Source organism: Mixophyes fleayi, chromosome 11 (assembly GCF_038048845.1).
Source record: "Mixophyes fleayi isolate aMixFle1 chromosome 11, aMixFle1.hap1, whole genome shotgun sequence".
NCBI lineage: Eukaryota > Metazoa > Chordata > Amphibia > Anura > Limnodynastidae > Mixophyes > Mixophyes fleayi.
Genome location: NC_134412.1, coordinates 79,035,192 through 79,107,280, shown reverse-complemented (window position 1 = coordinate 79,107,280; position 72,089 = coordinate 79,035,192). Strand labels below are relative to the sequence as shown.

The 72,089-nt window shown below is 40.8% G+C and overlaps 2 protein-coding genes across 3 annotated transcripts; one reads left to right on the top strand and one right to left on the bottom strand.

Moving 5' to 3' along the window:
- The first annotated feature begins 27,446 nt into the window (after positions 1 to 27,446).
- ZBTB40 (zinc finger and BTB domain containing 40) lies at positions 27,447 to 53,256 on the top strand. Of its 2 annotated transcripts, none has more exons than XM_075189873.1 (18): positions 27,447 to 27,584; positions 29,809 to 30,854; positions 32,283 to 32,416; positions 36,757 to 36,964; positions 37,065 to 37,216; positions 40,340 to 40,532; positions 41,303 to 41,439; positions 41,743 to 41,941; positions 42,369 to 42,502; positions 43,965 to 44,133; positions 44,910 to 45,356; positions 46,811 to 47,017; positions 47,274 to 47,438; positions 48,003 to 48,217; positions 48,313 to 48,475; positions 50,565 to 50,651; positions 51,353 to 51,579; positions 52,037 to 53,256. In XM_075189873.1, the coding sequence occupies exons 2-18, from the start codon at positions 29,864 to 29,866 to the stop codon at positions 52,259 to 52,261; spliced, it is 4,053 nt and encodes a 1,350-aa protein (XP_075045974.1). In that variant the 5' UTR covers positions 27,447 to 27,584; positions 29,809 to 29,863; the 3' UTR covers positions 52,262 to 53,256. The 2 variants fall into 2 exon arrangements, with proteins under 2 accessions (XP_075045974.1, XP_075045973.1); XM_075189872.1 differs by having other exon boundaries at positions 42,366 to 42,502.
- An 824-nt stretch (positions 53,257 to 54,080) lies between these two features.
- Positions 54,081 to 54,998, bottom strand: LOC142106645 (olfactory receptor 1f45-like). Its single transcript, XM_075189639.1, has one exon. The coding sequence runs from the start codon at positions 54,996 to 54,998 to the stop codon at positions 54,081 to 54,083; it is 918 nt and encodes a 305-aa protein (XP_075045740.1).
- Positions 54,999 to 72,089: the final 17,091 nt, after the last annotated feature.

The window sequence follows — 72,089 nt, the reverse complement described above, 5'->3', positions numbered from 1 at the left end:
TAGGACACTGTATGATTGAGGTGGCTTGACCCTGCCCCCGCTTCACACGGCTCTGCTTGAAAAGGGAGAGCTGCTTGCACCTAACAGTAGTGCGCGCAGCATTGCCCATGTATATTATAGGGATAGGAAGAGTTGGAGAGCAGCCAAGCACTGTCTAATATTATAGCCACCCCCCCATGCATGCTGGTCACGCCCACCGGCGGCGTGGTGTGGAAACCTCCCTCTACAAATCCTGCGTTTGCCCCTGCCAGCCTAACTTGCCAGCTGGCTGATATGGACGTATGTATGGTCAGCACCATGTCTTGGTACCTAGGACACTGGTATTCAAGGTGACTTGTGCAACGTCTCAAGGGATTGGAGCCAGGATCCCCAGCAGACCTCAGTCTCACAGTATTGACAGGACCTTTAACTGCTTCCCTTCTCCCGCTAGAAGAGGTTGAGTGTGTGGAATAGTCCTGCCAACTACAACAAGGTCCCCTATATCTTTAAAACAGAAATCTTGGCCACCACAGTGTTTATCTTTATATCAGGAACAACAATCCTCCCACATGTTGTATCCTACACAGAGAAATCGCTTGTGGAGTAAGACTAATTCCTAGGACTGCACTAACTGGGCAAAATGAATTAGGGGAAGGATCAAAGACACCTTTATTTTTGTCACATGTTATTTATTAGGCTAAGCTGATAAAAGACAGACATACCTGGGGAAAAAACTATAAATAGTTTGCTTTGGTAGACTAAAACCTAACATTGGATCTGGTCGTTGAGATGCACACCATGCCAGATATTAAGGGGTTGAATGACAGATTCAAGTAAATAAACATTTTATCTCTTTGGAGGTTTCCCAGCAAATCATAATATGGTTTCCCATTGAGTTGACAGTTCAGCGAAGACTAGAGATTTCTTAGGAACAAATGAACTAATTTTCCTAGAAATTGTGTAGACATTTCCTCTTCAGTGGATGTAGTCCTTCCTGGCATAGCAGCAGTGATTCAAGTAACTGGGAACGGAGTTCCTAAAATAAACTGAGTGCATGAATGGGGTTCTGTTATGATATGCAGGACTTAAAGGTGTTTGACATGGAAAATCGGGTACTGGATTGATAGTGTCTGGAGGCATTCTATGGAGAGTTCAGATAGACATTCAGTGGGAGAAAGGGAAGGTAGGTAGAGAGAGATCTGTGGATGACCCCAAGAAGATATAAATATAATCTTCCCAGTTGCCCCATAACTCCCAATTGTCTGTTTGCCCTTTAAATGTATCATCATCATCATCATTTCTATAGCGCCACCGATTCCACAGTGCTGTACAGAGAACTCATGCCCCAATAGAGCTAACTAAATTCCCTAACACACACACAGACTAGGGTCAATTTGTATGTTTTTGGATTGGGGGAGGAAACACGGGGAGAACATACAAACTCCACACAGATAAGGCCATGGTCAGGAATCAAACTCATGAACCCAGTGCTGTGAGGCAGAAGTGCTAACCACTGAGCCACCTTGCTGCCCTAAGTGTATAATAGTAATTATCTTTTATACCATTATTATATGATTATTGCTCTAAGATATATGCAGTGACATGTATTAATCTGTGTTTCATACATTTAAATTAGTTAATAGTCAAGACTGTAATTACAGTTACCCTATAATTTGTAATACTGTAGACTCCAGCTTAAAAGTCACTCAGAACAATATGTCATTTAGCTAAAATCACAACTTAATAAATCTTTTGCATTGGAGATATTTGTTAAATTGACTAAAGTTCAACAATCTATACTCATTCAGACATATAATTTAGATTTACATAACTTTATACTCTTGTCGTCAAAATAATTGCATTACCTCACCAGGCTTCTCCCCAAGTATTCATAAACCAATCTGTTCCCAGGAAGAATTTACGAGTTACATACAGTTTGAGAATGAGTAGCATTTCAAAAGACAACATACTTCAAAATTTGAAGTTCAAATAGCTTAACAGCTTTTAAACATGCTTTTCATTTTTTCCTCTATTGTGTGTTAGGAAAAAAAAAAGATCTTTTCAGACATTAGCTTTACAATAGCTTAACATAAAACACCGTTCTGCATCAATGCACAGAACATTATTTGTGGAAGGGGAAGACCACAATTAAAAGCAATAAGCACAAGTAATATTTCCTCTTAATATTTTCTATCCTCCCTCCGATAAGAGTTGCTGTTTTGTTCTGGCAATAGCTTCCTCAAAGCATGGGGACAAGGATTGCGGCAATCCTTCTTCTGTTATCGCTATATTAGGATGGTGACAGCAAAAAAAATTCAATGAAAAAATGCTTTAATATTAAAAGACAGTTGTTGTCAGTGCTTGTCATTAACACTGCAGAGGTGTGTATCTAGCAAAGTGAAAACATGAGGTATTGGTTCATATTTTGATCAATACATTTAAGCCTGCATCCCCAGCTCAAGGATACCTCATTGTATGCAGGTCCTACACTAACCTATATGCCTCAAACATCACTAAAATGCAGTTAAAATCAGATGCACTAAGTTCCCAGTTGGAGGGGATTATAACTAGCAACGGTTGGCTTGTCAGTCCCACCCAAAAATAGACAGATAGATAGACAGCTGATAAGACAACACAAGGCAATATTTTGAAACAAAATCAAAGAAGAAATAAGCCCGCACTCGGTTAGTCCCATATAATACATGGTACCAGCTCCTTGGCCATATGTGTATACAAAACAAAAAAGACAGTTGTTGTCAGCGCTTCCTAACACTACATATGTGTGTGAAATGAAAACATGAGGTATTAGTTCATATTTTGATTAAAACATTTAAGCCTGCATCCCAGTATTTAACTAAAGCATTTTTTTTCAATTGGCAATCCTTTTTTAAAAATTATTTTTAATATTTGTAACCTATTTTTAAAACTGGGCTTTCAGTTCCACGGCGCCTGTGCAACACGGCGCGTCGGGTCACTCATACGCACATCACCCACGGCTGTCCCAGCGAGGTGTTAAGTTAAGTCAAACTGCTTCTGGGCCAGTATCGCTGAGGCAACTGAGTGTCACTCAGCTGCTTTGGTGAGATTTTATTGCTAAATGATGGTGATTCTATCTCTGTGATAAGTAGACCTAGAAAACCAGCTCTAACGCCATGTCTTGGCAAACAGACTCCTGAAAGAGAGCAATTATTTTATACTCGGGATGGCGAGCCACCAAGAAAGGGGGCGTGGTCATGTTACTCAGGGGTGTGACCACATCCTATTAAGGTGTGCCCAGCACTTGTAAAGCCCAATTACCTCCCCTAAAAACAGTCCTTCAATGCCCCGCACACCTACCACTGGTACGTACAGATTTGAAGGGCCACAAAAGTCTTCATTCATGGGATGGCAGGACAACCACCTCATAACAGGACTGTCCTCCTAAATTGAGACAGTTGGGAGGTGCGACTAATTTTAAATAAAAAAAACTCCTAGATGTAATAAAGATGTCTCCTCACCCTCATGACATGAGCCTATTTAAACATAAATTTTCCACTGAGTAGATGGTGGGGAGGGGAAGAAAGTTAATGAAGGGGTCGGTAGGTTGGAATTTGAAGTGATGTCTTGCTCCTTCCCCCATCTGCATTTCGAGTCAGACCCATAGGGCTAGTTCCCAAAATCAGATTGTGAACGTGCACATATGTACGCATGAGGCTGGCATATAGGCAGATTTAGGCACTATAAAAAAGCTCTGTGTGCCAACATGTTTTACACTTAAAGTGACCTTTACTATCAGGCCAGTTTGCAAATAAACAATATCCCTGGATATTTGGCAGCAATAGTAATATAAACAAAGTTAATGTAATACAAACACAAACTGACAATTGCAGGTACACAGGTTCGCTATTAAATTAGGTTGTAACCCAAATCTTAAAATTTAGTTTTTGGTGGCTGCTCCCTCAAAGGCTTTAGCAGTCCAGGGCGACACTTGCATGTTTCAAACAGGTAGCGGAGTTCTTGATGCCTCTCCCTGGTGAACTTTCTGGTCATTAAATGGGAAATTCATGGGTGAGGGACTTAGAACACTTCTTTCTGTTGAACCCATGCCTTTCCTTAATAGCAAAGAGCCGAGGATTGCTGGATTATGGTAGCCTTTGGGGTAAGAAGAAAGCAGTACCTATAATATTTTATTATAACTTCATCTAAAATTATAGTTTACGTTTTAAGCAGAGTTTTGCTTTAGGTTATAAAAAGGAACTCTGGTTAAATTGCTGACAATATATTTGAATTAAGGATTTCACCTACTGTTGGGAAGTGGCAGAGAAATGATTACTGCAGGTGGAGTTTCCCATCAACTGATGAAATTGAACAACAAAATCCCTAATAGACAGGACCAACATTTAGGTCCAGTTGTTTAGTGTATCATCGGAACCTGACCAACAATGAGCAATCCAGACTGACAATTGTATTAGTGGTGCCAAATGTAGACAGCCCAACCAGCAATGGTGAAGTTGGCACCCCTGCCCTGTGTCTTTTGTCTACACAGTATTAGTTGAGACGTTAAATGCACAAGTTCGAAAGAGACGCTAGATGAATCTAAAAATCTATAATAGTGTTAAGTGCTTATTCATTGTTTTTTCCATTGTATTTTATTACTATTTTAGTGAGAATGGTTGATAGGCATTTATCTTGTCTGGACATGCTTCGTAATCACAATAATTATTGGATTGGTTTGTGTGGTTAGCGATGCACTTAGAAATGTTTTGTGAGATTGCTGCATTCTTTGTAGATTAGAATTATGTCTGGCAACAGAAAAACGTGGATCTCTTATAAAAACCTGCGGTAGACATTGGCTTTATGGAGTCCTGTTGCTTACGGACTTTTTTCCTTGTTGAAAAAAGAATCTCCGCCAAAAATGTTCTTATTTATATAAAAAAAAGGTTATAACTAATTAATGGGCCCATACTTTTATAACCTCAAATAAATATCATTTTTCTCCCCATATTTTTGGCTATGGGTTCTGCGGGATTGTCAGCCAGCATAGGATGAACCAGTGGTCATTTGAGTGGCGGAGGCTGGAGAGAGCAAAGGCAGCATTCGTTTGGTGATCTCCGCTGCCTCCTCCGTGACATCAGCTGTCGTCGCACATGGGGAACATAAGTCAGTGACTCCGCTTATGTTTCAGGTGTTCCCCAAAACTCTTAGATTGTAAGCTCCTTTGGGCAGGGATTTGCTGCTATTAAAATTGACCTTAGTCTGTGTGTGTGTGTTAGGGAATTTAGACTGTAAGCTCCAATGGGGCAGGGACTGATGTGAGTGAGTTCTCTGTACAGCGCTGCGGAATTAGTGGCGCTATATAAAAAGCTGATGATTGTGATAGACAGTAGTAATGTTTTACTGACTTCACATAACACAAACTTTTTTCTCCTTATTCAAGAAAACGTTTATGACAATTGGCTGCTGTTCTATTCTATATACCATAGCTATATATCTTTGATCCAGGAAGGAACTAGATGCATACAAATATATAGAGATATTTTGTTGTTTTAAACATTAAACAATGAGATATAATCCCCTACCCATCACTCTGTGCTAAAAGGCAAAACAATACACCCCATTTGGGAACTCCAACCACGATGAAAAATGTTAGCAATATGTTAAAAATATGTTCACAACATTACAGCTTGTTGCTAAACCAACAAGATATATATCAAGATTCCACTGTGAGATTTTCGAATCCACATATGTCATTTGTTTAGATGTAATATTAACCAAATAAATCATCAGACTTCTGGGTTTAGGTCTTCGAGCTCCATGAATATTTAAACAGGAGGTACACATAGCGTGTTCTATACTTACCAGCTTCAATTCATCTAGGCTGAACTTTGCAGACCGACCTAAATTCTGTACAATAGATAAGTTATAGTTATGCTAATGACATGGTCCAAATTGGGATATCAAAAGATTAAGCAAAAACAGAAAACAATTCTTCCCCTTTACCTGGATAAATCTAAAAGTTTATAGTCATTGCTTGTGTATGTTGATCTATATCATCATCATCATCTATACAGCGCCACTAATTCCGCAGCGCTGTACAGAGAACTCACATCAGTCCCTGCCCCATTGGAGCTTACAGTCTAAATTCCCTAACACACACACACACAGACAGACTAGGGTCAATTTTATAGCAGCCAATTAACCTACCAGTATGTTTTTGGAGTGTGGGTTGAAACCCATGCAAACACGGGGAGAACATTAAAAACTCCACACATATAAGGCCATGGTCGGGAATCAAACTCATGACCCCAGTGCTGTGAGGTAGAAGTGCTAACCACTGAGCCACAGTGCTGCCCGCATATATTATCTCCTGCACCTTTCATTGACTGAGGTTTTACTACTGTCACTTGGCCTGATTCATTAAGGAAAGTTAAGCAAAAGTAAGTTAGGCAAAACCATGTTGCATTGGAGGAGGATATAAATTTAAAATGTGGTGGCAGATTTATATTTGGGATACGGCATGTCCTGAATCAACTTTACATTTCAGTGTACAAATAAGCTATCAAGTATTTGTGTGCTCCATGCAAAAACAGCCAGTATTTTCCTTATGTGCAAAATAATAAACTAATTTGCACCCCTTGCATTGCAACATGGTTTTGCCCAGAAAACTTGAGTAAGAAAACTTACTCAATTATTTTGCTTAACATTCCTTAATGAATCAGGCCCAATGTCTTCATCCTCTGCCTATTCTTACATATTTAGGTGCTAGATATCAAGCCAATATGCACTTTTCATACCAAAAGTATGAAGTAACAGTAGACACATTTACAGAGATATACAGTATATTTATAAGCATTATAATGCTATAATAAACATAAATGATAGTAGTCATATTAATATAGGTTCACCCTGCACACAAAAAACTTTCCCTGATGAAAGTGCACTAATAATCTGTGGAGAAACGCGTCGGGCTCATTTTAATTAAGGATGTTGCTTATCTTTAAACTCCAGAAATTTTGTGATCATTCCTGCAATCAAGCTGCCATTTATATGCCTGTACAGAATGATTCTCTAGCATTAAATTTGCCATGCATGACATATGAACATACTAGCAAGACTCTGATGCTTAAGTGTGAATGAGTACGCACATTTATAGTATTCCTCCCTTTAAGAAACATTAAACTTCGTTCTTAGTTCTGAGAGCATATTGGGGGGCAGGTACATTGTTACTGGTTTATCATTGTTGTTGCATCTTAGAGACGGTCAGTCACCAGTACCTATCTAAATGTATTGGTTATTGTTAGTGTTTTGGATAATTTGTTCCAGTATCAATCTTAAACATACTTGCCAACATTGTCAAGATGTTTCCTGGGAAGTCCGGGGTGCAGGTGGGTGTGTGGAGGCGGGGCTAGAAGACTTGCGTCATTAGTCCCACCCCTCAAAACGGACATCACTACTATGGACCAATAAAAACAGGGTGCGGGTCCACGATGATGTGTCCATGACGTCACTAAGTCACTAACTCCCGCCTCCCTCAGTTTAGTTTATACAGCCGGCAAGGATCAGGGAGAATTGCCTGCTCTCTTGGGAGTCCGGGAGGACTCCCAAAAATTTGGGAGTCTCCTGGACATTCCGGCAACTATGATCTTAAATCACATCTATTACCCTGACTAGGATGATCTTGTATTCTCCTATGGACATTATCTGACCAACTATTCCAACTATCTCTATTTATGCTGCTGCTGGTTAACAGTAGTCTATATATGCTTTAAATATAGTTATTTGATTAGTACATCCTTGCTTTGATTATTTACATTTTTATTGATTGTTATAATTGAATAAATTGTTTCTATATTTTACTTTTGTCATTTATATTACTGACTTTTATTAAAGTAGGGGGACACTTTCAGCTCTCCTTTTTTGCATAGTTTGTTGTCATCTTTCAGGTATACCATTATCCCCTTAGCAGTAGTAGTATTATTATCGCTAATGATTGTGCTGTTTGACCGATTGTTTATTCATTTATTAATGTGCAGTTGATATGGAAAAACAACTTGTATATGTGCTACAACACGTAAAGTGTGGAACAAATGACAAAACAACAGTATAAAGTATCGCACATAGCTAACAAGGGACCAATTAAAACCTATGGCTTCCTCATACTTGCCAACTTTTAATTTGTGATGTCTGGGACATCCCGGACGGCAGAAGAGGGAGGGATGCGGCTAATTGTGTAATCCCCCCCCCCCCTCTACAAAAGTGACATTTTGCCGCCGGGGGTTGGGGCCAAAATTACTCGATTCACTGTGAATCGCGCCATTGAGTCTCCCATCCTACCCGCTTCACTGGGGAGAACTGTCTGTTTTCCCGGGAGTCCGGCAGACCTACCTGGAATTTGGGAGTCTCCCAGACATTCTGGGAGAGTGGGCAAGTATGAGCTACCTTATGATGTTGCACTCAATCCACTGAAAAATGTTTATAAGCCTCAAACATGTTTCCTAGTCCTGTAATATGATATAAAACACCTCTGATCAAAATTATAAATTCTACATTAAACTATAAGGATATATTTAAAAATATACCAGTAAGGTAACCATACTATGAAAACCAGTGATTAACTCCAGCATTGAACCTGTCATAATTATTCCAACAGGACATATCAAACCCTAGTGGAAGTCTGTGACATGTAACGCAACTGAAGTTCACGGACACTAGAGGGCACTAGAGGGCACTGATGCCATACATGCAACACATCATTAAGGACCCCTTTATGTACATGTTAGGCTACGCATTGCTTTTATTCTGATTACTCAAATACCAAGGTCTATGTATCAAAACAGGGCGATATCAAAGATTTTCTATCACTGCGATAAAACACCTTCTCTTGCCTCAGTTTACCAAGGAGAGGAGTCTTACTGCTTAGCCAACCAGCCGACCTGGTCCGGTCCCAGAGTGAGCTACCTTGGGCTGGGTCACTGGGCCACCTGCATTTTCTTTTCTTTAAAATGTTCCTAATAGGCTGCTAAGTCGAGTCTTGCTCCCCAGGCTAAAATTTGCCAGCCCCTGCTTATGCAACAGGAATGTCTCTAGTTTCCTAGTGTATTGATAGCATACTTGCCACCTTTGGCAATTCCTTTTTTTCGGGAGGTCTGGGGGGCAAGGCTCGGAGTATCACGTCATTGGACCTGCCCCCAGACCTGTCATCGCCATTCTTGGCCTATACCAACAGGGGGCGAGGCCACAATGACGCGTGAATTGTGTCATTAAGCCACACCCCCTGCTCTCCCGGGAGTCCGGGAGGACTCCCAGAAATTCAAGAGTCTCCCGGACATTCCGGAAGAGTAGGCAACTATGATTGAACATTGCATTTTCATGAATACCGGTTCTGTCCAAAGAATAGCTTCTATAATTTGAACAGTGTTGTGTACACTTATTGTATCCGTAGCACCAAAGAGGACAAACGCTGAAAAGGTTAAATAAATGTCGTTTTAGAGATTTTCTCGACATAACCGTGATTTTCCCAGCATATTTCACCTTAGACCAACATACATCTTGTCTAAAGAATGCATACATTTTGGCTGCAGTGAAAGATTACAATAATTGAGTATGCACGCATGAACTTAACCATTTCAAAAAGACAAAAAAATTGGAGGAGTCCCACTGATCAAAACATAAATGTCTAAAAGTTAAGTAAAGGACACTTTGGGTTTCTGATGCATTAATATGTCAACAGTGCCCTCTAGTGGGTGAATAAAGAAAAAGACGATTGCTCAAGTGCTCTGTAATATATTATTTGATATTAGCGAAATGGCCAAGTTTCTCAGTGGAATAGACTGTTTTGCAGAGGTTCCTGTTGATACAAACTTCAGGTTCTGTAGAGGCTTTGTGTGACTATTTCTAGCATTGCAGTGTGTGATAGAACTGCACATGCTGATGTATAAATTTGTTACTTTAGAATCCTGCCTATTTCACTTTTGGATCCATTATCTTAATTACCACTTTCCTTTTTGCTACAATGTTACTAGTTGCAGCCTTATTTATGTCAAATTATAAAGATATACTGTATTGGGACTTTATTTCCTCTGTCACATTTGTATTAATACTCTTTCCTAGTTATGTGATCCTAAAAGAAAAGTGGCCAAAGCTCTCCCACTCTACCATAGGGAATCGGTTAGAGAGAAAGGAACACAGACAAAATTGGAGACAGAGACTAACACAGAGGGGAGGAGAGAGGCGCACACACAGAGGGAGCGGTGTGACAAAAACACAGAGGTGCGCAAAGAGCCACTGACACAGAGGATGAGACAATCATGGGGGGAATGGGTTGGACAGTGGAGGAGAAAAGCTATTCACTTTGTTTTCTGCTTTCTGCCAGGGACGGGGTCCACACGGTGCATATACAAGTCTCAGCCAGTGGAGGAAGCCGGGAAGAAGAGGAGGCAGTGGGGACGCACAAGCGCACATCTAGAGGCTGCGCTGCCTGAGCAGATGGCCATGTACTAACTCTCTGAGGCCACAAGCAGCACCTGGCCCAGACTAGCAATGTCAGCCCACATGCTTCAATTTGGGACCAGGGAAGCCACCAGGAAAACTTCTGGTAAGGTCTATGGCCAATCCACCCCTGAATATATAATTGCTGTAATTGTTTGTTTGTGAATACATGACAAGTGTCACACACCAGGCTCTCAGGTCTTGTTACTTACCCCTCCACTGTCTTTCTAAGCTGTCCCTGCAGTCTGCAAGCTCTACTGATCTCAGATCTCTCTGCAGAATGCTGCCCAGTCTATCTCCACTCCAGAGATCCCTCCAAAATCAGTACATTGGCACTGCCATCTTGGATCCAGTCACCTGGTCTCCTTCAGCCAGTCAGAGGGCTGCATCAGGTCAGCATTCCCCATTCAGATGATAACCAGTGGCGGATCCAGGGGGGGGGGGGGAGGGGGCGATCGCCCCCCTAGCAGAGGCTTGCTGCCATTCAGCAGAGACAGGCAGGGTGAGTGTGCTGCCCGGCTGCTTTGATTGTGTTTAAAACACAATCAGAGCAGCTCCTGATTTCAGCACCCTGATTTCACGAACACCAGCAGGAGCTGGTGGCACTAAAGCAGGAGGTCCCGCAGCAGGGGGGCCCCCTGCCATAATGATAAACCACCCCCAGACTGTTCAGCATGGGACTGAATCCCCTAGGAAGCTGGGTCCACAAAAAAATATCCATCTCTCTGGGGATACCCAGGGCCGGATTAAGGGAATGGAGGCCCCTGGGCTAAGGGGGCCTCCATTCCCCCGTGAGGGCCCCCACCCGTGATCCGAGCTGCCCCCCCCTGGTGACCCGAGCCGCCCGCCCCCCCTGGTGACCCGAGCCGCCTGCCCCCCTTGGCACTTACCTCCTTCTCCTCCTTCCCCGGCGCACTGTACGCTCTTTACTGAGGAGATCTGGTGAGAGTGAGACTCACGAGATCTCCTCAGTAAGGAGACTACAGCGCGCCGGAGAAGGACCGCAGTGAAAGTGCTCAGCAGCCCCCGCCCCCGACCAATCAATACTGCTGCTGAGCACTTTCAAAGGCCCCGCTGTAGCCCAGTTAGCCCTATGGCTAATCCGGCCCTGGGGATACCCAGCCCTGTGCTGCACTAGGGCTCTTCTTCCCACACCCCTAGGCAGTGGGTGTGGGGGTAATAAAATGATTAATGTATGTGTAAACACAATTTTACTTTGTGGAGCTACAAGTCCCAGCCAGCCCGGGCTGCCGTTAACCGTCTGGGCATGCTGGTGCTTGTAAAACTAAAAGCGCCAGCATGCCCAGGGCCTGCTGAGCCATATCGTTCCACAAAGTAAAATTTAAGTAAACCACACCCCCACATTAGTTTAATAAAAAAAAAGTAAATAAATCAGACACCTCTTTGTAACCACATACTTTTATTAAAAATAATAAATCCCCATATACTTACCATCTGCTGTCTTCATCTGTAATCAATCCAATCTTGTAAGTTTTTATTCCATAATTGTATAAGGAATACAGTGTATCAAGCGCTACAATCACTAAGTGCAAAGCTTTATCTGAAGGGGTAAATGGTGATAGAAAATAATGTGATTAATGTTAATGTGCTGTGACACAAAGTTAATAAGTGTCTTTAATTAGTCAATCTGGCACTGGTGTGCCCAGTAAGTGTCTTTTAAAAGGGTCTTCCTCCTTATAGATGTATGTCCCGGGCCTCATGGTAAATATGTAACAGAACATATGAGAAATACACATGGTGATGTACGTTCAATAAAGTGATAAATTAGAAGTATTGAATTTCGCTCACATTTAGATATCTTTCATTGACGGCTGCTGCATTCTTTGTGTATTCTCCCGTATTCAAAGGTGTTAGGGTAATTTACCTCTCCTTTATCAAGTCCCTTCAGATATCAGTGAGATAAGATGTTGGTTAACCAAGAGATCAGTAATCAAGACACAGACATGCCAATGTCAAGATGGATACTGAGCTGTGCTCGTTTATTAGTGGATTGCATTTATACATGAGAAAGCTTTTGATCTGGTTATAGGGTAGAAACACTTGACTGATACTTTCCTGAGTAAATATAAATCTTCTGACAAAGCTAGATAGCTCTCTTAATGTGACGTTTATGGTTTCTTCTTATCAGCTTCCGCTGGCACCAGTACTCCCAATGTCATCATCCGTTATCCCCTGTCCTAGGCCTTCATCCGGGGTCCTTGAGATAGGTTAAAGGCTGGAGCTGATTTTCTTGCTGATTATGCTGAATGTATTTTTAAGGCAATACCAACATTTTTAACTCCTTCACATATATTATTACCACTAATGCTGAGGAGCCGAAAGGTCCTTTTCACAATTTCCCTCCTTTTCATAATATATATAAGGTTAAAAATGTTGAGGCCTGAAATGGGGACATCTAACACACCCAAGTCTACTTTTGCCAGTCTCTTGTGAGACAGCAAGGGTCTTTCACCATTCCCCTGTGACCGAGTAGAGACATCATCATTTCTGCCCCTGATTATTCAAAAAGTATCTTTTCTTCATGCTTCTGCTGTAATCTCTGTATATCTTTTCTGAACGTACATGACATATACTAGTTCCATCCTATCAATATGATCAATACCACAGTGATAATGAGTAGTGGGTGTACTAGTAAGTTAAATACACCAGTCATAGATGGAGATGATCCGGCAAATACATCCCACCAATGTTTCTCTAAATCATCCTTCAGTTTGGTGGCTAAAGCTTTTAATTCATTCCCTTCTATAACCGTTACCATTTTTGCGTGATTGTTAGTATAGTTTACCTGCTTTAAATTTTCACTCAGCATTCTTGTTTCGTTTATAATTTTTACTATTTCCTCTATATTTAAGGTTAACTGAGGCAGACTTAGGTAATTATACTTGAACATTTTGTCTACCTGTGACATTTGGTCCTTATAAAATATCAACACTTTCCCTTGCCAGTGTGTTATATTCATGAGATACCCGGAAAATGGGTAGGTCAGCCCGTAGGTTAGTATTATTTTATCATATGTGATTATGCAGACCATTTGAGGGGCTACCTCTATTAGTGTCTCATATTCCTTTGGGTGTAATGCCCATACACAAACACTAGTGTTATGCTGCAACATGCATGGTTCAAATACTGCAGTTTGTTGTGGGCAAACAGGTCCCATGTCTGTGTTACCACAGAGATCTAGGTTATGTGTCCAGTGTGACCAGCGTCTTCTTGCAGTGTGATGCGTGCACCCCGGAGTCTCGGTTCTGGAGTTTCACTGATGTGGGCATGGTCAACAAGACCTGATACGGACCCTTGAATCTTGGTTCAAAAGTTCTCCTCGCGTGTTTCTTTAAGTACACCCAATCGCCAGGTTTCAGCTTATGCCGCTGTACGTCTGAATCAGGCTCTGGAAGTGAAGAAAATGCTATAACAGGCAAATAGTTCAAATGGTCAGTTAGACTTCTCATATAACTAGTCAAATCTCCATGTTTATGTTGTAATTGCTGTGGATAATAACACCCTCTCTTTGGTAGTGTTCCAAAAAGTATTTCATAAGGAGACAGCTTGCTATTCCTATTTGGCACAGTTCTTACACTGAACAAGGCTATGAGCAGGCATTCTGGCCATGTTTTTTTTTATTTCAGCCATGATTTTCTGAATCTTCAGTTTCAATGTCCCATTTAATCTTTCTACTCGCCCACTAGCCTGTGATCTGTACGGCACATGAAAAGCTTGCTGTATGCCTAGATCTGTCATTATGTGTTGCATTATTTCCCCTGTGAAGAGTGTACCTCTATCTGATTCAATTACCTCAGGGACACCATACCTGCACACAATCTCACCAATCAGTTTTTTCACAGTTGCTTTTGCTATTGCCTTGGCTACTGGCCAAGCCTCCGGCCATTTACTGAAAAGATCTGTACAAACTAGAACATATTCATATATTCCAGATTTTGGCAGTTGTATATAGTCTATCTGTAGTCTTTGAAAAGGATAAAAGGCTTTTGGAGTTGTACCTTGTGACGTTTTTACCCGTTTTCCTGGATTTGAAGTTCCACAGATCCATCAGGCCTGAACATAGTCTGTAGCAGCTTTATTGAATCCTGGAGCTATCCAATGCTGATGGACCACGCTAGTCATCTGTTCCTTCCCCAGGTGTGGCTGTCCATGAGCTATCTGTAACATGGGAGGGAACAAAACCTGTGGAAGACAAAGTTTATCATTCAGTTTCCACATACCAATGTGATCTTCTTCTGCTCCTAATCGTTTCCATCTTTCTTTCTCCAATGGTCCTGTTTCTTGTTGAAACTTTTTTAGATCAGTGTAGTCAGGCATTTCTTTCTGTACTGTGTATACTTCTCTTTCAGGCTTTCTCTTAGCTGCCTTTTTTGCTTCTGCATCTGCAAATGTGTTCCCTTTTGTTTCAAAAGTCTCATTCCTTGTATGGGCTTGTATTTTAATTACGGCAACCTTGTGTGGCAATTGCAGTACTCTAAACAAGTTTCTTATTAGACTGGAATGCTGTATGTCCCTACCACTAGAGGTCTTGAAATCTCTGCTCTTCCATATTGGACCAAAGTCCTGCGTCACTCCCCAAGCATACCTCTGGAATTTGCGTAGATATTGGCAGTGGTTCCTTCTGCATATTCCAATGCCTTGGTGAGTGCTATCAGTTCAGCAGCTTGTGCTCACAGTATTGATGATAGTGGTCCTGAGTCAACTACTTCATTTTCTGTAGTCACCGCGTATCCTGTAAATGGTGATCCGTTATCATAATACCTGGAACCATCTCCAAAAAGTTCAAACACAGCATTAGACAAGGGAGAGTCAGTAACATTTGGAAGAGTCTGTGCTTGCATATCCATAAGAGCGAGGCAATCATGTGAAAAAGAAAAATTGTGGTTAATATTTTCACCCAATTCTTTGTCATCACCTTCACTATCACAATGTCTTTCTTCTGATGGCTCTTGTTCTTCACTATTATTCCCTCCTTTTGAACCTTGAGATTCATACATTAGGGGTAACAATGTTCCTGGATTTAATACTGTGCACCGTTTGATTGTGACATGTGAAGCACTTAACAATGCTACTTCGTACTTAGTGAGTCTGGCTGCTGAAAGGCGTTTTGTTTTTGCTTGTTGTAATATTTCTACCACAGCATGTGGGACTTGGATTGTTAATGAGTGATCAAGGACAATATCTGTGCTTTTGTCTTTGAGGATTGCAGCAGCTGCTACTGCCCTTATGCATGTTGGTGTGCCTTTAATTATAGGATCTAATTTTTGCTGAATAGTACGTCAGAGGTCTTTGCTTGTGTCCATGTTCTTGTGTAAGGACCCCTGCTGCATGTCCCTGATGTTCATGACAAAAAAGATTAAATGATTTGTCATAGTTTGGCAGTCCCAGGGTTGGAGAATTCATGATGGCCTGCTTAAGATATTGTACTGCGTTTTCAATGTCTTGTGTGGTTGGGTACGGGCCCTCCTTTTTTGTACTGTTCTATAGTGTCTGCATGTATATTGAGGCCAATGGAATCCAGTCTCTACAGTAGACAATTAGGTCCAAGAAAACCCTTGTTTGTTTTACAGTTTGAGGTGTTTTTACCTGTTGTATCGCTTGTACTTTTTGTGACGTCAAATGTTTAGTGCCATGTGAAATGCAGTGTCCCAAGAAAATTACCTTCTTCTGTGCTGCTTGGAGCTTGGATTTGGACACTCTGCAGTATTGTTTCTTCTTTACACTGTTGTTCACTATCAGCAGCTATCAACAAGTCATCAACAAACTGCAGTAGTCGGGGAGTTTCAGGATATTGCGGTAACCAACCTTGTAAGACAGTTGACATTGCTTCAGAGAATTCTGAAGGGCTGGTGGCCCCTCCCTGGGGCAATCTGGTCCAGCAGTATTGTGTTCCTTCATGCGTAAAGCCAGCATTTTCTGTGAATCGTTAGTCATTGGTACAGAAAAGAAAGCATTTGCTAGTTCTATAACTGTAAACCACATTGATGTAACAGGAATTTGGTTCAGCAAGGTATGTGGGTTTGGGACAATGGATGTGTTCACAACGAGTCGTTTATTTATTTCTCTGAGATTGTGAATTAACCTGAATTCGGGAGCTCCTCCCTCTCCCTGTTCTCTTTTCTTGACTGGGAATAAAGGTGTCTTAAAAGGTGATCGACATTTCTTTACCATACTTCTGCCTTGGTATTCTTGTAATTGTTTTGTGATTGCTCTATTCTGTAACAAAGTCAAAAGATATTGTTTAACACATATTGGTAGTGTGTTAGGTTTTAGTATAAGTTGTGCCGGGACAACTTTTAACAGTCCCACATCAGTTTTTACCTTTGACCATATTTTCTCAGGTACTTCCTTCAGCAACTGTGCTAGTGGTGCCTCATCTTGAGATGTGTTTTCACCTGGTTGTGTCAAATACACCTGTACTGCTGCTTCTATCTGATTAGATATGTTGTCTGGAAGTTGACTGGTGTATTCCATCCCTTCTGGGTTGTATTAAATGCATGCTCTCATTAACTGTAATATGTCTGCACCCAGTAGATTTACAGGACAAGTGTTTGAAGTGAGAAACTCTATAGGGACAGGAGTACAGTCTTTGTTTATTCGTATCTTCACTTTTTTACTTTTCCTAAGGTGTATGGGCTGTTCTGTCAACCGTGATGCTTTTACATAATCTGAGGTCACTAATTCTTGTGGTACTTGATCTTGTCTCAATACTGTTTGGCTTGCCCCCGTGTCAATTAGGCAGTCCAATTGTTGACCAGTGGGCAGTTTAATTTGCACAGTAGTTCCAGGCAACTTACCTTCTTCAGAGGTGTTTACAAAAACTGGACAAGGTGTTGACAACGGGGAGCCATATCTTCATTGATTGCTGCTTATGGTGACCTGGGGACCGCCGGTTTCTCTTTGCTGCTGCTGCCATTTCTTGTATTTACTGCAGTCCTTCTTCATGTGACCTGGTAATTTACACCAAAAACATCTGCCAGTCATGTCCTCACCTTGATTCCTTTGTCTTGCACTTACTGTTTCTGTTCCTTTGGGCTGCTGCCTTACTTGCCATGTTCCCTTTCCCTGTACCAGGTGTACAGTTACCTGAGGAGTCTTTTGCGCCTTCTATTCCCTTTTTTCTGCTTCCTGATCCTCCAGTCCTTCAAGTACCTGTAGAAAAGATGACATTTTCATAGACAATGCCTCAGGTCTGACTGAAAAGAGTTGGCTTCTTACCTCATTCTTTAAACCATTCAAAAACTTTGTCTTTAACATTCTTAGAAAATCTGGGGTTTCTGTAGAAAAACCATCATCATTTGTTAGGTAGTTTGGTAGTAATCATTTCTCTGTGTTATGTCTGGTGCTGCTGGTGCTTTTAACTTTTGTTCATGACACCGCCATTGTACTCTGGCTAGAAATTCAAGACCATTGTTATACATATTTCTTTCTTCTACAGGGGGTGCAGGATGAGTAATAGCCCCCCTGTCACCTTCTGGTGCTTTTGCTGTTAACCCCATCATTTGAGTCATCACTCCTATCCCAAATAACGGTGTGCATACTTGTTGCAGGTCCATCCAACAGGGATTCCACACTGTCTGTATTCTGGTAAAATAGGCAGAAAATGCGTCTGGACTTTTCCTAGGATCTGGTGCTTCCTGTATAATTGTATGCATACCAGATTTATACCAGGGTGAATAGGTGTCTTGTGGGTTAGGTAAGTGTCTCCTATTATTAGCACCTTCGGCAGAATTAGCATCAAAATTTGGGTTTGGCACCCTTTGTATTCTGACTGGATACATATTAGTGTGAGCATGCAATACCTGCTCTTTCTGTGATTTTCTCCTTATCACCCCAGACTCTACCACTTCTCTAGGTGGACTGGTATTATGGTCTTCCAATCGGCTTAGCATCCTTGGTATCTTGGAAACATTTTCCTTTTTCCTGCAAGAATTATCTGTACAAGAAGGCGCATTAGATTCTACCTGATTATCACAAAATGAACATTCCTCATAGTCTCCTGGAAAACATCTTCCACATTGCAAACACTGCCTCCCAGGATAACCATTTATTTCATTATTAGCAGACTGAGGGTGAATTTAACTTGGGGTTTGAAATGTGATTGATAGAGTGTTACCTGCGTCCACTGGGGTCACTTTATGAGTTTCTAATTGTGAATGCCCCTCTTGTGCTGCTAACTGTGCTATGGGACCTGCCTGTTGAGGTACTGGTGGTGTATCTGGTCTATTGTCTGGTTGCTGCGGTGGAGCTGTAGGGTCCACATAAGGTGGTGGCATGTCTAATAGACCTGTACCTATGTGTGCATCCTCTCTTCTTTTCCTTTTCTCATCTTTTATCTCTAATGATACTGTATACCACATGTTAACCACATCTACATGTCCTTTTCTGCTTATCCATGCTTTATTGGTGTTTTGAAACCTTTTCCACTTTTCTGGATCTAGTGTGCCCTCGAGTGGGAAACCCGCACTGTCAAATATTTATTTTATACCTTTTAGGGATTTTTTTCCTTCTCTGTATTCTGGTACCTCTGTGGGTTTTATAGACCCAACAACCTTGCTAGGATGTGCACCCATTTATTCAAAATTGATCAATCTCTGAATATACTGTACTGTTGGGTTGCTTTATCGCATGCACTCTTATAGCAGTTATCTGTATTTTACAGAGAATTATACCTCAATACCACCGTTCAAAAACCTCTTAATCCTTCTATTCTGGCTGAAAAATATTTGCACACTATACAAAGACATATAATCAGAAAACAAACAATCAGAACAATCATGCAAATCTCTGTTGCAGCTGTAACCATTTTTGCTTTCTTATTTCATAATCAGCAGGATATCCTTTTACAATTTCATTACCTAACCCAGGTGGTAATTCCTTTATACTGTACAGACAGATAGGCTTCCCCTCAAGGGGTAAGTGATTAACTGGCCAATATGGTAACACCTGAGACCAAAAATACCCTATATTTTGCTGCAATATATATCCTTATTTAAATGCACATTTACCGTACAATAATATTGCTTTGCATTCACAATACATCCAAAAACAGTTCTATCAATTACAGCTTCCAGTGTAGGAACAGTATCAGCAGAATGCTTTCTAAGTATAACAGCACATGAACAGTCTGAGCAATAATCAAATGAATTATTAAAATGCAATCGTGGGTACTTTTGACATGTATTAGATTCAACCATATAGGTAGCGCTTTTTTATGCTATCAAACAGATATCTGGGTTCAGGAAATCTCTCTTACCATATAAAGATGAACAGCTTTTAGACACACAACAAGAATATTGGACAGAGAGTAAATCAGTGGAAAAATCACAGCTGAATTTACTCACCATACGGATTTGAGCTGTCCGTGATTCTAGCTGATGCTGCAAGCGTTGTTTGTCATCTGTGCAGGTTGTCCGAGATCCCGGCTATTCGAGCCCCCAAGTAATGTTAGGGTAATTTACCTCTCCTTTCTCAAGTCCCTTCATATATCAGTGAGATAAGATGCTGGTTAACCAGGAGATCAGTAATCAAGACACAGACATGCCAATGTCAAGTTGGATACTGAGCTGTGCTTGTTTATTAGTGGATTACATTTATACATGAGAAAGCGTTTGATCTGGTTATAGGATAGAAATACAAGATTGATATTTTCCTGAGTAAATATAAATCTTCTGACAAAGCTAGATAGTTCTCTTTGTGTGACGTTTATGGTTTCTTCCTATCAACTTCCGCTGGTTCCAGTGCTCCCAATATCATCATCCTTTATCCCCTGTCCTAGGCTGTCATCCGGGGTCCTTGAGATAGGTTAAAGGCTGGAGCTGTTTTTTCTGCTGATTATGCTGAATGTATTTTTAAGACAATAACAACATTTTTAACTCCTTCACATATCATTATTACCACTAATGCCGAGGAGCCAAAAGGTCCTTTCACAAAGGCTTACTTCCTCACATGTGATGTTGATGGGATATACCAAATTGCGTGTAGAGGGAAAGAAAAAGAGAGAGGTGCACCAATGGTGAAGTATGTCACACTCAAATTCCAGTCGTTTAGTAAACACAAAGACATGCACTCACAATGAACAAGATGGTAGGAGCGTGGTTGGTTTCCCTAGTGCTGATTTTTGCGAAAATGGGGAGATCTCACGCATTTTTTCCCTCCGATTTCATGGGCAACCAGCAGTAGGCTGGCAGCATTAGGGTTAACAGCATTAAGAGGGGGGGACTCCACACATTTTTTTTTTTTAAAAATATATTTTTCACACTGTATTAGAGTCGACGGGTCAGGTGGCTGTAATGACACCCGCTCTGCAGGTGCTGACAGGCGCCTTCGTACCTGCAGCGCCCTGTGTAGTATTCCACAGGGCACGGCTTTTAAGATCCGTACGTTGATGAATTCTGGTGCACAGAAAGCCGAAATCCGTGACTGTAATACTGAGCAGGGGTTGCGCGCAGAATGGGTGCCCTAATAAATCAGGCCCTTTTAGTGCAGTTATACAGATTACACTAATCAAACAAACATCAGTAGAGATGCAAGAAGGATTAATCCAAATAGATCAGGTTAGGTGCTTTAGTAGAAATTACTGTAGACTAAGGTCACTTTACAATAGACAGCACCCCTGGGGTTAAATTGTAATCCGCAGGTTAAAGCAAAGTTTCAGCTGGACACATGACTTGATGGATACTTGAGTCGCTGTAGTAAACAGTAATTCTGCACAATACACAATTTGAAGTGTAAGGAACAAAATCTTCACTTAGTAATCTGTCTAATGGAATAAGCAGATCTCACCCAGCAACTGCATAGTTAAACAACTTGCAATTCTCTCAGCAGCAACCATTTTAGGCAGTTTCACAATAGGATCAAATTTCTGATGCAATATAGACAAAGCCTTGTGACAAATGATTTCTCTTTATGTCCCTAGCACTGTGTCAGCTTCCAAATAAATTTTAAATACAACAGATTTCGCTGGAATAAACTTTTCTTTCTGACCGCACCAGAACCTCTCAATAGCAATGTTATAGCCCGACTCAGAGGTTTAATATCATGGCTTGATGTCTCACTTTCTTCACTTTAATAACAGTGAACATACCAAAGCAAAATAAACCATAAACCTATCTGTCTTCATATGAGTCCTGCTGACACCCGACAGGCAGTGGCACGCTGTTTCTTTTCCTTTACTCCAAAGATGCTTTCTTCGGGTCTGGCTTTTAAATCTGTAGCTTTAGCTGCAAACATTCCTCAGGGCAACAGTCCAACAACAACTCTCAATGGTTCCATGTGGGTAGATCCTACATGAACCCAGGCAGCAGTCGCAGCAACCATCCATTAGCCTCTAGCAGTCCGTTTTTGGCTCCTCCTCTTTCCCCTCTCAATAATCTCCTGGAGCCTTTTAGGACATTCTAGCGCCAAAATGCCCTTTATTGCAGTGACGTAAGTTGTTGCAGTGTCTGACTGTCTCTGCATGCTTCTAAAGCAGTCTGGGGCTCTAGTGTACAGCCTGGAGCTGTAGTTTGCAGTTAGTCCACCCCAAAATGGGGGGGGACAAAACTTGCAATGAACTTCCCCAGAGGCACTCTGAGAGATGTAGTTTTCTGAATGAGTGCATGCGGTGATATACCTGTGATTTGCAGGTTATTACAACTGGACACTATCGGCAACACCTCCACGTTTCCTTTTTAAGTTTGCTAAAACTGCCCCATAGTGTAATTACATATCAGAAATACATAATTTATTATCAAGACCCATACCAAATGTAAATGTATATGTGATGTAATTATTACACATGATCCTTAGTAGTAAAGTGGTCAACGATATGTAGTATGTACTATATCCAATATAGACTCCAATATCCACTTATAACCTTTCTTATTGTCACGACTAGTATAGCGTACCTGCTATCGTTGGCACTACTCGGAGGAAGGTGCGGAGTCTAACGTGCCCCTGGTGTTCACCAGGGACCCCCGCAAGGAGGTATGGGCTTAGCTGCAGGAAACACGCAGGTCGCGGTCCTTCCACGAGTCAGATAGCGAAGTATGAGAGGAATGTCAGACAGGCCGGTTCGGCAACAGTGCGGGCAATGCAGGTACACAAGGAGAATCCGAAGGGGTAGTGAGTCAAGCCGGGCGATAACGTTCTGACAGCGAGGTACAAAAGGGAGATCCAAAAGGGTAGTTAAGGCAATCCGGGTCATAATGGTCACAGGCAAACGGCAATAAACTGGAGGAAGGAAAAGGTCAGGAAACAGATAATCACAGGAACACTGGAACGCTGGAGGACAGGAAAGGACCTGAAACTCTGGCACAGGAGGTGGGGTCAGAGAGGCTTAAATAGTGCTGCTAGCCAATGCCCTCAGCACTAGTAGTGCTGTCATACTCCAGCGCTGTAGCGCTTGTCATCCTTAAGCGCCGTAGCGCTATCTTCATGCAGCGTCCCGTTGCCTAGCAACGGGAACGCTTTCAAGTCTGTAGCTGGCCGGCCGGGTGGAAGTGACGCGTCTGGTTGCTAGGCAACCAGACGTGCTATGCAGACGGGCGGGCGGCCGCCGAGCGGCGCCTGACACTTATACTGTATGTATAAAGAATACCAAACAATCAGATTTTAGATATCATATATATTATTTGTCATTAGAGTGAATTTCTCACAGGGGGTCTTCAAAAGCAGCAGAATCACAAGCACCCAATAGAAATTTGGAATTTTTAAAATGTTGCTGCCCCTAAAACTTGGTGACTGAGGCAGCTACCTTAGAGGCACACCCGGCACTTCAGCTGCCCAGGATATTGGATGGTGCTAGATGATAAAAATTCAATTGAGTGGCTGCTGTGGTGGTCTCCAGACCAGGGTTTCTGAGGGAATTTTAATCTGTGGGAATTTATTCTTTAATGGAGGTTAAAATCTTGTCAAGAAAGTAGGTGGTGCCATCAGCTACTACTCCCCGGACTGTCCAGGAGACGGCCAAATTTCCCAAAGAGCAGACCTCTCTCCAGGATCTCCCCCACTTTACTACTGACATCTGGCTCTCCCCCCACCCCCTTCCCTCTCCCAGTAGGAGTCCCCCAGGGCTCTGTTCCCGGGCCCCCTACTATTCTCGCTCTACACTTCCTCCCTCGGGGCTCTCATCTCCTCCTACGGTCTTCAGTATCACCTCTAAGCTGATGACATTCAGCTCTACATATCTTCTACTGATCTCTCTCCCACCCTCCTCTCTCGTGTATCTGACTGCCTCTCTGCCATCTCCTCCTGGATGTCCTCACGCTTTCTCAAAATTAATATCTCAAAAACTGAACTCATTGTCTTCCCTCCCCCCAGGCTCCCCTCCCACCACAACCTCTCTATCGTTGTTAATAACACAACCATCTCCTCTGTCACCCAGCTCCGTTGCCTGGGTGTCATCCTTGACTCCTCTCTCTCCTTCGCCCCCCACGTCCAATCTCTTGGCCAAACCTGCCGCTTCCAGCTGCGCAACATCGCCCGCATCCGGCCCTTCCTCTCACAAGATGCCACCAAAACCATCTTCCACGCACTCATCATCTCCCGCCTTGACTACTGTAACCTTCTCCTCACTGGCCTCCCACCTCGCCCCCCCCCTTCATTCTGTTCTCAACGTGGCTGCCCAACTCATCTTTCTCTCACGCTGCTCCTCCTCTGCCTCCCCTCTCTGCCATGCCTTACACTGGCTCCCCTTTCCCTACAGGATCCTTTTCAAACTCCTGACCATCACTTACAAAGCTCTCTCCCTGTCTACTGCCCCCTATATCTCTAACCTTCTCTCCATTCACACTCCTGCCCGCTCCCTGTGCTCAGCCAATGACCGTCGCCTCTCCTCCACTCTGATTACCTCTTCCCACTCCAGAATCCAAGACTTCTCCCTCGCTTCATCTGTCTCTCACCCAGTCTGTGCTTCTTCAAATGGGCACTTAAAACTCACCTGTTCCTTAAAGCCTACCAATCATCCACTTAACCCCTAAGCTTCTTGCTCCTTCGATAAACTCCTTCTCTCGTTCTCCCCTCTCTCCCCTAGCCCCGCCTTTCTCTTCCTTACTTTAATGGCTCCCTTTTGTGCCTGTTTGTTCACCCTCCCTTAGGATGTGAGCTCGTATGAGCAGGGCCCCTCTCCCCTCCTGTCTCCATACCTGTTCTTCTGCTCCGTCTTTACCCATATGTCTGCCCGGAGTTTCTGAAGTATTGGTATTTTGTGTTTATTGTTCTGTACTATGTTACCCTGTATGGTCTACTGTTTGTACTGTGTACGGCGCCGCGGAAACCTTGTGGCGCCTAACAAATAAATGATAATAATAATAATAATAATAATACTGAAGGGGCAGAGGCAGGGCTTGACGACATGATTCACATCATCATTGTCCCAGCCCCTGATGCTGCCAATAACGACATTGCACAGTAGGAGGCATGGCCAGAGTGACCTGATCGCGTCAATACCCCAACCACACCCCCCTCACACTTGCTGCCTACCTGCCTTCTGGAATCTCCCATATGGGAGGATTTCAATTGCCCAGTACCTCTTCCCTTGTTTTGGTAACTTTGTGCAGTTCTCTAGAACTATTCTTAATATGTGTAATATTATGTTTTAGTCCTCTATGGTATTTGTAACTGTGTTTAGTAAGCTGTAATTTATCATAATTTGCAATTTAAAGTATATAACAATGTGTCTATTAAAGCATAAAAATGCATAATAATAGGTTAATGTGAGCATGACACCAAAAACATGAACTTCTGAGTTTAAGTGATAGCTTTAAGGAATTATATGGTCTAGCTGTTTGACCTTATAGAACCATAGCGTATTGAAAGCTTGCAATGCAAACTTGCATACAGCATAATTAGCAATGTTTTAAAATCATATCTAGAGACATGCTGCTGAACCAGTGAATCAAATTACTGCTTAGGACTTTAGGTGAAGATTTGCACTCTACAATCCCCATCATTACTTTATGCAGTAAAATATATTTTTTTGCATCTATGCAGTGGCAGATCCAGGAGGGGGGGGGGCAATCGGGGCGATCCTTCCCCCCCCCCCCCCCCCCCCCCCTTGCAGGGGCTTGCTGCCGGCGGCTGCACGCTATGTGCAGGTCCGTTTGGCAGAGACAGGCAGGGACAGGTCGGGCAGCACACTCTCCCTGCCTGACTCTGCCGAACGGACCTGCACATAGTGTGCAGCCGTAGGCAGCCTTAGCTATCAAAAAGGGGGCGTGAACTAAATCGCCCCCCCTAAATCCCTACCGGTAAAAATATTTTCTAGATCTGCCCCTGCATCAATAATTACTTTGTTATGGAGAATTGGAATTCCATCCAATATACAGAATAAGAAAAATATTGAAAAATAGGAACGTTTTGAAGAAGATAAAATGTCCAAAGACAAATCTTTAATCTTTGAAACCTGAGACATGGCATCTATGGATGGTTGTAAAAGAGTTAACGGTTAGATAGTCCTTGTTCAAAGGATTCAGGGGCAAACGCAGGATTTGTAGAGGGGGTTTTCCACACCACACCACCAGTGGGCGTGACCAGCATGCATGGGGGCGTGGCTATAATTTTAGACAGTGCTTGGCTGCTCTCCAACTCTTCCTATTCCCATAATATACATGGGCAATGCTGCGTATACTACTGTTAGGTGCACGTAGCTCTCTCTTTTCAAACAGAGTCGTGCGAATCTGGGGCAGGGTCCAGCCACCTCAATTATACAGTGCCCCAGGCTTGGAGGAGGGTTTCCAGGCACTAGGAAACCCCCCTTGGTTTGCCTATGGGATTGTCAGACGAATCTAAGCAGTTTCTGTTTATAAAAAAAAACATAATTAGCTCCTCTAGCTTAAAACTGTATTATGTTACTTACTGAATCCAAGGTCTTATGACTTGTATAGATAACGCATCTGCTTATTAGCGGAATTTACTTGAAATTCGTTGAAATATCATTATATCCACATCTAATGTATTTTCACTAGTCTGCTTAGCTTTGAGATATGTACTTATTTATTTGTTGGCATGCCATATATTATATGCTTGCGTGATAGTGATATATCTATATAATCTGAACTTCATAAACCGCTGTCTTTGTTCGATTAAATCAGAGTTTTTGCAAATACCAGACCTGTGTGTATTTCACTGACTTTCCAGCTGGCCATATTAATCTGATACACCTTATCTGATCACTGACCACTCAACAAATATCGCTGTCAGTTGACAACTACGATACAAGGAAAATGTATTTAGAAACACATCCAGAGGAGTGTTTTTAATTTGCTTGCTTGTTTTTAATGATTTTTGTTTTATGTCGCTGTATCCAGGAAAATAGAAAATGATGCAGTCCCCATTTTCCTTACACTCCTGCCATTTAAGAGCGTTATTTTATTTTATATCTACAAGAGTCTGACATTTTCAGGAGCCAATGGAAATTTTAGCAGAGACCTATCAGTTTATGTACAGCATTGTTCTCTGTTTTAGAAAACCTGCTTATATTAACCTCTTAATAACTGTAAACTAGTCAATGTATAGCTTAGAAGGGTCACCTTGCCTTATATCAGTGTTGGCTAACCTGTGACACTCCAGGTGTTTTTATGAAACTACAAGTCCCAGCATGCTTTGCCAATATATATATATATATATATATATATATATATATATATATATATATATATATATATATATCAGCTTATTGCTGGAAGGGTATGCTGGGACTTGTAGTTTCACAAACACCTGGAGTGTCACAGGTTAGCCAACACTGCCTTATATCCTGTCTCATATAAGGGAGAAATACTAAAATAAAGGAATAATTAAGCATCCTAGCACAGTTCTACATCTAATCACAGATGAATAAATCCAGCTTTGGAAATCATTCATAAATCAAAAACAATGACCATTTTTTTCACTCGTTTTTTTTTTTGTTTTTTTTTCAATAACTTTATTGAGCGTGTTTTAGACAAACATGGTGCGGACTGTCTTTTCCCCCGGACCTGCACGTCGTGCGTAAGTGACGTCGTACGTACGTCTGACGGCTGCTGAGGTCGAAGGGAAAGGAAGGAGGATTTGGGCCTATCGTAGACTATGAAGAAGGTGACATAATCCTACCGGGCCCGGGAGAGACACAGAGCGGGGCAGCCGGGGGCGCACAGCTGGTGAGTGTGACAGGGAGGAGGACACAGTCCCGGGCCGGTGTATGACACTGTCTATCCGGCCAGGCTGTGGTCACTGAGGGCGGCTGTGCCCAGCTGGTGCCGCCTGTGCCCAGTTCTGACTGGACCGGTCACCTGGCATGGAGTATATGCAGGATATGTGTGACAGCAGCGCCGAGCCTGTAACCTAATAGTGTGTAACTGGTTACACCCACCTCTCCTTCTATTTCACCCCATTATCCTATTCCCCCTCCAGTCCCTCTTTTTATACATGTTCCCTCTTTTGGAGCTAATGTAGATCTATGTGTATGATGACCCAATCAGCTGTAAAAGTTCTAGTTCCCTATGTCAGTGTAATAGAATCCACTTTGTGTAGAGAGGAGTATTCAGGGCTATTGTACATTTTGAGATGCATATGTTCCATTCTGCAGCTTGTTTTGCTCTTTGCTTTAACAAATATGTGTAAAGCTGGGTACACACTACAGAAATTCCAACCAGCTTTTTATGCTGAGCGATTTTACATGCGACCGATGGTCCTGATAAAGGGAAGAGTGGATGTCCCTTTAGCGACTTTTTACAGCAATGACTAATTTCCTACACATTGTTGTGGATCGGTCGGAAGTTTATACACACTACACAACGGAAACGAGATTGGGACGAAAATATTAAAGGGTGCGACCAACCAAATGAGGCGACAATCGGCCATTTGGGCAGACTTTCGACCATCGTGTCACTGCACACACTGTGTAGTGTGTACCCAGCTTAAGATGATCATTTTACATAAAGTGGTTAAGATATAAAATAATGTGTGTGACTCAGCTGTCCTATGTTCCGTAGAATGTCACAACAGCGGTCTACTAAGATACTTATTTAGAAGTTCTTCACAGAAAGCTGCCATATTTCTATGAATGACCATACCAAACAATGTTACGCTGGTGCATGCAAAGTTTGACATTTGTTATTATAACTTTCCTGTCCCTTTTCTGCCATATAGGGAATTCAATTCTTATTCTTTTATTCTTCAGTGCAGAAAATGGAAAGTAAATATCCACTTTTGCACTAGTTACTTTACCAATATGTTTATATTAAGTGAGAACAACCAATTAATCCAGCAGAAGATCTTTTATCGGTGTAGTTATTTTACTGCTTTGGAAGTAGCATGTTAATCCTGTATCATCTTTAAGGCAGTGCAAAAGTTGTTACAACAAAAACAGCATCTAGAAATCAGTATTTGTAAAATTATGAAACATAGCTGATTGGGCGAGGTGCCGAATGCTTAGACTCCTACTCTCATCTGTGTTCCTGCAACTTACACAACAAGCCTTGTTTTCAGTGCTGCTGCCTGTAAAATACTTTGATGGGGTTGACTCGCTATTAATAGTTTGGGAAGAGAGTATTTTACAGAAACTTAGTGATGAAACTGAAGGGTTTTGTTTTTTAACAAGATTGTAGAAAAAAAAATGATCATTTTTGTTTCATATGACAGTCCAAGGTATAGTAGTTACCAGAGGTACAGCATGGATATTGCGGCATACACATTTTATTGCTGCTAGTGCTAAACTTATCACATGCATCATACTTATTTACAAGGGCATTTATATGCTTTTAAGCCATTTATGTTCCTTATAAACATTAAAGCCTGGTTGTTTGCGAATTAAAACTGCCTTATTGTAACTTTTAAAACATTGAATCACTAGTTAAATCCTTACAATTGATTATTGCTGAATGTAGGAAGTTGAATTTATTATTGCCTTTTCCTTCAACCCCACACTATAATTATTATCCTTTATTTAGTGTCAACATTTTACACAGCGCCTTACAGAGAAACAGTTTATCATTCACATCAGTCACAGTGGCGCTTACAGTGTGAATTCTGTACCATACAAACACACTAATAAGTTATTCGTGTGTTTTTGGACTCTGGGGAGAAACAGGAGCACCCAGTGGTAACTTGCATGAACAAGAAGAGACCATACGAACGCACACAGTTAGTGCCATGGTCACAATTTAATCCATGAGCCCAGCTTTGTGATTGAGCAATGCTAACCATCACACCACCAAAACGAACATATTATTTATATATCTATCTATCCGGGAGTGTGCTAACCTTCCTTGTTTTTGTTTCCTCATGGCCATTGTTTTTTATTAAGTGTTCATTGTACATCTTTAAAATACACATTATATTTGCAACAGAAAAAAACCCATTTTGTCTTTCTTATCTGTGCAGGTTCAACTGGCTTGAATATTTAAGAATACATCGATCTAGAATATCATCTTAAGCAATGGAGCTCCCGAATTATAGCAGACAGCTCTTGCAGCAGGTATACACGTTATGTAAAGAGCAGCAGTTTTGTGACTGCACAATCTTTGTTGGTACTTTTCATTTCCGAGCTCACAAACTGGTCCTTTCTGCTGCGAGTTTGCTCTTTAAATCCTTGCTGGAAACAACCGAAACCATCTCGATAGATGCGTCTGTTGTTACCCCGGATGAATTCTCGCTACTGCTGGAAATGATGTACTCAGGAAAGTTACCACCCGGCAAACACAATCTGACAAAAATCATCTCTGTGGCTGACAGCCTTCAAATGTTCGATATGGCTGTGAGCTGTAAAAATCTCCTAACAGAACTGATGAATCACACTACTCAGAAGGTGAAAGACGTTCCTGTTCAGCCATTAACTTTAGTTAAAACAGAACTGAAGTCTGTCGTTCCCAGGAGTAATGTTGTGAGTGAAACATTTGCTATTGAAAAGATGTTGTCTCCCATGGCTGCTGGGGGGACCTCTGCAGTTTCTGCACCTGAGGAGCACGAGACCAGCAAAAGTACAAATCCCAGTTCCCTTACACAGAAGCTGGACACTAATGGGAATCTGAAGCCCGCAAACCCGACTGTCTCTGAGACTTCCTCAGAGCAGATTCAAACTTTGCAAACATGCAAAGTTGACGGGAAAGAGGAGAGTGCGATTGGTCCTTCAAGTGCAGAGAAAGCTCCGTGCCTTGCACAGCTAAATGTAACTTCCATCTTGGAGGGATCTGATAAAGTAGCAAGTCCTGCGGAAAATGAAGCCACGCCCTGTGCCCCCACCGTACAGGACAGCAGTCACCAGCAGACACCAGAACAAGGGGCTGAAGAAAAAGGGGTTGACAGGGACTTGGTACCAGTGGATGTGAGTGCGGAACCAATGGCATGCTCCTTTGCACAAGATTGTGAACTGCCTGAAGCAGAGGAGAGTTCTGAGCCCGCTGCCAAGAAAAGAAGACTTGATGAACCAGGTACTCTACAGCTTTATTTGTAAGATTGCTTTGTTCCACACTTTGCTCATTTTAAAATCACAGCCCCTCTACGCTTCACTCGCGCCCCCCCCCCCCCCACCAAATGATCATCATCTGATTTAATGGAATATAAAACCTAACTGCTGCTGCTTGTTCAATAAATGCTTATTTGTTTCTCGTCCATTAATCTGTTAGTAGTTGCTCTCTGATGCTAATGGATCCAGTATATAAGCAAGAGAGAAGAGACAGATTGAGTAGGCTTTGTTGCCGTTAAATAAGAAAGACAGCCAATGTGTGAATTTGCTTTTGATAGAGGGTTTCAAATTCATTGCAACTGTGATTTTAACACAATGAAGTTAAAACGTTTAAGAGGTCTTTTTAAAAAGGTGATTTTAAGGATGACCGGTCCACTTTGATTTGTAAATAAATATGAGGCTTTCAGGTCTCTGACGAAGAATTTTATGTGCATCTGTTTGTCACACCCACAGATCAAGTCTGGCTTCAGGGCTTATTCGTGTTGGATGATCAGTGATTGACAATCATTGTGCAATCTTTATTATGTTTTTGTCTGTGTTATTTTTTCATTTGTAATAAATTCAGTTTTTCATAAGTAGCGTATTTTAAGAATGTATAAAGTTCATTTCTGAAAATGTGAAACATGCTCTTCCGATAGTACATACTGTTTGTGCCTGTTTTACATGACTGTACCTGTTTTTATGGGGGAGCGCATGGATTTGCAGGCTAAGATGGAGATGTTTTCAGAGGCACGACGTCCGCTCTGGTTAGAAGGAGCTGGGTGGGTTGGGGATATTCCCTGCTGCGTGTGGACTGTACCTATCTATACATCCACAAACAAAAATGTGATTTTGCAGGACAAGATATTTTAAGAGAGATTGAAGGGGGTAAAAAAAAAGTGCTTTTAAAGAGATTTTTCCAAAGAGCATAATACCCCCGCAAAATGACTTGCTATTTCCACAGAGATGTTAGAAGCCAGGCGTTGGCCTTTACTTTTAATAGGACACCATATTTTGGAAAGTACATTTCAGCCAATGTCTTAAACACAAGAGAACAACTAACGCAATGCTTTTCTTCTTGATACGAGACTTTTGAGAATCTGGTACCTCCTGGAATGACATTTTATATATACATTCTGTTTATTGCAGTGAATCCATAGCTACACAGCTGGAAACCTCGTCAAGGGTTAGGATGGGTCAGACTTTCTTACTGATTATTCAGAGTACACCTATTTTCATAAGATTAGAAAATAATGAAATGCATTAACTGTAACTATCATATATAAATGGACACATAAACCTTCCTTTTTCATTTGTATAATTAATTTACATCACCCAAGGAAATCAGTAGAAATGTTGTTCATGTTTTGCTTGTTTGTTTTTATTATTAATGTGTCCTGTTTTTAATATTTAGAGACTGAAAAAACATCTGGTGAGTTGGATTTCCTTATCCGTTATGAAAGTGTCTTCAGTGAGGCTCTTTCAGACCCCCAAAGTGTCTTAGAGAACTTAAACAAGTGTCAACAAATCGATGAGGCTGAAAAACAGGTGAGAGCTCTCCTACAAATCACAACACACACACAAGTGTCTCCTGCATGTTTTACTTCCTGATATAGAACGACTGCTGGGTGGTCCCTGCTCACAGTTGTGCATGCAGCACCATGCTTTTATAGTGTTACCTGTGGATGAAAGTAAGACACAAGTCTGAGGCTTTAACATGGTTTGTTATATTAGTGACTTTTTATTGTGTTCTTTCAGCGTTTCTGGTAGTAGACTATAGCTGTGTGTCATGTTAGCAATTCACGGGTGCACACAAAAGTGAATTGCAAATCTCCTAAGCCGTTAAAGGGTAGTGGCTATAATTCCAAACTTTCAAAACCACCCTGGCCTCTTAGTCAGATTTGGTGTAATACAGATACTGAAATCATGGCCTTCTGCCATAAGGTAAGGTGGGTACCTTGCTCCAGGCGGCAGAACACTATAGGACACCAAAAACACGTCCTCGGGATTCTCCTGAATGCATTATTAGCAGTGATAGACGCACTGTTAGGGCTTCCCCTGGATCCTGTACAAGCTTCTAGAACAGAAACTATAGCAGAGCATCCTTTGCCTTGAAATTGCTGTGTCTGCTCTGATTTTGCTGTTTGGTCACCTGTTACCTGGCCTTTTGGCTTATCTGGACCATTCTCGTTTGCTGCCTACCCTTGACCTTATGGCTCTGATACCCTTGTTCGCTGGCAGCCCCTGACCCTCCGGCTTGACTTGAAACTCTTTCTGTCTGCTTCTGGCCTTTCGGCAGGCTCTGGTCTCTTCTCTCACTCAATCCTGAGCAGCATTCCAGACTCAACTCCTCGATATAAGCTTTTACTACTCTCCGTGTAAGTCCTGGGGGCATCCAAGTACCTCTGAGAATATCCACGTCTATGGCTGCTATAGGTGAAGACATCTGCTACAGTTGCTGTTCTAAAAGTTTATACGGTATTTAGGGAAGCCCTAACAGTCATTAGTAGGTAACATGCCCCTCATGATGAAATGGGGGGGAGTGGGGGGAGAGTTGGGGCTTTTAAGTTTAGTGACACCCACCTTATTTTAAATTATTCTTGTATTCATAATAATAATAAAAAGATGAATAAGAAAACCCTTCCCTGGCAGTAGGGTAGCTGCAACACTAGCCACTTCACACCTTGTTATTGCCAGAAATATCCTGACGGAATTGTAACATTTTATAAACCTGCAAAGTGCAAATCCTATTAGATGTGAAGTAGTTGTTGGCACCTTAATGCCTTTGATGAACTTTAGCAATGCCTTTTCAATTTGTCGTTTAGCTACATAAAGTACACTTTAATTACGTTTAAAACTTAACATAAAACCTCTTCCCTTGTTTTAGGTCCCTGAGCATGGTATTACCTCTGTGTAGATGTGTGCTTCCACACCGTCCATTTGTTTTTGGTCCCCAATAAAATAGTGATAATGTAATTTTCTGCTGTTCAACCCCATTCACTTCAAAATAAACATCCACCTGCCCCTTGGTTGTTCAGGGTCCTGTGTTAGTTGCCCCACCATCGACGGCTGATCGTGTACACTGACCAGGTAGGGAGGCCTGTCCATCTCTTGGATTGTGACCACTGCAATGCAGGACCACTCGGATGGAGAACTGCAGTGTTTTATACTAGCTGCACTCTAAATGTGTTTGCTGCAGGACTCTGTCTGAGGAGCCCCACAATGTAGTAGCCACCATCCCTGCTACGCTAAAGACCGAAATTTCCGAACTGGCCAGTTGGAGAAGATAGATGAACCACCGCCCACCTATGGGTAACAATATTGGCCAAGGAGGGCTTCATCTTGCCCATCTGAGCAGGGAGGATTTGCTGGTGTTCTAACAAACGGTCAGGGAGCTCCGACCAATCCGTTCTTTTAGATTAGAATGTAGGGTATAATAAAACCGGAAGCTCTGGGAATATGTTGTGCATTGGACGTCATAATTTTGCTCAAACTCCAGGGCTGATGCTTGAGACGACTGTTTACAGATGTGGACAGATTTTTCCTTAAGGCTACTCGTACTCAAAAAGGTTAATGCTGGATTTATGGTTTGCTTTTTTTAATTCGTTTCCTGGGGCTGAATGGCTGTTGGATAGGACAGTAGACAAATAAAACAATACCCATAATATTATTTAGCATTTTCTTTAGTTTAAAAAGTCAAGTGTAGAATACATATGCTGTATTCTAACAGGGCATAGGAGAGAGGTTCCTGTCATGTCTGCACCCATTTAATGTGTACTATCATCATGTTGCTGAGGGAATCAGGCTTCCATACCCCGGCTTCAGTGTTTGATTATCTGCCCGGCTCCACCCCTGCCTCTCTTTACTCTCTCGCTGCCTAGAGCAGCGGCGGGCAGCAAGTGACCCGCCGAGCCTTCACCTGAGACTCCCCACCTTATCGGAACGGGTGCAGCCGACTTCAGCGTCACTTGACCTCTGCACAGGGCAGGAAGGTCACGCGGCATACACAGAGGTACAGTGTGCTCTTCCTCCTTCCTCCGTGCGGTCGCTTTAAAGACTGGAGGGCCCCAACCTATTTCGTGTTGCTGCTTGCTGCCCTAGAGCAGTGTTTCTCCAACCTGGTCCTCAGGACCCCTAATAGTGCAGGTTTTCCTAATCTCCTTGCTGTAGCACAGGTGTGTCCATTACTGACTGACACATTGTAACAGATCCACAGGTGGTATAATTATTTTCCTTGTCACCTGGAAAACCTGCCCTGTTATAGAGGCCTGAGGACTGGGTTTGTGAAACACTTCCCAAAGAGCATAACGCCGGAGAGAAAGATGAGATGCTGTTAAGCAACTGATAGATTCACTTGGCTGGGAACAGTGCCCAAATTGTCATGCAAAGTGATAAATCATTGTCATCGTCACTTTGGACAACTTTTCAAACTCCCAGTACTCTCCATAGAAGTAACCTGCTTCTTTTCTTTGAGCAGTTATGGCTCATATCCAATGAAGCGGATCTCCACCTGCCAAATAACAAGCAGCATGTTACTTCTGGGTATTCAATACAGACATTTTTTGATGTTAAAGTAGAGATTTGTGATAGATCAATGGTGAACTACACTGGAATACCGCATAACACACATTCCAAAAATTAGATTGTTTGGTAAAACATTTTTCATGATTATGTTGGCCACTGGAGGGCACTGTTGCAGTGGTCTATTGCTGATGATTACAGTGCAGAATGACCCAGCATGTAGCATGAGCCCTTATTTGTGAGTTAATAAACATAGATATTGGGAGAAATAGTGTAAGATGAATGCTTGTCTGTGTTTTAGTGAACATTTACAGTTTAAGCTATGTAGAATCTCCTGTTTTTTTATTTGAATACTGCATAGTTTAATCATGGGACTGTGACATACAACAGCTGTTTACACACCAACTCTTTCATATTTTCTTCCCTGGTCCAGAGAACAAGCTTCCTGCTGCTCCGGTCAGTTATACAGAACTGATGTTACTAGATAAACGGTTGCTGTGGCTTTGTTACTAGCATCCCCCATGTAACTGAGTGAATCTGTGCAGCTAGATGGATTAAAAAAAATGTGTATCCAAAATGCTTGAAGCTTTATCTTGAAAACTGACAGTGAACTAAATTCTACAAGATTCTAAACTGAAGTATTCACACGGGGGAAGGGGGGGTCTGTCTGTCTGTATATTAGGAGTAGTTGCCAACCTGGCATGACCCAGCCCCCTTTGGTGGCTATGGAAGGGGGCCCCAGGAAGTTTCTGTACCGGGGCTCAAACTTTCTCTTTGCTGCCCCGGAGCATAAGCACAGGCAAATTTCTTCTACGTGTATAATAGATCATTTTGGGCTAGTGGCGTGCTATGTATATTTCCTCGCTTTTCTGAATGATTTGAAAAGTCAAAAAGGAGTTTAACAACCTATGAAGGCACAAGCTCAAATTAAATTAAGGTGTCTGCTAATATATGGGATAATTCCTAGTTTGGATGCATTATCCCTTTAAAAGCATACTTTTTCTTAGTGAAGTAACATCAGAACTCATTTGTAAAGATCTTATTTATAGTTTTATTTAGAGCTTATGTTGTTATTACTTGTGCATTATATACCAATGTTGCAAGGTACTTTATATTATTGAATAAAAGGCTAAAACCAAATCTGCTTGTGGTGTTTGGTGGATTTACCCATCTGTAGATCCTCACCTTGTTACCAGTATACAGTTATGCATCGGGATTCACATTTGCCCAACGTTCCAGCACTGCACGCTCTGTGGTTCTGATCAGTGGTCCTGTGTGGTCGTTCAGTCTTTTTACCTACACTGTAGTTGGTAATCGCACAGCATCTGCAGTTTCTCTCTTACGTCTCATTGTGTGTTGTCCTGCAGGTGGTTGTGGAATGCTGCCAAGCTGAAGAGGGGAGTTCAACCTTTGCAAAACTTCTTGAAAAGGTAAAAGATGGGCAGAGTATCGTTGTGGAGACTGTTCTGGCTTTGCTCAAGTTGTGCAGAGACACAAATCCGAGCGTAAATGAAGCTCTGCGTGAGAAAGAGTCCAAGGAGAGTGATCCTGAGCTGGAACCACCGGTGGAAGCAGGTACAACCATAGCTACATTGTGTGTATTGTGTATGACTAACTACTGATCAGCAGCATTTTCCTTTAGCAATGTTAACATGTTTTGGTCTGTTTGGGACAGAGCCTGCAGCACATGTGGAGAAAGAAAAAACCTTGTTTGATCTTCTGATGGAACGCAGAGAAGAATTGATTCAGTGTATTACAGAGGTCAGCCCAATTATTGAGTGTCTGGATACAGCAGAGGAAGACTTTCTAACGAACATCGAGAAAAAGGTATTTCAATATGCTTTTTTTTTTATTTTTATTTTTTTTAGGCTTCTCTTTCCCAAATTAAAGATTAATGCAATTTTTTTTCTTGAAATTATCTGATTGTTTATATTCTTCTAAGTCATTGATAGGGCAGTACGGTGGCTTAGTGGTTAGCACTTCTGCCTCACACACTGGGGTCATGAGTTCGATTCCTGACCATGGCCTTATCTGTGTGGGGTTTGTTTGTTCTCCCCGTGTTTGCGTGGGTTTCCTCTAGGTGCTCTGGTTTCCTCCCACACTCCAAAAAACATACTGGTAGGTAAATTGGCTGCTATCAAAATTGACCCTAGTGTGTCTGTCTCTCTGTCTGTCTCTCTGTCTGTCTGTCTGTCTCTCTGTCTGTCTGTCTCTCTGTCTGTCTGTCTCTCTGTCTGTCTGTCTCTCTGTCTGTCTGTCTCTCTGTCTGTCTGTCTCTCTGTCTGTCTGTCTCTCTGTCTGTCTGTCTCTCTGTCTGTCTGTCTCTCTGTCTGTCTGTCTCTCTGTCTGTCTGTCTCTCTGTCTGTCTGTCTCTCTGTCTGTCTGTCTCTCTGTCTGTCTGTCTCTCTGTCTGTCTGTCTCTCTGTCTGTCTGTCTCTCTGTCTGTCTGTCTCTCTGTCTGTCTGTCTCTCTGTCTGTCTGTCTCTCTGTCTGTCTGTCTCTCTGTCTGTCTGTCTCTCTGTCTGTCTGTCTCTCTGTCTGTCTGTCTCTCTGTCTGTCTGTCTCTCTGTCTGTCTGTCTCTCTGTCTGTCTGTCTCTCTGTCTGTCTGTCTCTCTGTCTGTCTGTCTCTCTGTCTGTCTGTCTCTCTGTCTGTCTGTCTCTCTGTCTGTCTGTCTCTCTGTCTGTCTGTCTGTCTGTCTCTCTGTCTGTCTGTCTGTCTGTCTGTCTCTCTGTCTGTCTGTCTCTCTGTCTGTCTGTCTCTCTGTCTGTCTGTCTGTCTGTCTCTCTGTCTCTCTGTCTCTCTGTCTCTCTGTCTCTCTGTCTCTCTGTCTCTCTGTCTGTCTGTCTCTCTGTCTGTCTCTCTGTCTGTCTGTCTCTCTGTCTCTCTGTCTGTCTGTCTGTCTGTCTCTCTGTCTGTCTGTCTCTCTGTCTGTCTGTCTCTCTGTGTCTGTGTGTATGTTATGGAATTCAGACTGTAAACTCAGATGGGGCAGGGACTGATGTGAGTGAGACTGAATGGGACTGATTCCGCAGCACTGTACTCTCTGTACAGTGCTGTGGAATCAGTGGCGCTATATAAATAAATGGTGATGATTGATGGGAAACAGGCGGACCTCCGAGTCTTCACCTATGGCCCCCAGCACCTTCCTGCTTTATTGTCCGATATGTCTGTGATAACTTTTAACACATGTTTACAATGCCTATGAATGTTATTGCAGATAGGTGTCCTTATTTTTTGATAAAATCCCTTACTTGAAATTAAGGGTAATGTGCGGCCCTTGTGAAGGTTAGAGAATGGGCCATGTGGTCCTTGAAGTGTATCTGGTTCCCTGGTCTAAGTGGATACTAACGGAATGCTGTGTGCAGAGAACGTGTTACCTCTTTGTAGTTTAATTTTCAGAAGTTAAATACATTCCAATATATATATTATATCATGTTCTAGGCAAAAACTATTAAAAGTATGTAAAATATACTGACTTCCTTGATTCTGCCAATTTTCACTGTCGTGCAGTTTGTGTAACCTCTGGATTTTACCCCAGCTCCAGTATTTATGCTGAGTATGAGGGTATTGCCTATGTGCACGTTACATGTTTTTCCGCCTCTGACAATATGTTAGCGGTTACTTCTGATGTACAGTCTGAAGGACCCATAGCATTTATTACCCTGCATTATTATCTGCTGTGGCAAACCCCAGTTTGCCAGCAGTAGTAAGAGTTGCTGGCTTCAATAGTAAGGTAGATGGAGCAAGTGTCCTGTGGGATTAGAATACTTTTTGAAGACTGTGATCTTAATGATGATTAGAGCCTGGTCCTGTCTGCATTTGGTGCTCTCTACTTCAAGGAGATCATCATTTTTGAATGAGTTCCATGTCATTGTTAATGACATGGAAATCTGTTTTCAGACTGCATGGTTAGTAAGAAGTGTATCTGAATTGGGAACTGTCTTCCATGCAGTAATTGTTGGGGTGTTTGCCTTGAATACCTAACACCTAATGTACTGTAGTTTACTGCTTACCACTAAATACTTCTGGTAGTATATTCAGTGATGTAGCACGTCCCACCCTAACTGAGGCTTGTCGGCATGTCTTGTTTTACTCCTTTGGTTATTCCTTTTGATTGTAAGGACAGCTGAACGTGCGCTTCTGTAGGGGTGCAGTTTGGAGCTTCACTTAAATAACTTTATTAATTGTCAAGTGTTCATCATCCTGACTATATAAACCTATACCAAGTGGCATCGGTTGTAGTAATAATACAATAATTTAAAGCTCAATTCTCCTCCTTTTTTTCTTTTACAAATCATATAAATCGGACCATCCCTTTTTAAAAACCCGTCCTCTGGGCTATGCGACCCGTAATTAAATCTTGTCTCCGTGAGGACCATTCTGCTGATGGGCCCTGCATGCCATACACATTCTCCCTGTGTTGTAACAATGCTTCAGCTGCCGCAGTAACATGTCATAAACCCAGCGTAGTTACTATTGGCTCTGGGACTTTCACATGTCAATACATAGGTATGCTGCAGTATCAGGAGGGACTCCCACCAAGTGGCTTTTAAAGAGACTTAAGTCTATTTTTATAACAAGTTAAAATAACACTGGGTTTAACCTTTAATGGTAGTTATATACATTCTGAGGAGGGGATTTGTACTAATAATGAAAGGTAAGATACTGTAGATCACCCTGTTCCATAGCATTTAAAGAAAATATGTGTGTTGTCCTTTTTGAAGGGAACACTGTACATATATTGTAGTCTTATAATAATATCATCATCACCATTTATTTATATAGCGCCACTAATTCCGCAGCGCTGTACAGAGAACTCGCTCACATCAGTCCCTGCCCCATTGGAGCTTACAGTCTAAATTATGCTATACTAAAATGTATAGAATTTCCTGATAAAATGACAGTAAGAACTGCAGCCTAACAATTCCTTTGTCTCTTGTAACGATAGGTGATCACTGACTGCTGTGAAAGCGGATCCCACAAGGAAGCCATGGACAAGTTATTGAGGAAGGCATCAGAAACCAAGACCCTGAGCCCCGATAGTTTGATAAAACTCCTGCAAGCTGTGAGGGAAGCATTCCCCGATCTGCACACATTACTGGATGTACTAGAGCCACACAGTAAAAAATGCAGCTTTAAAGGTAAACCTAATAAAATGTCCCCAAAGTTATCCATTATTTTTTGAGATGAATAATATGGTAACGCCATTTTGCTATTTGATTATTTTAGATTTCCTTATTAAACACTACAGTTTATACAGAACTGCATGCCTCCTTTTATAACCTTGAATATAGAAAGTTGCTGCCCATTGCAATGATACAGCTCTGTTCTCTGTCATAAATGCTCCCCGCCACCACCAACTTATTTACCTAACATAACCTTTTTATGAATCTTGGGATTACTACACACAGAAGTTTGGGCATTTAACGCCTCTCAACGAAGCCTAGATAACATGACGCCAGGGCTTGAAAACCTAATGTAAGTGAATGACCCCATGTACACACATTCTGTCCAAGCATTTGCTTAGATTTCGCCTCCCACTGCTTTGTCTCAGCCCATACATTGACAGGTGGAGAATAATGGTTTGTACTTTGTACTAGATTCTAAATTCACACCAATATTGCGCTTTATAGAAAGCCACACTAGAGATTATTAGTCCCACAATTGTGTGGTCACATGATTTGTAACCATTTGGCTATTTTTGTGACCAGCTGCCCATGCGTGTCTTAGACCGTGCTGCTCGTCCCATTGGTTACAGATCATGTGATTTCTTTCAATGAGACAGAATTACACAACTGAAAAGTTAAAATTAAACATGTCTTGAGAAACAAATCAAGTTACAGTGGAAGTTAGTTGAAGCTGTATCAATGGTGTATTACACAGGAATTGATTATCCTGATTTTTATTGCAGGCAAGTTGAGCACAATTGATTACGGGTCGGAGTTACTGAAACAATATCAGGAAAATTTGTCGGAGGTGGTAAACGATGCTGATGTGATTCTCGATGCTATCTCAACGGCGACAAATTTAACAGACCATGAAAAAGAGGTAAGTTTCCTTTTCCTAATTTAGTCTTATCCGAATTTAGGCTAGATGTATCCATGTATTCTCTTGATCAATGACCACATCCTGTAAAAGAAAAAAAAACACTCTTGGGATTCGTGAGGCAGATCGTTAAATTAATTAAAATAATTAACAAGTAGTCACCCACCTTACTTGCCACCAGCCCTGGCTGCGGCACCACAGGGAGCCACAGCACCCAGTTTGGGAACCACTGATCTAAAGCAATGTATTATTGGACATGCACCTTTTAATGCAGCATATAATGTTAATGACATTTTGCCATTTTAGGTGATCGAGCATATTGTGAGGAAGAACTGCAGCACCCGCATCTTCAATATATTGATTTCTACAGTCTTTGAAGAGCAAACCTTAGCCGCCATGGCTGTCTGGCAGCTTCTCTTAGCGATGCAAGAGATAAGCCCGTCTGTGAAGTCGCTGATGGATGAGATCCGTAAAGAACCGGGAGCCGATGTTTTCTTCCATAGCGGTACGAAGTGTTTAGCAAAACGCGTAGAGCAACATTAATAAACCCAGTGTGACTGATGAGATAGCGTCTGCTCTGTGATATGGGGAAAATGAAGCAGATCGGCATAATAATGTAACGCCAACACAGGAAAACACACAACCCTCCCCTCAGTAGACACTGTCCTGTTTCTAGATTCCCTCGTGGAGAGCAGTAATTTTAAATGAATGTTCTGCCGGAACCTTCAGGCACAAACACTATAATTATATTATAGTTTGAGCCACATCATTGGTCTTTCCCTAGGCAAAACAATTGCGAAACCTAATAAAGCGCACACATAAAAATATTATACAAAACGGTCTCTGGTTTTATAAATGTTACTTATGGGGATTAAACAATATCTTTGTTCTCGATCACGTTTGACCAGATGATTTTGTTTTTCTGGTAGCAGTACTGAACAGACAAAACGAAGTAGCTGATGTTTTGGTGAATTACAGCGAGTTAATTGCAGAAGCTCTTAGACACACTGACATCCTCAGTTCTGTACCCCCTGAAGATGAAGCTTTGAACAACTTGGTAAAAGAGGTAAATATTTGTCAAACAGGTTATCTCCCGTATCCATTTGGGGCCACTAGAAACATTGGGCTGTAGTGTAAGGGATGCAGGCACTTTAAGAATTTAACATATGACCTTAACTCCTTCTCCTCTCCTGCTTGGCCTCAGTTTAGTTTAGTGCCCAGCGTGGCAGGACATGTTTTGTATTGGGAATAGTGGGTAGCCCGGTTTTATTAGTCATGCTTTTTTTCACATGGGAGGCTTTTGCCTCATATACTTAACTGAGCCGCATCGGTGGTTCTGTGGAGCCGTGATTGCGGCTGTCGGATCTGCAGCCCACAGCGCAATCGGCTGTATGCTGCTTGGAGCTGGAGACCGGAGGTTCCCCCGCTGCCGCCCCCGCCGCTTGCACCGTTGGATATCTCCAGAGGAGGTGCCCCAGGCTGTGCCCAGCATTCCTTGGCATCGTCTGAAGGTGAGCAGCCACTGCCTCACTGCGCAATGGAGGGGTGGCAGATGGTGAGTATAACTTGGGGTTAGGGTTTGTTGGCCAGCAAACAGAGTTCTTGTGACAGGATAAACCACCTATGCCACCCTGTCTGTTGTTGCTGGGAACCGGCTGGGTTTACTTTGCCACCGTTCCTTTTCGTTATCCCAAATGCGCCCTCTAGCCGCAGTAGGAGGGGCTTACAAAGGCTGTCACCACTGGACTCCTATACCAGCATCCAGATATGGGTTTCTTCTGGGTAGTTGACGCTGCTAGCGTATCTCGTTGCTGGTGTACCTGGGCTGGTACTCCTGACCTCTGCCTCTGTGGTATCGGCCAATTAGACTATGGCTTAAGTCCTGGGAAGTTGAGGTGGAGTAAAAACTCTTGAGGCACTTCCTTTTTCTGGGAGTGTTTTGTTTGTGCCAGAGGTTGACATCATTATTAGTCAGGCAACAGTGGGGGAAAAGAGTACTTTCCTTTCTGTTAATGCTCCAAAGCTAAGGGCTCCTTTCATCGTTCCAGCAGGTTACGGAGTCAGTACTCCAGAGGTCAGTTGTCCGACCCCAGGGGTTGGTTTGCAGCGTGAATGCTAGGTGTCCAGTTTGGGGTTTGAACTTGGTGTTGAATGCTTTGCAGCATGTTAAGTTCTTAAAGTGACTGGATCCCCTACACTATACCCCAGTGGTTCCCGATATCCCCCAATAGACTAAGAGAAATTGATTTTGCGCAAGTATAAAAATTCTATTTTTCTTCTTTTTCTATATATAGTCCAATCAATAAATACTCTGCACACATGGTATTCAGTTTTATGTTGTCCTATTGTTAAAAAAAACTTTTAAACTTATCAGCTGTTTTCATTTAATATATCAAATTCACTATCTATAGAGGCCCTTACTAGGGGACCACGGCATGAAACAAAATTAGCTTTTTTGTGATCATTAAGATGCACGTCTGTTTTGCAAGGTGAATGTTCTCGCTGATACATCCTTTCTGTTCCTCCAGCTGTTAAACATCCCGCAGCAGAATGAAGATAGTGATTTTCCTGCAAGGGCTCTGCTGAGTTCTGCACTACAGCATACAGTCCCTGTCCTGAAGTTCTGCCAGTTGCTCTGCAGCGTTCAAGATTCTGCCCCTGACTTACAGACTGTTATTAAAGAACTAGAACAACTTGGTGAGTTGTTTTTTTTTTTTTGTTTTTTTTTAATTCTGTTGTTTTGTTAGACCAGTAGCCCCCACACAAGCTAATCAAGAAACCGCTTCATTAGGATTCATTTGCCTATGTTCTTGCAAACATCGGCCCACTTGACCATTGTATGGTGGTGTTTATTCTAGAGTCCCTTATAAGTAAGAGGGCAATGACAGGAGCCCATTATTTAGAGACTAAATAAATATGATTTTGTATATTTTAGGCCTGGTGCCTAAAAATATACTACAATGCTGTAAATTTTCTATATCAAATTAAAAAAATCATACTTGTTCCCACACCTTTTTAGTATTGCTCTTTTCAGTGATCATAGGAGGATGGGTGCTAGGACATTTTGAATAAACATGCAAATAATCAGAAGCTATTAAGATATGTAAAGAAATCTGTTCAATGATTCTCCTGCCCTGTTACAATACATACACAAGTGCTTATGATGCAGTCATTTGAGCTGCTGACACATCATTGGCTCCTTGTTCAAGTGTATAAATCCACCAATACACATTTCTGCACAGCTACACTGCAGGTGGTCAGTCACTATCATCCTGCCTGCTTTGTTACAGAAGCACCCCCACCACATGGCGACCTGCTCCAGAAGAGTGAGAGTATGGTGGACACATTGAGCCAAGTATAAACACACCAGTTATTTCATGTATATTATTCCCCTCAGTAATACAGCCTTTAATATATATCGGCGCTAAACAGGAGCTTTATTAGCTCTTTATAAGCCATCTCTCTTTGTTTAGGACTGGTGGTGGATGGGAAGTGCAACTTTCAGAGTGCTCATAAGTGGACTGTAAACAATGACTGCCAGATGGAAGTTATTGAAGAAGTCGGGGACAGAAATGAGGAAGACGACGAAGCAAAAGATGATGAAAATGATGACGTGGATTCTGAAAAAGAGAGGGCAGAACTATCCCAAGAGAAAGGATCCAAAAAGAACTTTATCTGCAAGTCTTGTGACAAGATCTTCCTCTTCCGCTGCCGCCTGGAGGTCCATATGAAGCGCTGCAGGATGGCAAAAAGAAATCCCTTACAATGCAAAGACTGCAATGTGGTGCAGGCATCTAAGAAGGAGCTAGACCAGCACCGGGAGGAAGTGCATGGCTACTTGATCTCTCGCACCAACAGGGGGAAAAGAAGAATGATTGTTACATGCGACATTTGTGGCAAAGAGTTTGCTCATCCCTCAGGTAATATTCATCTTTTATATATCATAACATATCTGACATACTCTGATATGCAATTAGTACATGTCACAGTGATGTCACTGGGTGCTAGCATTCCAAGCAGTACATTTATCAAAAGGCACTAAGTTCTCCGTAATTCCATGATCTCTGGTTACCCCAATGGCATGTGAGAGAACATATTTCATGTAAATTCCTTTAACCACGTTATACTTTTTTACAGGAAGGGATGTTTTATCTTTTTAGTAATTGCAAAGTGGAGTTATAGATTGTGCTTCACCCATCACGCCTGACCTGTTCCTCAGTCTAGCATTGCAGTGGAAGCTGGGATCTTCTAGTGGGTCTTACAAGCATTTATAACAATTGCAACATGCAGGAACGTTTACACTATTCCTGTATTCCCACTCCCATATTTCTATTTTACATCCTATCCTGTTTTGCCAATTATCATTTTCTCCTTGCTGAAGTCAACTCTGTCCCTAGCCGAGAAATTGTGCAACAAAATTGATGACCTATTATCATCATCAACGTTTGTTTATATAGCGCCAGCAGATTCCATATCGTTTTACAGTTTAGAACAAACATTAATAAAACAATACTGGGTAATACATACAGACAGAGAGGTAAGAGGGCCCTGCTCGCAAGCTTACAATCTATGGGATATTATATAGACGATCGCTGCTGATTACACTGTACACAGTAAATCATACTTTATAACATGACCAGGATTGCAGCACCTCCTTATGACTTATTACTATATTCCCCTCCTCTTACACAGCCTGTTATATCATTAAGGTTTATTAGGATTAATTGAAGTCTTGCAACCATCATCATCATCACCATTTATTTATATAGCGCCACTGATTCTGCAGCGCTGTACAGAGAACTTGCATCAGTCCCTGCCCCATTGGGGCTTTCAGTCTAAATTCTCTAACACACACAGACTGCGGTCAATTTTGATAGCTGCCAAGTAACCTACCAGTATATTTTTGGAGTGTGGGAGGAAACTGGAGCACCTGGAGGAAACCCACGCAAACACGGGGAGAACATACACACAGATAAGGCCATGGTCGGGAATTGAACTCGTGACCCCAGTGCTGTGAGGCAGAAGTGCTAACCCCTTAGCCACCGGGGCAGCACGGTGGAACCAGGCAAGAATAGCCGAGAGGTTAATAATGACAAACTAATATTATTTAGGTCATTGCTGCTGACTACACTGCACTCCGTAAAGCACATATACATTACTGTAGTCAGGGCTGTAGGTTGCAAACTGATTTTTCCTAAAATTATTTAGATTTTTTTATGTGAACCATTTTGCTTTGCTTACTGTACTGATGACAGAGGGTCTATGAACACTTATACAATGTGTTTTGGTTTTTTTTGTGGGGGAGGGGAGGAATGGTGATTTGCAGTAAACATCTTTTGTATTGTTTGTGCTGAAATGTTTCCCTGTCGCTCAGGTCTACAGTACCATAAACGGACAGAGCATTTTGACGAGAAGCCATTCTCCTGTGAAGAGTGCGGCGCTAAGTTTGCTGCAAACTCCACTCTGAAAAACCATCAACGTCTGCACACGGGAGAACGTCCGTTTATGTGCAAGCACTGTCACATGACCTTCACCCAGGCAGCCGCACTTTCCTACCACACCAAAAAGAAGCACTCTGAAGGTATAGTGCAGGCCTGATATACAACGATTAATGCCGTAGGAGCATCTAAAACAGGTTGACATAATCCCAGACTGCTTGGACAATTTTTAAAGTTGTTTACCTAGTTCTGCCTCTCCTTGGGTTGCATAGTTTCACAAACCTGCAGTAAAACAGCTCTACCTGCAAGTGGCATTGCTGTTTTTATGAATAAGACATTTTGTGTTGGAGGAGCAAATCCTTTAAACATGTAGCATTGACTTTTGATCTCTCATTTTAGGTAAAATGTATGTGTGCCAGTATTGCGATGCCGTCTTCGCACAGTCAATCGAGCTGACCAGGCATGTGAGAACTCACACAGGAGACAAGCCGTACGTGTGTCGAGAGTGTGGGAAGGGTTTTAGCCAGGCCAACGGGCTTAGTATACACCTGCGGACATTCCATAGTAAGTTTCATTAACTTTTCTGCAGCAGATATCTTCTCTCTGTTAATAGTGATGTTCTACTATATACAACAGGGCTGTCCAGCTAGGCTTCTCCGTGAGACTTGTGGAAAGTATGGGACTTTTAGTACATAGGAGTAAAAGACTTGGCAACCCTGTCGGGGAGGAGGGTCTTACAGATTTGCTTGTGTTTTCTATTACCATCAGTGACCTGCCATTCCTGACCAATTGTACTGGAGCTTCTTGGCCACTAGGCACTCTGAGACTGTACGTGTTAGAGTGGTGCTCCCCCTGTTGTCTGAGAATATTTGCAGCCCCTCCACCGGCACCTGTAACCACTTGCTTCTGGGTAGTGTGTGTAGCTGCGGAAACATCTCTGTTGCCTTCTCTGTCTGGATCCTTCTGACCACCTGCTTAGGACAGCTGGTTAGCAGGCAGATACACAGGGTGCCCTAGTACTGGACTTTAGGTTAAAACCTATCCTGTGGCACATTTGGGGTGTGGGAAAGGGGGACCAAGCCCCAAGTCCATTTCTTTTAATATAATTGCTTGCTTCCATCTTTTCAGATATTGAAGATCCCTATGACTGTCAGAAGTGTAGAATGAGTTTTCCTACATTAGAGGAGAACAGACAGCACATTCAAGTCGTACATTCCAAGGAATACCACCCTTGCCCTTCATGTGAGAAGATATTTAGCGCCCCTTCTCTACTAGAACGACACATTGTCACCCACGTTGGAGGAAAGCCTTACAACTGTGAGATCTGTGACAAAGCCTACCAGGTAAGTAAATATAACCCTCGCAATTGCCAGATATTTAGGACAATTTATCACGTTCCTTGGTGTAGTAAAATGTTGCCAACTTGATTTTTCCACAGCAACTGTCAGGTTTATGGTACCACAATCGCACACATCATCCGGATCTGTTTGCTGCTCAGAATCATCGTTCTTCCAAGTTCTCTTCTGCACAGTGTAGTTCCTGTGAACAAGTCTTCTCAAACACCTCTATCCTCCAGAAACACACAAAAATAGAGCATCCAGGTGAGTGAGTGCATGGAACGCATAGTTGGTTTTTTAAAAAAATAAAAACAAACAAAACTAAATTCTTAACAATGAAGTCCATTTAAGTAAAGACTATATAATGTGACTTGAAACAAAATGTTACTTATAAGAAAATGTAACCATCACTTACAGAGGAGGCAGATATGTTTAGGGGCTGAACCTATATAAGAATGCAGATTGTCGGTGTATTAGGCGCTAGTGATCTCACTGAGGCACGCTCTCATTGTGAGACAGACTACAAAATGTTTCGCCCATATGAGGTAGGGCACAGGAAAAAACGATTTCTCCTGCTCCCGATAACACTCTTCCTGCTCATTTTTTTTTCATTTTTTTTTCAGTCCTTTATATGCCTATATGCCTTCCGTCCTTATTTGCATTATTTATTCCTTTTCTTTATCATATGCATGTTTTTGAGGCTGCCCCTTTCGGCTTGATAGGGAGTTGATTTTGTTTTTCACTCCCAGCGTGGTGGTCCCTCATTCCCACCTTTGTGCCTAGCTTCAGTGGTCTGTTGGTTGACATTAGTGGGGAGGGGTCATTGACTGCTATGGACTCCTGCTGCATTACCAGTTCTCCCATCCAGGTCACCAGTTTCCTGGCCAGGGAGTGCTGAACGGCAGCCCCGTTCTTCTCCAACATGTGGCTGTGTGCAGGACTCTTGGGCTGAAAATCGCAAGAAAAGTTCTTTATTCTAACCAGAGGACAGCTGAGCGCAGCGTTGAACATTGAAGATAGTGGCCCGGGACATCAGACGTGAAAGCTGGAGAGGCGTAGATATCCAAGAAGTGCCCCCTGTAAACCTCCATTTGATGGGTGCAAGATTAATCTTGTCCTGCACATGAGACATACCAAGCTATGGGGGTTTTGACAACTGGACAACTTTGGAGTATATATCGATCGGTCTCCAGGAAATAGATCTGTGGGCATTATTACTAAAGGGGTAGCCACCCCAGTTAAACTATCTGTTCCCCCTGACTCAGATGATCTCTCGAAGGTTACACTGGAACAGGTGTGGGCGTTCGTCAGATCTGATCGAAATCCTACCTGTCCTGATGCAGGGAGTGGAAAGCACTTTGTTTACTTGAGAGGGGCCCTGAAATTGGCATGGCCCTAAGTTCTCTCAAGGTGCAGGTTGTTCAGTAATCCAATTCTTTTCAGATTTTTTTTCTCCCCTTCTGCTTTCCTTTGCTTCTGTGTGACTTGAACCTGGTTCTTAATATCCTGCAGGCTGCTCCTTGAGCCTCTCCATTAGGTTTCCTCGTTTTTTCACCTAGAATGTTAATTTTCTCCTAGCTATTGTTTCCACTAGGCAGATCTCTGAGCTGGCAGCTGTGTGTATAGTCTGCCATACCTGGTTTTCATAAAAACATGTGGTCCTTTTGTGCTGTTCCCTCATTCCAACCTACGATTGTCCCAGCAACCAAGAAGTTCATGGTGCCATCCTTGTGCTATCGCACCTCCAAAGGACAATGGCTCTGTTCAGAGTATTTATCTGGCCAGGACTTGGGAGTTTAATCATTAGATGCACAGTTTTGCCCTTTGCTTGGGCAATAGCAACTTGAATCTGCAGGATCGTTACTGAATTTGGGACTTAACACTGTCTGTGTCCTTTTTACTGATGATGAAGAATTGGTGGATTTTTGACACTTTCTGTTAAATACCTTTCTGTAAGAATGTAGGAGGGGCACAGACAACACCACCAGGAATGCAAGGTGTCTGTTCTACTCTCTTTTCTCCATGCTGGGCTGAGTGGAGCAGTGGGGTTCTAAGGAGTAGGAGGAGTCCTTCTTTTCAGTGCACTGTTTCCTAGGGGTAGAACATAACTTTAAACTCCATTCTCGCAGTCTGCAGGGCATGGTGGGTTATGTACAGAAATCCCTTTTTGGTGCAACAACGCTGAAGCATATGTTGTAGTTTAGCTCACAAAACGGGTGCCTCCACTTTAATTGTCTCCCATTGTTCTAATCATATGGGGATTCTGATTTGACTGTTGAAATTACATTTGAGGTAAACATGTATCGGAAATGAGATGAATTTATCAGTCAACTTCAACTCTCCTACGTTTCAGATGGTAAGGTGTATGAATGCGAGAAGTGCAAGCAAACATACCCAACGTCGGCAGCCTTGCAAGTTCATGTCAAATGCAAACACTCAGGCAAGTATAGAGACCCAGAGGATTGTGTTAATTATTTGATCAACTCGAGACAAAACTTAATATACTGAACTACACCAATCGTAAATATTAATTTAGATCAAATGCAGGGTTTAATTACTTGATATGTGCCTTGCGCCCGGCTGTTGCTCACCGTATTTATATAGATGGAGGAGTTCTCTCCTTGGACTTCCCTTTCTCACGTATTTACAAGTTCACAGCGGAGTGTCATAGACAACATTGCTTTTTATAAAGAGACAAGTTAACCCGTGCATGATACTCATGCATTCTAGTCAAATCAAGCTACTTAAGGTGTTAAAAAGGTTCTTGTCATGCATTTGGGGCTAGGCCAGGCCTCCTCAGGGGAAGAGCGTTACTTCCCGGCAAAAGCGCCCTTTTTTAACGTGGTTTTGTCCACATGTCACCACCTCATCATTCATCTTCATCGCCACATCCTTAATCTCCATCGTCTTACTGTTCTAAAACCTCTCAATACACAACGTTTCTGCTAAACACCTTATTATAATTTTTTTGTCAAATAATGTCAGTATACCAAATTTCAGGTCAATTGGATACACACACACACACACACACACACACACGCACGCCGCTAGGCTTATATATATATATATATTAGATGAGCCCTGCAAAAGTATTTTGCAATGTTTCCTGCATTTATTTGTATTAAATGTCCTTTCTTGCAGGGTCCCAGCCATTTCAGTGTCTTTACTGCAGCGAGTGTTTCCAGTTCCCAGGCGCCCTTCAGCACCATGTAGCCACAGACCATTTTAACGAGACAGACAGCACATTTGGCTGTGAATTATGCGGAGAGCTTTTTACTTCACAGGCCCAGCTAGAGAGACACTACGAAACGGATCACCCCGACATAGTACTGACGGAAACCCAAGCGACCAACGCACAGGTCCTGCAGGTATGGGGTTCCCTTTTCTGCTTTCTGGCCTTGTCACTGCGATTGGAGTTATGTGGGTTCCCGATTTCATGTGCCCAAGGCATAATCTGCAACAGTTTGGGGAATCTGCCATTTAGAATACCTGTTAGTAGTGTCTTATTCTATCATTAAAAAAAAATGCCCGGGGAAAAGACTTCAAAAAGGAAGTGCTTCACCTTTTAGGACATTAAATATATAACCTATTTTCTCAATCCCACCACAGTATCCTAGAAAGTGATTTAACAGTAAGTATAAAACAAATCTACTTTTATTATTTAAACTTTAATATGCACATAAGGGATTAGCTGCAATTAGGTATTATGCAGTGTCCGTTTGATGTCATTGTTTCCGCTAACGATATAGAAGTCATGTGCACAGTCATCTGGAACACAGGTCAGCACTTGTACAACCTGATGTAACTGTGTTTTGCTTTCCATAGGTCATCCAGACCCAGGATGAAGTAACCACTACAGAACAAGTCATTACCTTAGACGAATCACAGCTGGCTGGTTCCCATATGATTGTGACTTTACCGGATTCTCAGAACAACCAAGCTACTACTACAGAACTAGTGGCCGTCAGCATGGAGGATTTATTTGATGGAACGGTTACCCTTATTTGTGGAGACACAGTCCCTGGATCAACACAGAGAACTCAAAGCTAAAAGCATATTGCAGAGATTACTGCTTGGCTCTACCTTGGATTCATTATTAGCTGTAACCTCCAATGGCTTTTATACCACTTACAAACTTTTGTTCAATTCCTTATTTTCTTTTCTTTACATGTCCGGCATCTGCGCCTCACTACTTTATTTATTTGTTTTCTCCTTCTGTGCAGCTTGCTCTTGGTTTTCTCACTGTTTGCAATCTAATGTTTTCAACACTGCTACGTTTAGCAATTTCACTGTCTTGCTTTAGTATGTTGAAAGCAATGCAAACTAACGGGTCCGCACATTGCCGTGACTTGCAGCCAATGCCACGTTTCTGATGATAAATACTAATAGAGGGTTTTGCATCATCGCTTTTGTAAATACGTTCAACAACCAAGCTTTAAAAAGGGGAATGGCTGCTTAAGGCCGCCCCTACTGATCCCTTTCTAAAGCAGGGATCGGCGTTTAGAAAAGTGATGGTATGTAACTCTATAAAAACAAAACAAAATTGCAAACGGCCTACTATGCATATACAGGATTATTTATACAGCGGACTAGTATTGCTGAAGGTGAATTGTCCAAGTTTAGAACCAAGTTTGGAAATGTTGCTTTGTACATAAGCTGGAAGATATAGAAAGTGAAGCTGATGTAGCAGCATTTGACCTTCACAATAGAATGAATTGCTAACTTTTCTACACGTTTAAATCTTCTCTCTATTGCCTCTTCCTGTGGAAGAACTCTGCAAAAAAATCTATAGCTAGAGATTCAGGTCTTTAAAGATTAGTGTTCACTTTCAAAGGCAGTTGTTATATTGAACACGAAGGGTGAAGACGTTTAAATATTGACATTAATCATCCAGAAAATATATACATATTTTGTATTGTCATGTATAGCTCACACTCCGCTGGCAAAAAAGTGAATTTAAGTTGCTTATCTCTTTAGCAAAGGGGACAGCTGCCTAGCCCATTGTTTAAAGTAAATTAATAATAAAACAAATCTTATACACATTAGTGGGTTTATTTTTCTTTTGAGTTTATTGCTATTAAGACATTTTGTGGTGAATTATGCAAAATGAGCCTTATAAACAAACCTTTTTAATTTAAAAGTTCTTGCTGTAGGTATAAGTGCACACCGTACATTTGTTTTTGAAATGAGCAAGGGGCTTTAATATTCCCTACTGTAATAATGCAGCGATTCCGGTTGTCTGTCTGTTTTAAAGCGGAACGGTCATGCCATAAACTTGGTGTCTTACAAACTTTAAAGGCTACCTCCTTGGAGCTGGAATTAAGTGACTAAAATAAGATACAATGCTTTACTTCCATGCTTTGGCAATTCTGGTGGTCCTCTGATGTGCGTGAGGTCCAAAGAGCGTCCCTTCCTGCTCTGGCAGACCTCCTTGTTAGGGGTTGTCAAGGCCCCTCCTACATGAACTTCTCAGTAGCATGTAGTTTAACCCATTAAACTTTTGTTGCAAATTCTAAACGTTTGCATACATTTTTTTTAACTGATGTTCTATCCAAAATGCATATCCACAAAGGAATACAGGTAAGTAGAATATAATCTCATTTGTGTATTTAAATTGAGCCTCTTTAGCATAAATTTCAATTTTTTTATTTTAATGGTACATATGTAATTTTCTTTTATATACAGAGTGAGCGTTTTACTTGTTTTTTTTATTTTCCTTTTGATAGTTGATTTTTCCTACTGTGCAGTAAGCATCTAGCAGGATGCAGACCAAACAGGCAATACAGAACAGTATTACTCTGGCTGATGTGGAAGAAGGGAGCTATCATATGTAGAATCAATTTAATATATAGTACAAAGAATTCCTTAGCTAGAGATAGAGTTTTTTGAATGCTCCCTTGACATCTTTATTTCGCAAACTGTAAATAAAAGGATTGAGCATTGGTGTGAAGACCGTGTACAGAACTGCTCCGAGCTTATCGTAAGCAAGGGAGTATGCAGATGATGGCCTAAAATACACGCAAATCATTGTTCCGTAAAACAATACGACAACACTCAAGTGAGCTGAGCAGGTGGAAAATGCAGTCTTCCGCCCTCTGTTAGAGTGCATCTTTGTTATGGTCCTTATGATATGAATGTAAGAGATGAAGGTAATCAGAAAAGGTAATGCAACAATCATGAACCCCTCGGTGAAGATAACCAACTGGTTGATAGACGTATCGGAGCAGGAGAGTTTAAAGAGTGGTATCAAATCACAAAAGAAATGCTGGACGAGACGAGGTCCACAAAACGACAGTCTAGAAATCAGAAGCGTATGAAGAACAGAGTTGATGAAGTTTGTTGTCCAGGAAGCCAAGGCTAGTTGAAAACATGTTTTCCTGTTCATTATTGTTATGTAATATAAGGGTTTACACACTGCTACGTATCGGTCATAAGCCATTGTTGTAAGAATAAAGCACTCTACCCCAGCAAAGGCAATGAAGAAGTAAACTTGGGCAATGCATTCTGTAAATGAAATAGTATTGTGGTTCAACAAGCTTAAGAGGAGGCGTGGAACCACCACCAATGGTAGACACAGGTCCACCAGGGAAAGGTTGCTGAGGAAGAAGTACATTGGTGTGTGTAGCCGTGGAGAGGCAATTGTCACTGAAAGCAGAAGACCGTTGCCAAGAAGTGATAACACATAAACTACCAGAAAGGCAGGAAAAAGCACAACCGGGTGGCGAACATAATCCAAGAAGCCTACTAGAATAAAATTTGTTGTAAATATTTCAGCCGTCGAGTTCATATTCTGCTCTGCCGGGTGGTCTTGTGCCTTCAATGAATGTTACTTGTAGCTCTTTTATGAGGCCTCTTCCTGTTCTCATGGCAGGTATGGTTCCTCTCTACAACACACAGAAGAGTGTAGTATGACAGTAGTTATAGTGACGTTAGGGTACAATACTCCATAGAGGATAAACATGTGAATCTCCAGTTGTGTAACCACAGGTCCAAGCATCACCTGCCAGCCAAGCAGATGTAGGACTACAAGACTGGGTATGAGAAGACTAGAAGTTTCATAAAAGTGAATAGCCACCAGTGGCCTAAGCCGCATATAAAGCTGTAGTATATATAGCATTCAAGCATGTAATAAGACTTTTTGGATAAAGTTGGTGTTTCTTCATACTTTTATGCATTTGAAAATAATTTTTTTAAAAATCTACGGTGACATTTGAAAGTTCTGGGGTGCTGTGACTCCTTCCACAATCCAACAACATACTGGTAGGTTACTTGGCTTCACTCTAGAGTATGTGTATGTTTTGGTAACAATTTAGACTTTGCACCAATGGGGGTAGAGACTGATGTGAATGAATCAATATACAAACACCAGGTTTACAGCATCAATGTGGTACCTTTTTAGCTTACCCCCCATGTAAATTTTGGTCTGCTCGGACCAGACAGTGGCCATTACTTCTATTGGGAAAATTGGAGCATTGAAGCCGGTGAAACCATTCCTTTTTATGAGGAAACTACTGTCACCGGGGAAAGGACTTTCATTAAAGTCAATGGGGAAAGGAAAATAATTTTGTATTCTTGCTTACGTAATAAAATGAAAAGTTTTCAATTGTCAATATATATTTTTTTAGTTAAAAATTTCAACCTTTGGAATGCTTCCTCCAATATTTCACTTTTATTTTCATGGTGTTTGAAAACTGACTTTGTTAGGGAAATTAATAGTCTATTTACACACAATACAGCTGAAGGTTTGTGTTTGATTTTTTTTTTTTTGATTTTTTTTTTTAAGAACAATTAAGTGGAAGATTTTCAATGCTTTTTAACCTCTTTTCAACCTGTCTGTAAATTTGTGTAGATGGCGTTTGGAGTTTTTGACCAGCAACGTTGATTCACATTGGCTGCCTCACCGAGCAGCCCCCGTATCCAGAAACCCTGTCAATTACTGCAATATCTTGAAGTGAAGTTGCCAGGAAATATTACTGATGCCACCCAATTACTGTAAGTGATCATAATAGTAAGTGATCATACTGATCTTTAGGGAAACCTGGGTTTCCAGTTTAATCAATGCAATTTCTAGCAGCTTAAAATGTATAAAGTTTGCAACCTGGTTGTCAAACATCAAGAAAAAACATATAAACTGAAGCTGTCGTAAATGAGAGCAACATAGGATGGCATCAATGAAAATTATCTGTACAACCACAGACAAGAGAGAGGAGTGACCCCATGGGTGTCCGTATTATTAATACAGTCTTTAATTGATGATATTGTCCAAACTGTTGGAGCTCCTTACATAGGAACTTTAACAGTTTTGATCCTTGTATTGGAGCCAAAAGAGTATCCCACAGTGTGCGGTTGATATATATTGCAGAAGGCGATAGGCTCTCAAAATATCTGAAGACACTTCCCGCAACTCCAAATGTACAAAGTCATTGAATGAGGGCAAATCCAGTGTAATATCACGGTTGCGGGACAAAGTAGTAAAGAGACTTGCCCCTTGCAGGGTTTCTGGGGCTACGGTCTCCGTAAGTCCCTCCGTCCCTTAAGTAGAACTTAAATTGTATTTTGCATTAGAACCATCCTTATTATAGAGACATTGAATTTGGCAAAGTACAGAATGACAACTATAACATAACTTTCAATCGCTGATTATGTTATTGTCTTCTGATACGATGCATAAAACAATGGTACTCCTAAGTGTCTCGGGTTAGAAATTTAAAAAGTCCAATAGGTAAACATGTAGGCCTTTCCTTAACACACATCATCAGGGCTGCTATCAGAAACTGTGGAGCACAGTACAAATTAATCTGCTGGGCACTCCCATCCTATAAGTGATTGGGAGCCGTCGCGTGGGTATAAAGAGTCACGGCAATCAGACTAGGGGGCTTGGACAGACGGAGGGGTGTGTTCTGGCACCCTACAGCTGTATCTCCTGTACCCCCCTGATGGCAGCCCTGCATTTCATCATCATAAAAAAAAAAAGTATTTTAGTCTTGCTCAAATATCTTGAATTAAAGTCTTTGTTTATTGTAGTAGGAACACTTGGAGTAGGTGTCTAATTGGTCAATGGAGCTAAAAGTATGACACACACAATTTTTGGAAATGTAGAAGTCTCTTTTTGAGAATACCTTGTACAAGAGAGGGTTCCGTTTTTGCAGTTGTACTGTTTAACATGTCTTTCCACCATAAAGCTGTTTAGTAATGACCAGTATCCAAGTAACATATGTTACGAATAGAGGTCGATAGCATCCTTTTATGAGGTTTGTTATAGATATTTTGTGTCTGTCCTGTTTGTATTTTGATGTTTTATTTCCATTTTCCACTGCATTATATTGCAAATATTATGCAACATTAAATTATATGCCTTATAATATTTGCAAAGTGATTCTGAATAAGCAAAACATTTGAAAAGCAAATGTATCCGTTAATAACAGACCAGCTATTTTGTGCTAAACGTGCAATAAATGTAAAATAGAATGATATATATTTATACACAAGCAATTATATTGCCTAGCTATGTCATTATTTAAAATTCAGGGATTTTTTTTCATATTAATTGGAAAAAATATTGTACTATACCTCCTTTTTGCCCTCAAGATTGCATTTGGCTATTGATATTCATTGTTTAAATAGTTGGAAGCAGGGTTAGAATGTATTCCCTAAGGCAAAATTAAAATGATTCCCAGGTTATGCATACAAAAACAATAATTGTAATTTGTGTATATGTGTATATATGTGTATATATGTATATGTGTATATGTGTATATATGTATATGTATATGTATGTATATGTGTGTATATATATATATATATATATGTATATATGTGTATATATATATATATATATATATATGTGTATATGTGTATATATATATATAAAAAAAAAAAATCATATTCATAAAATATGTGCTTTTATTGTTGAACAGTGTTGATATTTTCTACATAAGCCAGTATTATGCAATAGTACATCCAATGCCAGCTGGTGCAGATTGCTTTAAAATTAGATTTACTAGCGATAGAGGGCTTCATTTAGATTTAAGAGCAAAGCAAGAATATAAAAGTAATTTGATCCTGTATAACCCATGTTGCAATGCAAAGGGTGCAAATTAATTAATGCCTGCAGGGAAAATACCAGCTGATTTAGCATGTAGCCCACAAACCTTGGACAGCTGTATATTTAGTTGAGCTAGGATCAGGGGCAGGTTGGTAATGTAAAGTGGCCTCGTGGGTGGGGCCAAATTAATGATAGGAGTGGCCATGACAAAAATAGGCGGGGTTAGCGCACAGTTATCCGTAGCCACATCAGGTTATATGATTTGTTGCTGAGGGTGATATCATAAATAGCCCTAAATTTCCACGACTCCCAGCATCGCAGTACAATTTCTAGAGATACATTGTTGCATGACAGGTGTGATGCACCATCGGAATATGCCTAGCAATATATAATATGTACAGTTATGATGCACAGGAAGATATAATTTATCCAGCAGTAGTACTCGGCAAAATAATTCGTAATAATCCCCAACTGAATGGAGTTTGCCTGGTATAATATCCTAGTGACGATGCCCAGCTAGATGGAATTTTCTTAATAATAATGACCAGTAGGAACTAATGTTTAAGTGATAATATGCAATGCACAGTAGGATGTGATATATATATATATATATATATATATAATACAATGTAACATACCTGAAATATTGTCGATTTAGCCTGTAATGTATAAGTTAAAATGCTCAATAGAATATAATTTACCAGTAGTGATGCCTAGTAGAAAGTTATATGCCAGTAAAAATGAAAACTAGTGTGGCGGCCTTGGGCAGGGGGACATATGCCCCCCTAGGCCAGTCACATAGTGGGCTACCTTGGGCTCAGTCACTGGGCCACCTGCATTTTTTTCCTTTACAATGTTCCTAATTGGCTGTCGATCTTTGCCCATGTCCACAGGGAAGGAAAGAGCCTTGCAAGAGAGCCGGAATGCTGAGCAGCGGTCAGAGAAGTCTGAGTGACAAATAGACCAGAGAGAGCAGAAGAGAACATTCAGTGAGTAGATGCCGTTACATGAATCCATCAATGATGGAAGCCATGCTGCAAATGGAAATTGGAGCCCAATTAGATAAGTAACACATATTTACTTTATTGCTGGTTTATATGGACTGGGTATTTTGTTGTTAGTTATTCAGGAAACTGGTGAGCAGACCTGAAGATAAATTGTGAAACCTTTTTGCAGGACTGTGTTATAGTGACAAGGGTATAGTGCAGGGAAAGGCAGATAGTACATTGGAAGTCTAAACTGAAGAAGGAGCGTGCAAAACTCTGGGAAATAATCATTTGTCAATTGAAAATCACCAGTAACAGTAAAAGGAGCTGAGAGTTGTTTCATCAGAGAGGAAAAGAGGGAACAGTGTTGGGTTACATGTGTCTATGCCTCCATATTGGATGGGAGTTTAAACAAGAAAAGTAGCATCTTTTGCACTGTCTTCAGAAGGGATTACATGTCTTGTTGGGAGGATAAACAGAAGTGCTGTTACTTGGAGTTCTGTGTGCTCTGTCGAGTTGAGAGATACAGGGAACTGTGCTATTTTATGCATCTTGCTATATTCATGTATACCAGCATTATGGACAAATAGTGGAAATCCACAATCGTGCTAATAGAGCCATATAACTGAATGTATATGTTTTATAGTGCAAATGCCATTGTATGTTTATTTCAAACAAGTTTGCAGGTAAAAAACTCTGCAGTGTTATAGAAAGCATTTATGTGACTAGACGGGTTTTGTGGGCCTGTATTAGTGAGGTTAAGTGGGTCAGAGTTACGTAATACAACATAGTACAGCAGAAGGTAAATGTGCTAATTGTGTTCGGTGTTTGTCAACTTTTAAGATGTTATTGTTATCTTAAAACTACCTCTAGAATATTGGTTGATATAATGAAATATATTTTTGATAGTAAAACTAACAAAATCTTTAGCAGACCCACGGGTTCACTAATAAATATGCCGGTGTGTCTTCTAGTAACCAGTTTGGTGTATTGCTACGTCATTTGTGTGTTTGTAGTTAGTAGTCGGGGCGAAGGGTTCAGTAATCTCCATCTGGTGTTGCTTATGCCATCAACTTTTCCCGATGAATATACTACTGAATCCTGACTAAGGTGGAGGCAATGCGCAGACGATATCCAGGTGAAGATCAATATTCAGAAAAAGGTGCACACACCCTACTTTCCCCACCATATCCGGTAGGGGAAAGGGGGTATTATATATGTGTTTTAAGTAATTGTTTTAGCTTTATACCAATTTAAGTTTTAACTGAGATGTCAAATTAACTTCCCTGTTCTGGAGCTGCTCAGATCAGTGCACTAGACATGTATCTGGGTGGAACTGAAGTAGTCAGCGGAAGCGGACGTCTCGATCGCTAATACTCCGCGCCACTGAGTGACAAAAAAAATTTAATGGAAAAAAAAAAGTAAAAGCATCAGGTGATGACCAGATGGCCTCATTGGGCCACTGGCCTACTGGTAAAATTTGGGCCTATGACCAACCCGCGACTGATTAACGGAAAACTGTAGTGAAAAATGGATCCAAAGCCCTATCCAAAGAAGCTTCAAAACACAGAACCTTTGTTTGCGCATATTTTTTTCTTTATTTAGTTAGAATGTCTTTTCTATTGGTACCCTTGTAGAGGCTGTGGGGCACAAAGGTCTGTAAAACCAATCATTGGGTCTGTGGAGAATGTGTTCGAGAATACATGCAGATTATGGAGAGCCCCTATGTGTTTGTTGTACACCTTAAACTAGACAAGAATCATGTCAGCCCCCAGAGCAGTTTAAAATATTAATGGACTGGATGATTAAATCTTTTGTAACAAATGACTAACACGCACACCAAAATACTTAAAGAATAAGGTTATAGATGGTGTTGGACTGTATGATGTGCCATGGCCCTCTAAATATGAACCATGGGAATCATTTGTAGAGCAGGAGGAGTCCTCAGATAGTAAAGAATGTGAAAAAAAAGGAAGAGCCTAGGTTGTTTAATAAAGATATAGTGGAAGTATTACTGAAGAAGATTAATAAAGCTATGGGACTTCAGGATACACCTACAATGGAAACACTGCAGAGTGTTTTTTGCACATAATGTTATTGAAGTTCTTATTAAGAAAGAGTGACAGCAGCCAGAAAGACGCCAGTCAAACTCCTGAAGGATTGAAACATTTTTTATTTTCTTTACAGAAATTGAAGCGACTAAATGGAATTTGATTCCATAACTAGATATAGTAGCAGCTAGTTTGTCGAGTAAGACGACCATTCCTTCAAGAGCTGGATTGAAAGACTCCATGCATAAAGATGAAAAGTGTTTGCATATTTCAACAGGAACTTTAGTCAAAGCCGTAGATGTAGCTTCAATTTCCAGGGCTCTCAGAATTTGGATGGATTCATTATATAAAGGTACTCAGGAGAAGATTAATAGTGAGTTTTTTACTGAAGTATTGAAATTAAAAAGAACAATATTGATTTAATTTATGAAGCATCATTGGATATAGTTACGCTCTCGGCAAGAAGCATAGCCTTAGCTGTAATGTCCAGAAGAGGTCTTTGGCTGCAGTTTTGGGTGGTGGACCCACATTCTAAAAAACGTTTGGGCACGCTTCCTTTCGAGTTTTCTTTATTTTTAAAATTTGGATTCTATGTTCCAAAGAGTTACTGGAGAAAGTTACGCTATTTATCACAGTTTTAGAAGAGACCTCGCCAGCAATTTAGGAAGGCAAGGATGTATCGCCCTGGCAAACAGTAATCCAAACCGTTTGGAAGTAATACATCTAGGCAACCCTTTTGTGTTAGTAGCGGTGAAGGAGGAAGAAAAATCCCCAATGGCTGGGTGGACACAGCTTTCCTAGTATATTGTGAGGACATGATTTAGAATTATGTACAGAGTTGGATCCTTACAACCTAGAAGGGCTGGGTTGCACATTGTATCCGTCGACTACAAAATAAAATTCAGAGACATACGCAGAGCAAATATTTTCATAGAATCCAAAATGCCAGTCTCCCCAGTATGAAGGGTAGTATTGCGAAGCAGTTTGCTGACAATATTGGTGAATTAGGTGATTTCTCTAGTTCCAGTCAGTCAAAGAGGGTCAAGTTTTAATTCTAGGCTCTTTTATGGTGGAGAAGCAGTCCTGGGTTTACAATGATTAAACCAGTTTGTACAAACAAAATTATTTTCATATGCAAACAATGAATGCCATCATTAACCATAGAAGTAGGAAATATCTTATGTCAATAGATTTGCAGGATGCCCATCTATACATTCCAGTAGCAACACCACATTATCGTTTTCTCAGGTTGTGTGTGCTAGGCTGCTACTTTCAGTTCACATGCCTACCATTCGGCCTTTCAACATCCCCAAGAATGTCCACCAAGGTACTGACCGTGCTAATGGAAGTACTAGGAAAACAAGGGGTCGTGGTTTGGCACTAACTGGACAATATTTTAATAGTAGCAGAGTCAAGAGAGAACTCAAACAAAAAAGGTGATTACTCTCTTGCAAAGTCATGGTTGAGTCATAAACAGGGAAAAAAGTCACCTGGTACCATCACAATACTCTACAGTTCCTGGGCGTATATATAAATACTGCAGTGGAAAAAGTGGCAGTATCAGAAGAAAGATTGGACAAAATAATACAGTTGATATGTCACATTCTCTGCAACATCCTTCAAAAAGAAATTGTCTCCGTCTTCCAGGGATGTTCTCTTTTACAATAAGGATCCTGTCATGGGCAAGATGCCATATGAGGGACTGCAGTCCGATTTACTCAGATAATGTGACCACAGACAAGAGTTGCCAGATTAGGGCATCAAACTAACACGTACTGTCAGGAAGTCCCTGAGGTGGTGGAAGGATCCCATATTAAAAAACCACAGTGGTTGGTATTGACGTCAGATTCCAGCAATGACTGGGGTGCACATTTGAACACGCAAGTGATTACAGTGTTCCTGGAGTCAGAATAAAAAGCTCCAAATGTTTAGAAAGGAGAGCAATGAGTCACACCAAGTGTTTCAGACAAGCAGGAAGTGGTGGTATTCATAAACAGATAGGATGGTACCAACAGCACAGTCATGATGGAGGAGCTAGCACCAATTCTGGCTTGGGCAGAGAACAAGTTTAATGTCTCTTTCAGCACTTCATGTAGGTATCAGAAGCAACATAATGGGAGACTATCATAGCCCCTATTAAATTCACCCAGGCAAATGGTCACTGCGCAAGGTTGTTTTTGTAAGCAGTTTCTCTCCCCTCAAATAGATTTAATGGCAATGGGTTAAAATACCAAGATGAATATTATTTTGCCCATCACAAAGGTCCCAGAACAGTAAGGGTAGATGCCTTAACAAGGCTCAGGGACTTCCAGTTGGGATATCTATTCCCTCCATTTCCCCTCATCCCATGAACCATGACGAAGCTCAGGAAGGAAGCAGAGGTAGTGATAGTCATTCTTCCATTTTGGCCTCCCCAACCATGGTTTACCATAGCCTGGGAAATGCTTCTAAAGCAACCACAGCCTTTACCAGCTCAGTCGGACCTCCTGTATCTGGGAGCAGTTCTGCACCTGAACCTGAGTACACACTCCTTGTTGGGGTGAAAATTGAATGGCTGTTGTCCAATAACAGAAGTTTCTGCCCAAGTATTTGGGGTACTTTCACAAGCCAGAAAACATAATGTTTTTCTTTTGGTGCAAAATAAGATCAATTAAACCAATGGCAAAAAATAATTCACAAGTGCTGGATTTTCTACAATAATTATTAAAGGCAGGTTTTGTTCTCAAAAGTACTGCATGTGTTATGGTGCAAAGCACCTTTCTTGCAAATCTTTCCAGAACAGATAGTGCTACTGACAAATCCATCTTCCCTACCTCTAGTAGTGTCTGACTTCCATATAAATTAGGAGATTATATTACCAGCATTTTGCTCACAACCGAATAGTGAAGATGAGAAACAACTAAACTGGATGTGGTGAGAGCAGTCTCTATATATTTTATAGAAACATTGAGGGAGACTGGCTAACTATTTCGCTGACCTGTGAGAGCATAACGGGTTCATACTCCATTAAAACATATCCTTGCAAGATGGATTTGTGGAGTCAACATGCAGGCAAATAAGGGTAAAGGTCAGCATTGTGGCACAGTGATTTACACTGGTCCACACAGCACTGGGATTCTCGACCAGGACCTTATGTCTGTAGAATTGGCATAATCTCTCCTGGTTTTTCTGGGTGGTACAAAAGCATACTGGTAGGTTAATTGGCTTCTGACAAAATTAATCCTAGTGTGTGTTTTAGAGAATTTAGATTCTAAGCTCCAATGGAGCAGGCACTGATCTGAATGACTAATGTCACTTGTTTATTTAATCTACCCTATATTATAACTGCTTGGATAAATTCCATGTGTTATGGCTGCCAGGGAGTCCAAAGGGGAAATAAACAAATTATGTTTTTGTGCACAGGTTATGCAATTACCACTGAATCTGAGACTGTACAAACAGGTCCATTGGGTCCTCCACACTCGGCACAAGTAGCAGAATTGGCAGTTTGACAGCAGCCTGCAAATGAGCTGAAAATAAAACTAAATATATACACAGACTCGCGCACTGTGATTGGTGTAGTGCATGATTTTGGTGAGATATTGAAACAAAGGGGTTATCTAACCATGTCTGGTACACCAATAGCACATGCAAAACAGTTTTAGGCACTAATTGAAGCTCTATTGCTGCTCAAACAGGTTGCTGTTATAAAGCATCTGGCCCATACTAATCAGACAGATGCAGTAGCACAAGGAAATAAGCTCGCTGACAAAGCTAAAGAAGCAGCATGTAACAGTGTTAAGAAACAGGAACTGATGATGACATTTGAACCTGTTAAATGTGAGAAACTAATTACAATGTAAAAGTATTCACGTCCACAGTAACATGCTAGCTGGAAAGCAGAAGGATGTTTGTCTGATCCAGATAGAGGATAGTGGAAAGACTTAAAAGGAAGACCTGTAGCTCCAAAAACTCTGCTCCCCAACATTAACTGAAGTTGTACATGGACTCATATAAGAGCAGATAGCATGTGCAAAATGATAGCAAATTATTCTTATGCCCCAGGCTTTTCTTTGACAGTGCAGATAAAATGTAGTTCTTGTATTACATGTTTAAAAGCAAATGTTGGGAAAACAGTACCAGCTGAACCACAACCTTTTCCACCCACTACAGGCCTAGTTCAGAGACTCCAAATAGATTATGTACAATTGTCAAAATGTAGAAGTTTGCAATATGTATTAGTGTGCACTGGTATGTTTTCAGGTTAGATTGAGGCGTGGCCCACTGCTGCCAGCACTGTCACATTTACTGCAAAGAAAATCATAAAATAATTTTTGTGTAGGTATGGGTTACCACAGGTAATTGAAAGTAAAAGAGGTACTCCTTTCACAGGACAAATGGTTTAAACAATGTCTGATTGACCACAAAAAGGAAGACTGGAAATGAAAACCATTTCAATAATGGGACATATAAATCCCCCAAAATAAGATCCGAAAACACAATTCTTGTATAGTCTAGTAGTCATAATAGATGAGTATCGTAGCGGTTTACAGATGGCCAGATATCTATCATATGCCATTATTGCAAGGATATAGCACTCGGATGCTCCAAGTGCATGCAGGAAATAGGCTTGTAAGATGCATCCGCTGAAGGAGATCTTCTTCTCTTCGTCCAAGAGATCAGCCAACATTTTAGGGATAGTGACAGCTGTATAGCAAATCTCCATACATGATAACGCCCCAATAAAGAAGTACATGGGAGACTGAAGCCTGGACTTATTTTGGACTGCAAGAACAATTAGAACATTACCTGCAATTATAGTACAGTAGATGATAAGAAGTATTGTGAATAGTAGAACGTGATAGGATTGAAGATTTGTGAATCCAGATAACACAATGTCATAAACTCTGCCATCGTTGGAGACATTTCCCATATCTATGGTCATTGTCATACAGATATAGAAGTAAGGAAAATAAATTACTTTGGCAGGTATGTCTATCAGTTGTGTACCTGTTGAGATTTCCAATGCAAAACCCAGGTCTATTTTTTGAAAACATAATATGTTGAAGGTTAACTGGTCAGCTCAGGTGCTCTCATAGATATAGTATATGGATAACAAGCGCACAAGCAAACAATTTGGAAGGTTAGAAAGGCCAAAATCTATGCGGAGGAGTCTTGGAAAGAGATGAGTTAATATTTTGTGGTTCAGCTAATGAAACAATTCATGGTACTCTGCCATTAATTCCATTTTCATTCAGTTGAATTATGTTTCAAACAAATGATAAAAAAATTTTTTTTAAATAAGTTAATGATATTAAGAGACATTTTTTTTTTTAAAATGGCATGTTAAATTTAATTTTTTTGGAACTTTGCTAAATTGATATACACAAGTGTAGTCCTGGTCCACATCTTAATTAATGTCCATCTATTTCAGGGGTGTCCAACCTTTTAGCTTCCCTGAAATTGAAAGTGTTATAAAACAGAGGATGAAATTTGGGTAGATATAAAAATAAATAAACCAGTAGCATTAAAAATGTTGTTACCAGCTTTTGCAGAAAGTTCTCATGAGTAAGTATACATGGGAGCAGATAGCAGGATTAGAATTGTTATATCTTGTTGGTATGCTCAGAAATTAATACAGTTGCTAAGTTTAAATGTGAAATATGTATAATTTGTCTTAAGAGCAATGAAGGAAAGATAATACCTACTATGGTCAGACAGTTGCCTAATAAAACTTTTTCATAGGTTACAAATTAGTCTATTGATTTTATTCAATTAAGAGAAAAGAAAGTTAAGAGGGTTACAGTATGTGTTAGTTTGTATTGATATGCATTGGTGTTTCAATGCCTAGTTAACTGCCTCAGATATAGTGCAATTTACTGCTAAGAATATTTTGCCAGAATTTGTATGTAAATGTAGTTTACCCAGAGAGTGAACTAATTTCACAGAGAAAAGTGTTCAAAGAATGTGTAATATGATGGGAATAGATTCAAAACTTTATACACTTTATCATTCTCAAGCTTCAGAGAAAGTTGAAATAATAAATGGAGTAATTAAAGAATAACTAAGCTTAATAAAGAAACAGGAATGGCACTTCTTTAGTGTATCATAGTGTTAGCATCACTTCTAAACCTCTTCTCAATCTCTCTCTATATGAACTGTTATTTGGACTTCAGCCAAGATACGTTATTAATCCACAGACTGACTTGAAGCTGCATCATGATCTAACTGCTTAATATGTCATACAGTTGTCTAAACAGTTGCAGAAGCTTCAGAAGGCCCAGAAGAACTTGAACAAAGACATTCAACCAGAAGCAGCTCTTGGGCCTGCACACAGAATACAACCTAGAGACTATGTTATGGTAAGAAATCTCTTACACTCTGGTTCCCTTACAGATAGATGGGATGCTCCTACTAAAACCAATTTCTATTATCAACTGATACTGCTGTAAAGGTTGCTGAAAAAGACACTTAGATCCACAGTTCCCATTGCAAACAGGTCAAAGACCCAAGCTTAAAGGAACCAAAGGACTCAGAACTGAACACAGATAAAGAGACTAAGTTATATTGGAAAGAACTCCTCAATCACGATGGAAGTGACAATGTATAATCAGCTACATAGTTATCGACTTATGACGCTAAGAAAATTCAACCTTGTTGCCTGTCTTTTGGAACAATGATATTTGTAGCCTCAACACATTATTTATATATTTTGGAAAGGAATTGAGGAGAAGGTGGGAAAGTGATAGCGCATCTGAAATATTAGATGAGGATGATTTTAATAAGACCACTTCTGCTTCTTTTCTAAACAGTAAAACAAGGAAATTCAGTCATTGTAAAGGATTACCACGAATTCCAAAATGTATTTGTCAGTATTGTGGTACTCCACCCAAAGAAAGGTGTATAATATGGTGGTCTGATAATAATGAATATTGCAAGAAACAATACCCAATTGACCAATTGCATGTTATGCTAAATGAAATGTTAGGAGTTACAAATTGTTGGGTGTGTACTAAAACTCCTTTATTGAGTACATTTATGCCAATGTTACCAGTTCCGGCATCTTATGAAAAATGACACACATTAGTCCTGATATAAAATGTCAAGAACAAGATTGAGATCTTAGTGATTATGGTCGAATTGTTGAAAGTATATATAACTTGACTAAACCTCCGGTTATAGTTTTAGCACCACACATAACTGCATAAATTCCTTTTTGTTATAATTAAACAATACAAGAGGTTAAAATGATAACACCTCAAGGTATATACACTGCTGCCTTGGAACAGCAAGTACTTCAAGTTGGAAGAGTTAGTTTGAATAAGTGTAATACAGTAGTTACAATGCCAATACCAAGTGTAAAGAACCTTGTACGTTTGATGTAGATAGAGATTTAGGGCTAGATTTACTAAGCTGCAGGTTTGAAAAAGTGGGGATGTTGCCCATAGCATCCAATCAGATTCTAGCTTTCATTTATTTAGTACCTTCTACAAAATGACAGCTAGAATCTGATTGGTTGCCATAGGCAACATCCCCACTTTTTCAAACCCGCAGCTTAGTAAATCTAGCCCTTAGACATTGCATAAAACGAGGAAGCTAAACTAAAAATAGAACTTCAAACAGATACAACTAAGTTTGAAAGGTATTCCAACAAAGCACTAAACAGTAAAATTTGTACACAATGCACTATGTATTGTTATAATCAATTTTTTAAGCATGTGCTATCAAGACCAGACTCGAATGAAGGGGACACAATCGGGGCCATCTTTTCCATTGGGCACGATGGGCAGCTGCCCGGGGGCCCCACGGGCAAGGGGGCCCCATAGGCACGGCTCTTAATGAGAATAAATAATCCTGCAAAAGAGAAAAACCTGCAATAAAAACCTTCAAGGGTCACTGAGCAAGTACATCTCTCTCTATATATCTATATCTATATCTGTATACATCTATATATCTATATCTAGGGGCCCTGGTGCACTGCTTTGCCCGGGGGCCCATAATGTTGTTAAGATGGTCCTGGACACAATACCAGATAAAAGATGTAATTTGTGTATGCTAATCTCAACCATGGTGTTAAAATATCATGTACCATTTCCTTTACCAAGAGACATTTATTATATATATGAAAAATATGCATTTAAATGGTTATCAATTAATTCTGAAGGATTATGCTATTTAGGAAGAGTGGTTCCACAGTTCTATACAATATCACACGGTGAGTTAAAAAAGGTTTTAACACACAATATGTTCAGAGAAAAAAAAAATATGTTCCACTCATTGATAAGTCAGTAAGATATAAAGTGGGTATAAGTAATGATAATGTTTATTTATGGAAATTATGGATTTATGAACAATCAATATTAAATTGAATGTTTAGTTTGATTTATTGATAATGTGACTGGAATTTATGATAAAACCTATTGTTATGAATTACAGGTATTTAAAAATGAACTTTTACAACATTGAGTAGTTTTGGACTATTTAACAGCCCAGACAAGAGGATATTGTTTAATCCTTGAGACTGAACTTGGAGTCCATTGTTTATTACCTAATCAATGACACTTCCTATCCAGAAACTGTAAGTACAAGTTATTTAAACAACGCTCACAATATGAAAGAAGGATTTTGTTGACAAAATTGGGATAAAGACTTTGAAAATGATTCGTCATGGTCAAGCATATGATTCTTTGGACTTTGGACTTGGAAAGTGATTATCTAACCTAATGTATATTTACATGAAATTTATTGTGATAATTGTGGCAATATTGTTTCTTTAGACTTGTTTAAAGTATGGTTTGTGTTGCATACAAAGACTTGAGAGCCAAACCAATCAGAGAACATCAGTGCTGACAGAAATATATACTCCCAATTCAATTAATTATAGTCACATGAAAAAGTACCTTTTTATGTGTATATAAAAGGGTGGAACTGTTGAAGTAATAATTAACAAAAACCCTGTATTACCAATTGGTTCAATAGAATGAACTAATGAACTTCAATTTTATGTGTCTGTGCTTTTAAGAAGAAAAGTACTATCCTTTCTCCTACATATTACACAATAGAGAAAAACAACAAGAAACAGGTTTTTAGTAAAATTCCATTATTTCACATTGGCCGGACAAGGCCAAGGACATTGCTGCTCCAAATAAGGTCAAGATGACCCTTCCAAAAGGCCCCTCCAATAGCATGTCACTTTAATGAAGATTAATGATAGAGATTTGTGTCATCAGTGATGTAAGCTGGAAAAGTGTGGTTTTGAAAATAAGTAAAATTTTCTATAAAAGAATGACTTAATCAAATATAGATTGTCAATTGGCATTTGAGACCCTGGCCGTATGTCTGCTTCGTCCAGTATGGCTGTATCTATGCATAATATCTTTAAATAAAGAATAGAATTATTATATTTTGGAAACCTGCTCAACTCAATTATTATTGTGAAGATTAAAAAAATCTTATACACATCATAGTAAAATTGAACAAACCATTACAGTGGTTATATTTTCTACAAAAATAATATATCAGATATATAAACATTTACTAAAGAGAAGAGGAATTAACAGAAGAAAAAGAAAAGAAGGTAGAGAAGAAGAGAGAGAGTGAGGTAGAAATCAGGGAGAGAAAGGAGGAGCAACCTCATTATGAGTGTAATAGTGATTAATTAGCATGTGTAAGTAATAACTGAGGAGATGGGGATTGAACTAGTCAACTGTGTTAGTTTTCCTTGCGTCCTGAAATGTAAAGCAGAGACACCATGTGGCATTATAATCTGCACATTTGTCTTCTGAAGAGAGTTATTTCATCCACTGATCTATAACATTCTATTCTCTGAAGCCAATCCCTGATGGGTCGGAATCACTGCTTTGGCTGCTGATATGAGATATTTCAAAATTGATTTTTTAAAGCTGGAGATTGGAGCATTAGTTTTATTTAGCAACCAAAAGGCAGAATTATCAGGAACCTCATCTTTCAAAATTAGACACATTTGTATATAAGTCCCAAGATCTTCAGGGAATGCCGTGTTCATAAACTCCGATCATATATGCCAAAAGAAAACGCAAAAGTGTATATCAAAGAGTTTAAGTCCAACCAGTACACCCGATCCACTCTGTTTCTCTCCAGGGAAAGAGATGGAAAGACCATATAGTGTAGTCATTTTTTGGACACAGTAATTTAATAAAAAGTACACATACATTTTATACCCACAAAACATCTCTCTCTCTCTCTCTCTCTCTCTCTCTCGAGAGAGAGAGAGAGAGAGAGAGAGAGAGAGAGAGAGAGAGAGAGAGAGAGAGAGAGAGAGAGAGAGAGAGAGAGAGAGAGAGAGAGAGAGAGAGAGAGAGAGAGAGAGAGAGAGAGAGAGAGAGAGAGAGAGAGAGAGAGAGAGAGAGAGAGAGAGAGAGAGAGAGAGAGAGAGAGAGAGATCTTTATCTATAGATATATATATATATATATGTATATAGTCATGGCCAACAGTTTTGGGAATGATACAAATATTATTTTTCATCACAGTCTGCTGCCTCAATTTTCATGATGGCAATTTGCATATACTGCAGAATGTCATGTAGAGTGATCAGCAAGGATTGACAAGGACAAGGATGGAGATTACTCTGTCATGCAGATTGAGTTAGAATAAGAGACTGGAAGCTTTAAAAGAAGGGTGGTACTTGAAATCATTGTTCTTCCTCTGTTAACCATGGTTACCTGCAAGGAAACACATGCAGCCATCATTGCATTGCACAAAAAGGGCTTCACTGGGAAAGGAGATTGCTGCTAGTAAGATTACACCTAAATCAACCATTTATTGGATTATCAGGAAC

What these genes read in the sequence shown, in the direction of transcription:
- ZBTB40 (XM_075189872.1), top strand. Translation starts at nt 29,864, where the DNA reads ATGGAGCTCCCGAATTATAGCAGACAGCTCTTGCAGCAGGTATACACG. An exon ending in AAGAAGACTTGATGAACCAG is followed by an intron (nt 30,855 to 32,282) that starts GTACTCTACAGC and finishes TTTAATATTTAG; the next exon opens with AGACTGAAAAAACATCTGGT. An exon ending in TAAAAAATGCAGCTTTAAAG is followed by an intron (nt 40,533 to 41,302) that starts GTAAACCTAATA and finishes TTTTTATTGCAG; the next exon opens with GCAAGTTGAGCACAATTGAT.
- LOC142106645 (XM_075189639.1), bottom strand. Translation starts at nt 54,998, where the DNA reads ATGAACTCGACGGCTGAAATATTTACAACAAATTTTATTCTAGTAGGC.